Genomic DNA, 71,464 nt, shown 5'->3' with positions numbered 1-71,464 from the left:
AAGGGTCCATGGTAAAGCTGCTATAGGCCCATCTGCTCAAAAGCGATTCCTGTGATGGGGAAAATAAGAAAGACGGAGAGGAAGAGAGAAAAGCCCTTAAAGTGTGAGCCTTTTGGGGTTTTAGCACGAATCCTTCAGTTTGTGATTGGGGTTGCCATGGCAATCCTGAGCCTTTCTGAATAAAGGTAGATCTGAAGCAAAGTACAAGTGGGCAGTGTCTGTGCCCTCTCTGGTGCCCGGACACATTCAGATCAGCCCTCCTGCTGCTGCCTGGGCACAGCAACCACCCGCAATGTCACATCACAAACTCTGGGTAAGGATTAGTTCAATTAATTAGCACAACTAAAAAGTGCCTTTTAAACACAAACCCTTATTTCAAAGCCTGTTCCCAAGGCCAGCCAAGCCACCTTTTTTACTTTGGAGAGGGCCAGGAATAGAGGTTGCTGGGCACAGGCAGACAGCAAAGCTGGGCCTTTAGAGCAGGTTTGCAGGGTCCAGTGGAATGGTCTGGCTGGGGACATTCAGCACAGCAAACCTGGGATTGAGACCCTCACATACACACACACACAAAGAAAGTCTGAAGTTACCTTCAGAGAGCTGGACAATCTTGGATGGGGGGGAAACAAACAAACACACACAAAAAACTGAACTGCCCCCTCCTCTCCCACAAGACACCAAGGTTATTTCTGCAAGGTGCTTAGAAGACCCATTTGCTTGCTAGAGCACACTTGGAATCCCAAAGGGGATCTCTAGCTCCCAGGATATATGGAGAGCAAGCACCTAATCCTACAGGCAGTTGCTGTGGTGCCACACACAAAAGAAAGCCTCGAGTTCTGCACTGTTATAAATGAGAAAGAAATCCCATAGCAACTTTTCTTCTGCAACTTGCAAACTAACTTTTACAGCAGGGAGAAGGAGGGCACGGGAAGGGGGTGTAAAACCACAGCCATGACACATCGCTCTCCAGGGTATTTGTGTTTTGCTCACATTTCTTGGCTCCTGGCTTCTTTGTTATTTGTATGGGAGCTGAAGCCAACACCTCTGCAAGTCTTTCTGATCACTAGAGAAAGCTCTAGCAGCTACAGTTCCAGCTCAGCACCAAAGAGAAGCAGCTGCACATTCAACCAAAAATATAAAAGGTCAAAGCAGCCAGTTCACAGAGCTGTGAAGCCCACTGGGATTAGGAGGAAGGATTTGCAAGGCAGCTGGTATAGACCCATTCCTCTCAGACAGGTTCTTTAGTAGACTGAGACCTGGCATTTGTTAACACAGCCTCATTCATCCCAGAGGTTACTCGTTCTCTAAAAAGAAGCTGAGACGGGATGCAGGAACAGCCAGGTTATCCTAGTGCCTTTGGAGGGCTTTGCAATGCAGCTGCTTTTGGTGCATTTGTTAATTTACATTAGCGGCCCAGGATGGCAAGCACATTGACTTGTTTCTTCTCAAATAGGGTTTTTGCAGCCAATTTAGACAGTCTGTTTTAGGTGGGATTCTCAACTCTGTGCTATCTGGAGAGGTTTTCCAGAGAACACATGTCCAAAGACATTCTGAGGAACTCCTGGAAGTTTAGTGACATCGCAGTAACAGTAAGATATTGGGTAAAACAGCTGCAAGAACCAACTAAGCATGATCTAGAAGCACCTCTTTCATTGTACCAGAAGAAGCATCTGTCTGGATAAGCCAAGCAGAAGAAAACAACAGGCTATAACAGAGAGGAAACCAACCAAAGACCCCACCAAACAAACAACAACAACAAGCCACAACCAAATTTTTTTGTACAAAGTAGATTTTTAGCCTAACCAGTGCCGCAGTTCAGGACACCGAGTGGTCAACCAGAGTTGCATAAGCTGGCATTACCACTAAGACAAAAACACATTCCAAACTTGCTCTCTGGCCTCTGGCTGGTTACTACATCTTTGACCGATCACAAGTCATGACAGGCCTCGTGGAGGGTGAAATCCACAGCCCTTCTACAGGCATTGGTACTCAATTTGTATAAAAGCAACAGGAGTTGAGATATAAGCGTCAAACAGGCAAATTACGATTGCTGTGAAAACTCTCAGTGCAACCTGGAACTGGATTTTGTCTCTTTGTTCATCAAGTACTTGGGAAGCACCATTCTCAGTGAAAATGCCAGAACTTGTAATGATGCTCGGAAGGGGAAAGAGCTCATCTCCATTAGCCAAAACTCCACCACAATCTTGCTTGAGGAGTCAGCATCATGTGGCCATTCAGGAGAAGCTGCAAGAGAGCGAGGCCAAGACTAGAACTTATAACACTTGAGACAACGCCAATCCCTTACATGGGTTGCAGAATGTTTTCTTCTATAGACTCATATGCATTTTTATTCTGTTACCATAGAGTTTACCCACTTCGGACTCTAAAGCCAAATAGCCTGTGTTGCTAAACATCCAGCTACAAGAACAGCTTTTTTTAAAGAGGCTCTTGTTTAATGTTAAATCTGGTGTAGTGGCTTTTTAATAACCCCCTATATTCGGAATGCTTTGTGTTCCTGTGTACTCTGGAAGGGCAGTTATTGTGCACATTATAGTGGGCACTGTGTTAAACATCTGCTGTGTGAAATCCTCAGACTCTCCAGCTGAGCAAATTGCTGGGTGTTGTTGGGACTGTGCTTGGTGCTCTGGTCATTTACTTGACTGAAAAAAAAAAAAATCCACCTCTTGTGCAAGTCTTAACAAGGGACTCCTGTGCACACCAGCTGTCAGGATGGGAAAAGCACTGTAATTGGAGTGATTAAAAGCTCACAATGGCAGCAGACGTGCCTCTCCATTTAAGGTGGAATGAAGCTGTCTTCTCATAGTGACGTGGCTGCTCTTGTGCAACCTGCAAAATTGTACCAGTCATCTTTGCACCAGTATTTTTATCTGCAAAGCTCACCCCCCACAAGTGGCACCTACATAAACAGTTCCAATACATACAGGGGAACTGAAGCATAAAGGGTCTGCTGACCTCCAAGCTGTGCTATGGATCTGTGTTTTAAAAAGATCCTACACTTTATACTAGTACAATAGTGGCAATTTTGGTACCTAATCAGTGAGGTGAACACAGGAGGGCTCTTATTTATTATTACAAACAGTGCAGGAGCAGTGGTTTGGGAAGGAGAAATCACCACATGTATTTGATAGGACTCAAGATCTCAGAAATAAGGATCCAGAATCTCAGTAGAAATTAGTGCCATCCAAAGCAATGAAATTACAGTTGATTTGAGTTCACTATACCAGTGGGCTTCTGCAAACAAATCTGCCTCTTTGTCCCTCAAAGAGTTGAGCCAAACAGTGTGAGTGTGCAGGATATCTGAATATTATCTAGGTTTTCCAGAAAATAGTTTCACCTCTCCCAAGCAGAAATGAGGCCTTGAGGAAAAGCAAACGGCGCTGTCCTCTATCTCCACATGCCTTCTCTCCATGCACATTTCGTACTGGATAAAAATAGCTTTAAACCCTGGGTTAAGTAAGCTTCTTATATTTAAAAAAACCCACTGTTTGAAGTGGACAAAGGAGACACAACTGAGACACCATATAAAGGCCTTTGGTTTCTGTGTCTGCAACTTGAAAAGACATCCTGGTATCATTTTATGTGTCCAAGAGGGAACTAACAAACATCGAGGCACTGATTGCAAAAAGCAGAGTAAGCACAAATACGGAGATGTGTGGAAACCAGGAGCGGCTGTCTAGTTCTCTCTTCTACATTTCTCTCTCAAGATCAGACTAAGTTCCTTTTCAAGACTAAGTGGAAGCCATGAAAAAAAATATTCACATGGAAAAGACAAATCTATTTTGCATACCTCAGCAATACATCACAAGATAGTAAACTTACAAGTTGGTGAAGATCTTGGCTACAGAAGAATCAGTTGCAATCAGGCCATATAATTTTGAAACTCAAATACTAGACTGTTTTTAGAGACACGTGCTTTGCTTATTCCTGTTGTAATAATTTCTGAGATATAGTTGAAAGAAAAGCACAGTCAGAGAACAGGATATGAGTTTGCTTGGTGAATTTTTAAACTGCAGTGCATAAAGCACTCGAGGTCTGTAGATTACTCTGAAGGGACTGAGAAGGGAACTAAGACAAGCAAGCTCATTGTCCTGCTAAATTTATTAATCAAGGGTCCACAAACAGAAAAGAGGTTGGGGAAAAAAAAAAGCTAAGCAAGATATTCAGAGACATGATTCTACTGCCCAGTTCTACTAGCCTTCTCCTAGCTGGCTACAACATTTCTGGCAAGCTTGTTTGCTTCAGTATGCCTCAGTTTCTCCTCCAACACTCCTCCCCACCTCCCCAAATGACCCACCAAAAGAAAAAGTCAGAAAGCTAATCATCTGTTGCTATTATCCACACAAATATCACCTTGGAGGATTATGACCCAAGTCCTGAAAACTGATCTTTACAGGACAAGAAACTAAGGCATCCTTATTCTTGTGGATTATTACTATTCCCCTAAGAACCATTTTGACCAAACCCAGAGTTTCTGTGAGAATTTCCAAGGTAGGAGCAGGACAGGCAGCTAGCTGATGGAGGGGTCTCACAACCATCCCAAAACAAGCCATTCCCACATCTGAACCAGTGCCTTTTGTGATGGGGTCCAGCTTAAAAGTGGAGAATTCTGCTGGATCCCTCATGACATCCACTGAATTTGAGGTACTACAGCTTGTGGAGGCCACATTGCACCACTGACCATGAACGCAAAGTCTAGAAAGGAGAGGAAAAAGTAGGAAATAGTACCCAGAATTACACTGACATTTGTTTGTTTCCTACATTAGAAACTGGAAAAAATTATTTCACATTAGCAGAGAACATCTTAAAAATACAGAAGTGCAAGAAACAAACAGCAGATACTGTATAGAGACATGAGAATGAGACAGGAATTGTTACTGGACAATGAAAGAACTTGCTCGGTGCGGAAACTGGTCTCAAAGGACTGCAGAATGGAATCACTGCCCCAAAACCAGGGTTTTATGAGACAGATTTATAACCTTCGAGAAAGCGAGTCTGTGTTAATGGTACTACAGAAGCCCCGAGTCAGATCCATAACGCACTGAGTCCAGTACGCAGTAAGTATCCCAGTACGACAGTGCCAACTGAGAGTCCCTTACCAAACTTAACGCAAAAGTCAACCCACAATAAAGTCACACAATCTATTTCTGAGAAGAGATGCTCCCAGACCCCACTCCCAGCATCACACACACTTGGCATTGCTACAAATTGGGTCAGAGCCCAAAAGAGCAGGAAGGCAGATGAAAATAAGGTGGGCGGACAGAGCTTACACATATTCCCTCCACAAAACAGAAATTGCTTCTCTAGATAGAGCTGCACCTTCCTACCAAACAGCCCTTCTTAGATTGATCTCAGGGTTGTGCTTCCTTTTTGTGACTGGCCTCTTAGCCAGACATTAACAAAGCTTTCAGAAGAGCTGCAGTATTTTTTTCCCTGATCAGTACAAAAAGCTCAGCCAACATCAAAAACATGTCCCTCAGACTGGATTTAGGTGGCTAAAGACTTCACGACATGTCACCAGCTCATGGTAATATCGCCCTTTTCTTCCTCATAGGTGCCCAAGAGGCCACAGTGTGAACCTGCCAGGAACTCGATCTGGCTTTAAAATCAGGTGATTTTTAAGCTGGATCAGTTCCCTGATCCACTTTGCTGTATAACAAATTCCTTTGACAAAACCAAGTGTAGGACAAAAGCAGGAACAAGTGAAAATGGAAGAAGAAACTAGAAGGGCAAAAATACAGTAATCCAGTATTACCACTGAACGCAGCCATTCGAGTCATAAAATCATTACAGAAATCATATTACTGTGCCTTAGGCAGAATTCGGTATTAACACTGAGGATGGGTAGTTGTGGAAAGCTGCTTGTGTCCTCAGCCTCAGAAGATTTCATCTTGAGAACCCCCACTTAAGAGCACTACCGAATGCCTTGAACCAGAACAAGCACACGCAGACAATTCTTTCTCAACGCGACAACGTTTAGAACATCTTAAGATATATAAAGCCCCCTAAGATTTTTTTCCATCCCAGCCTAATCAAAAGATGTGCATTAGCCCTGAAAACTCTCAGGTAGAGATTTCAGAGATTCCTCCTCTTTCTGCTAAAGAGTTTAATGAGGAAATATCTTAGAATTGCTGGAAAAGTAGAGGCCTCCTGTGCCCATTCAGTTATGAGTCACCAGCCCAGTCTGCCAGTGTGTTAGTACATGGAAAGGGATTTCTGCTCCTGTCATGCAGTTCCAGAGTAGATAATAAGGAATTCTGGCTAATTTAACAACATACCTTAATAAGCCAGAAGTCAGCAGTGCAAAACTGTACATCTTCCTTGAACTTTCTCTAGAACTTTCCACGGGAGACCTTGCCAGCATGGAAGAATCCTTTGAAGAAAAGGAACAAATGTGTGAGTCACTTAAGAATCTTTCCTTTTAAACAAAGAACTGAGTTACTCACACACTCTAATGGGGACAGGTATTAGGCTAAAAACGCTAACTCTGCTGCTTCAGTACATTATTATCTCAGAAGACAATTTATTCTGGTTGTCCAGGAAGGCTGGAAACTGCTAGCAAGGTGGTTCTCAGCTTTGAAAGTTTTATCTTGAGAGTTGTCACATATCTGCTTTCTTCTTGCATAAGTATTTTACTAGAGATAATTGGAGAAAGTGAGTATCCAACCTTGGTTTTCACCAAGTTATATGTTTTAATGCATAACTAAGAACATGCTGGGTGTTAGCTAGTTTCACAAGCAATCCAATCAAGAGATCTAAATACTGAGAGATTTGATAAACTGCCACACTGTCAGTTTATGCACCCATTACTCCCAATAAGCACAGTCTACAAGCAAGCTGGGATTTATTTATTCCAGAAATTTATGAATAATTTCTAACAACAAATCCATCTGAGAATCTGAATTTGTCAGCAAACAAAGGAAGTGGCAGAATTTCTCAGATAAATTAGTTTTAATGAATTATTCACCAAAGCTTCCTGTATAATGAAGCAGAGAACAATTCTATATTGACAGACAGAACTAGGATAACAGTCTAAGAAATATTTTTCGTATTTTGTTTCTACAAAATGACAAACACTAGGAACATTTGTATCCTTCATTGCTGCCTTTAGCACCGCCATGACCCAAAGCAGATTTAACACACAGCATATGATGAAATATTTAGTGACACAGCATCTTATCACAGATTTTTACTTTCTCCCAACAAAGTAAAAAGGGGTTCTTACAAATGTAAAGACAAATTGCAACAGAATGTCTCTAAAACCTTTAAAAGACATTGTCACAAACTAGTTTCCTTCTAGCAGCCTTACCCCAAGGCCTGTCTAAAGCAAATCAACCTCTCTCTACCCTCATCCTCATCATTTCCTTTTAAGCAATAGCTGGAAACAGCCCCATCTGCTTTAAAAATCAACGAGCAGCAGCTGGTGATCAGTCCCCTATATAGAAGTCTGTGAGACTTAAGGATATTGTCCTGAGCAACTCAGTCAAAATTAATTACAACCTAGATGGAATTAATTAGAGGCTATCTTTATTTCCTCTCCAGCGTTGTGCAGACAATTGTTTAGCTGCTCCTCACATGGCTTGGTAATTACAGGAAGATGAAACCACTTGAAATGTCCTGAATGGGCTTTGATTTAGATTTACAAGAGTGTGTTTGTGGAGGTGGGGAAGAAAGAATTCTGTTTGTTAAACATATAGCAGATCTACACACACACAAAAAGATTCGCCAGTTCTTGTTATCACTCAGTTGTACAATCAAAATAAGAAAGTTTCTTCAGAACAATACATTTCAGCAAATGTACGTGAGAAACACAAACACCTGGTTATATAGTTGGCTACCTATATAACGGCTGGCTATCTATATAACAGCTAGCTATATATATAAAATCTATATATCAGCTAGCTATATATATAACAGTTGGTTATATAGCACAGGCCCAGAGCTATATGGGTGCTATAAAGGACCAGGACTTCAAGATGACACAAATCATTCATATGGCTGAGGACTTGGTCTATCTGTTTTGAAAGCAATCCATCAACACAGCAAAGAAAAAAGATTCTATCTATCCAATGTATAAATATACACAGCGTGCATGAGTGTGTAAATATGCGCTTATAATGTATATTTATTTTACAAACACATTCACACATGTGAACAGAAAAACTTAATTAATCCAAATCAAATGAAATATATGTTTCTAAAAATTACATCTTCCCATTATGTAACTGGTTTGATAGAAATTTTGTCCAAACTGGCCACAAGACATTCTCCATAAATTGGCAAAAAATCTATGATTTATTTACGTGTGCAAAATCCTAAATATTTCACATGCCACTGTTCAAAGGTATCTTTTTGTGACTCAAGTCTCATTTTAATCTTAACAGCATAAGACAGACTATTTACAGTTCCTCCTGCTCTCGAAGCCAATTTTGAAACCTTGTGTCCCAACCAGCCACACTATAATTTCCCACATTTAATTAGAAAATAGATGAGATCAGTTTATTTAAACTGGTACTTGAAGTAAGCAATTAAGTGCTTCAATAAATAGGACTATGTGCTGCAAATCTGGCCTTTCATTACATGTACAGTTCCTAGCGCAGTAGGTTTCTAGTACCAGACAGAAGCTTGCAGGCACTGCTTTAATAAAAATATGCTATTTAAGAATATTGTGATGTATTTCCACTGCCTCTGGGAGACTTACACTAATATGGCCTATTATCTGTCCTTATTACATGGAACTAAGTGTGCAATTAATTGGCAATCTGTAGTGGATTACAGAAACATTCCAGATGGATGGGGATTTATCACAGTATTTTTCTCAGCAGCAGTTACTGTAATTTCCTAAGTTTCGGACACCAAATTTACAAGGATTTATTTCTTTGTCGGGTAGGTCTTCTGAGCAAGAATTTCCATTTCCTTTTACATCAGTGGCAACAGCTCAAGATGTAGCACAAAGCACCTGTGAGATAACACAATATTGCTATAGCAGACGTGTCTTTGTGATCACACACGACACGACGTGTGGGCTGAACGCCACCTCAAGAAATGAAAACACAATCAATTGCCTTAGTTAATATTTTGCTCAGTGGGAAAAACTCCATCAGGCAGTCTGGAGTTCCATTAATCTGTGGCATCGCACAAGCCGCTTCGTGTTTTCTTCTCTCCTGTGCCAACCCTCCTTAGCGATTTGGGGCAGGGGGCATTGCTGACCTTTCCAGCCTTGCCCTCCAGTGCCGCTGGGGTTAGGAAAGGCAGAATAAAACGGGGCCGACAGATCTGGAGCTGTGTCACAGATGGCTCTGCTGTCACTGGGGCCTGTGGCATCAGGAGGGGTCGCTCTCCTGGAAGCTGAATCCAGCCAACATCTGGAGGAGGCCAGTAGACCTTGGCGATCCATCGCAGACTGGGGCAGGGGTTCTGAACATGCCGCTCGCTCAGGGGCTGTTTTTAAGACGTTCAGACAAGATGTATGTGTGTGCAAAGCTTGTCAAAGCAGTCTTCTTTAGGGAGACAGAAAGAAAACGAGCTCCTGGCAGAAAGAGAAAATAGAGCTCCTTCTACTCTTGATTTTTTCAGCCATTCGAATGTATCAGAAGGTGAGCTCCTGTTGTTAGGACGCAGAGCGTCTGTGCTGCAAACAGGGGGAGCATCCATAGGAATAACCCTCCCATTGTATCAGCCTTCGGGGCAAATGCATACAGTTCCTTTTCTATACTAAGTATTGCTTTTCATTAGTCTACTTAGGGTGGCGTAGATAAAAGGTCACCTTCAAATAGCACTCATGTTATATAGCAGCTCTTATTCCACGGTCTCGAGACTTCTGTTTTCTCCCCTCAGCATAAATATACAAGAAGGCTACTAAAATGCATGGACAGGAGTTATATTCTTGTTTGCCTAGGTATACAGTTCCTTAATAGTGAATAGCTTACTGCTTTTTCTATACACTCAGCAAGTATCAAAATTCTTGTGAAGGTTTATAAATGCATATTTGCATAGACCACAGTTCAGCCAAGAAACCTAATACTCATGTGAACTACGTGCCCTGCTTTAGGAATTTTCACTTTAATGTAACCTAAGATATGCATCTGACTGTAAAATAAAATATCTATTTATTCTTCCAGCTATACCTAAGCCTTCTGCTGCTTCCACCTCCATTTATTTTCAGATTGATAATTGCCCCCTTTACCTTTCCAGTAACAGACCCACACACATCCAGTGAGTCTCCAAATTGCTCTTGCCATGTGTTAGCATTAATAATTAATGAAACCAGCTGATTGTTCCAAGTGACCCATTATCATGTCAGGGCAGAGACGAACCAGAGAGAAGACAGGATTCATTTCTGCACCTCCAATTTCAGTATCAAAGTTCAAAATCAAAACCCCATCAGCAACATAAATCTATTTCTCTCAAGAGATCTATTTTTTCCTGAGAGGTGGCCAGAATGGCCCCACAGCCTGAAAAGCAGATACAACCATGCTCAGGCCTTTTAAAACATAAACTATCGTGTTTTCCTCTGGTATGTGACATTTCTTAGGGCTTTTCTGACGTTTAAGTATCATCCAGGCATTTCATAATGATCAAGAAGAGAAAAAGAATGGGAAAGGGAAACATAAATTAACAGGAAGGATTAAGGGAAATGAATATGTATAGGACACAAAGAAGAATAAAATGCTGGTATACAATAGGGTGCCACAGAGCAGAGTGGGAAGGCTTCTGTTCATTAAGTGTTGATATAATGGATTTAAATAAAATGGAATAAAATCCAATTTAAATGCTAGAATAAAAAGACTTGAACGACCAGCTAGGGAACAGAATGGGTTTCTGCCTCACAGAGGTCAGATCAACGGTTGACCGGCAACAGCTGCAGATGGTCTGACAGCAGAAGCCTGCAAAAATAAAAAATTACAGGCTTAAATCAAGTCTGCTGGTTCTTTTTAACCCCATTCTTTGCTGTTCTTCTAACATAAGAGTGATCCTCTAGCACAAAAAAGTACCTGTCACAGATACCTTAACATAGTTGGTATCTTATTAATTTTTATTGTGTCTCAAATTATGTTAGCTTCTATGTGCGTGATCCTAAGGCAGGACTATTCAATTTTACAAGAATAATTGACACTTTAGCAACCAGACAGTAAATTCTCCTGCTGAGAAAAAGCAAACAAACAAATAAATGACAGCTTGTAAAGTTATTCCAAGACATGAGAAAAGCTTTACTGGAGATAGCACTGCAGAGCATAATATCAGCCTGCTGTTAATGTAGAGCTCCCTGCTTTATTATTAAAGGATGACTAACTCATGTTACATTTATTTCCTCTAAACTCGCTCTGGGCTACATGAAAAGCAGGACTCAACTATTTGGAGGAGCTTTCAGGCAGTGCCACAAATAAAATTTAGAAATTCAGCCGCAGTATTTCTGTGGGGTGCAATATCACTTGAAGTTGTACCACGGGAAATGAAGACAAACCCAAACATGTACAAATCGTGACTCTTCCAATGCCACAAAAGCGTTCTAAGTGTGATCGCTATTTAGAGAAGGAAAAGTTGATATCGCAAAAGTTGAAAGTGCAATATGGAGCTGTGTAGGTTTCCCTGTTTTCAGCTGTGTCTACTTTCTATACCTTCCTTCAGTCAATGCACAAATTCACCAGTCACCGCTCTTACAATTAGCCCTTACAGAATGCAAGAGCTTTCTTACGAGTCATCCGACTGCCACAGGATCAGTACGTTTTCCAGCAAATGACTCACTTTTTTAATCCCCCCCATGTAACAGCAGGGCACAGAAAACAAGCACGTTTATATAGTTTCTAGTTGGTTGTGTGGCTAGAAATTGTACTGCTATGACTTCATTCTCACCAAGAGACTTGCTGTTGCGGAAGACTGATCATCATGTTTTAGTCATGACAAAAGCAAAAACCTGTGCATGGTTATTTAAGGCAATCACTAAATCACTTTTGTGTTGTGTCTGGTATTGATTCCCTCTCAACCGTGCTCGGCTTTCAGTGATGCGTATGTATGGTCGGCAATCTCATCCCACCATGAGATGCATTAGGTATTGCATATTTAGGGCCTATGTGTTCTTTGTTTAGGATTCAAAGATTAGCCTCTAACATAAATTACAGATATGACCTCTCTTTGTACAGGTTACAATAGTATGGCTACAACATGCCTACATGAGATATTCCTGCATTCTTAATGGAGAATATGTAACCTACGCTTGGGTATTCTGCTTCAAAAGATGGTCTGGAAACTCCAGCATTCGGATTAAACACTTAGAGCAACCCTGTACTAGTTTATGGAACAGTGAGATGATTTATCACGCTGTTCCCAGCTCAAATGCAAATAAGATTATAATGCCATAATACAATGATACCTTACACATTATAGTTCCCTGTCTTTTACTCGTATAAATTAAGAACTCTATGGTAAGCAAAAGACAAACATTTCATCTGCAACTTTAGTGGAATGCATATTTGAAGGTATTTACTACCCACAAAGATGTAGGTACATCATTAATCTTCTCTGCAGGAAAAGGGAACCAAGACCCTCTCCAGGGATTTTTGGAGGAGTTTGCAAAAACCACCTCTTTATCACTTTAGAACAAGAGCTACTAAACCACTCGCACCACAGAGTGCCAGTAGCTGTCTATCTTATTTTTTTCCTGGAAATGTTAAAAATGCAAAAAAACACTAGAAAGATCCTTGCAAAGCAGCTGTGGCTTATTTATGATGCCTTTGCCACCCACAGTGTCAAATGCAGTGTTTCACATTGAAGAAATATGCTTGATCCACGAATGATCTATGAGACACAGACCTACCAGTCCGTTACTGAAAACACGGTCTGTTGAGGGAAAAAATATAGATAGTGAGAGTCTGTTTCAAACAATAAAGTGCATTCAGTATTAGCTCATCTATAAAGTTACCATATGAACAGACTGGCTGGATCCTTTTTGTTTGGTTCTTGTCCTGCATGCCAACACAGCGTTTTTCAGGGCTACCGGATCAGTTTAAGTCCATCACAGTGTGGTATATGACTATATTTCCTGGGGTTACATTTGCACTTGACTTTCTGTGTACAAAAAATCCCACTTACGCTCACGCTAGGTTTGCAGTTTCATTCCTCTCATGCATTTCTCACTCGTGCTTCAAAAAACTGGCTGAAGTTTCTGGTTTCAGGTCTCCAGCTTTTCCTTCAAGGCAATCATTTTGCTTGTCCATCACACTGTTACTGGAAGGGGACAGCAACTTCTTCCCACCCAACATGAAGTAAGGGGAAGAAATAGCCTCAAAAATCAGACTTGTTGTCATGGAAACCAGAACAAGGATTTTCGAGGCCAGACTGCATGCATTTATAAATCAGAGATGAGGAAAATCCTACCCATTTATAATAATGCATTAAGTGGAAAATGTCTTCATTATAGGAAGTCAGGTATTTACTAGCTCAACAAATGATGCAGTGTAAAGCTGTACGTGAGTAATTATTTTATATAATCCCATATGATCTCATCAGAACCAACGGTACATGTGTTTGCGAGAAAGGCAGCAGTAGCCATAGAAACAGCCCGCTCTTCCTGAGTGGCATAAAGTGTCTCTCACACACAGTTTTGGTGGTGGCCTCACGCTCCTGCCGGCTGTGCGGCTGCTTTTGAGTGTGAGGAGGTTTTTGGTGCAATTGAAGCCACTGGAAGCAGCGTGTTTTATTTTGTGCGACTCCAGCTCTTGGCAGGTGCGCTGGCTCTGAAAGGAGGTACCTAAGGAAGGGGGGTTCCTTCTGCAGGATGAAAAGAAAAGGTGGTTCCAGGGGTACTTGTAGCAACAATGCAATTTTTTCCCTGTGTTGTATTGCTACAGCACTTGAGTAAAATCAGGGCCATTATGCCCTGCGCTCTTTCAATACTTGTATGGACAATCTCCACCACAGCATGCTGGCAGCATGACTCCAGGAGCTACAGAGACGGACAAGAGAACAACTAACCTGCCTGAGGCCATGCAGCAAGACAAGGACAGATCTTGAAAAATAAATGGTTCTTTTTTTCATTTTTCATTCAGAGTTTTCCCACCTCTTAGTTCAGGAGATTATTTTGATTCCCCAATGGCTCCCAACCATTCTCACAGAGTATTTCACTGCTTCACCTTCCTTCCCCCCCACACCTTGAATTTCCTCTTCTCCACGTCGGCTGCCAGCAGAGAGCCCAACCTCAAGGCCTGGCAGAGCTTGTTGGTTTGGACTCTGATCTGTGACATACCTCCTGTTTAATGTTGGAAATCACCGCTTGAAACTGCAACTTGAGCCCTGTCTGGGGACACACGCTCTGAGCCAGCTCTAACAGCAGATGACTTGCACGGCAGCTCTCCAAAGCTATCACGGCTCTCTGTTACCATCTTGATCTCACTGGTACCTTATCCATTATAAAAGCACGTTATCCTCTTGTTTGTGTAATACATAATAGGGCGCAAGCTGTAAAGAGCCAGCCTGACCTTCAGGACAGTTCATTGTCCTGTGGAAAACAGTTGGATTTACAGTTTAGGACCATTTATTTTTAATGATGGTTTCACCCATGTGTAATGAAGTACAACTTGAAAATACAAAATAAAGAGAAAGCTGGTATGTTCTGCTCTGGAAAGCATCCATGAGGCACAGATCTGCCACACTTGTTTTGTGAAGCTCCTAGACTACCCACACATGGGATAAACACAGAGATGGAAGCAATTTACTGCCTCACCTTCCTCCTGGAGCCTATAGCCAGGACAGCAGGACCACACAGGAACGTGCCCCAGAACCTGGATTTTATAGCCCAAAGTTCTCAAAAAAAACCCCGTAACTGATGGAGTAACCTGGCAGTGCTGAGATGTACAAAGACGTGGGTACGTACTATCGTTGCAGCCACAGAGGCAGCAACCTCTGGGAAAAGCATGAGGCAGGAACAGCTTCATCTCTCTCACTTTAATCTGGTGTCTCACCTTGTATCACACTCTTGGAGCAGAGATCCCAGCGCTGAGCAGTCAGCAACAACTGGGTGCTCCCATAATCTGCACTGGTTTGCCAGTATCGCTATGGGCAATAACTATCCCATCGTGGGCATTTGTTTACTCAGTGAAAGATAAGCCAAGGACTTCGGACTCTGATAGACACACTCCACTTGACTTGGACAGAAATGGGGGAAGCAGTTAAAAAGATGAGCTGCGTTGAAAAATAAACTGCACTGCACAAAACTAAAATGTATAGATAAAATACAGCCCAGGTGGTAGGGAAGAAGCTAGTGATATGGGGAAAAAAAGCTGTAAGTAACAATCAAAGCAGTGCAATGCTAATTGAACAAACACCCTAAAATTGCAAGAAATTTATTAGTTTACTTAATGGCTCTTAAAATCACACAAGCCCTGATCATGTTTCCATCACTTCTTTTCAAAACGTAAGAGTTCACCATACAACAGATGACAAAACACTGGTTTCTTGTTACATGGTGGGTGTAAATAGTGTACGCTGCCAAAAAACACAGCTGTCCTGCTGAAAAAGACTCCTTCACTAGTAACTACAAATCTGAGATGTTTGTAAGGGTTTTCTCCCACTGTTTGGAGAAAGTGTCTGTGTGCATTAAAGAGGTGAACAAGGGTGAGGGGAATGTTACTGAGATTTTCCCATCTCCTACTCAAACACTTTTTGTTTGCCAGATACAATGCTAGGAAATAGTTTGATTTTTTTTCACTGCATTTCCATCGTATTGTCTTTGCTGGTGTTAACACTTCCAGGGTTTTGGATTGGTAGACCCAACAGTCTAACCACAAGAACACAATTGTGACAGCTCACCATGAGTCCAGTTCAAAAAATCTGGGCCACAGTGCTACTATGCCAAGTGTTGCCCACGCTACAATTGAAATAGATGAAATATAAGCTGTGCTCTGAGGAAATGAGACCTTCTGTTTCCATCTGGAGCAAAAGGATCCTCTGCTTTTCATCCAGAAGTACTATATATGGAAACAGCTAACGTTATGAATTGTCAGATTCTGTGCAAAATTTCCTTATTAGAAAAAACACCCTGAACAAATTCTAAAATATCTTCATGGAAAGCAGCCTGTTTAAAAAGCAAAACAAACAAAAACGAAACACAACCAAGGACTGTTTATATTCAGTGAGGGACAGAATTCTCCCATTTGACTCCTTTATTCAGTTATAGACTTGTTCTGCTCCTCTGCAGCGTTTACTAAACACAGATTACAAACCTCTGCAAACAATACAAACCAGTTAGGTAATGCAGTAAATAATCTGGTGTGTTTAATTCAAACTAGGCCTGGGCTAAGCAGAAAAAAACCAGACATGGTTGTGTACTGTTTCTGAGTATCACAGATTGCATATTTCATGGAGAAGTCTCCTTTGTTAAGGTTTATTTGCCCTGTTAAATTTTCTCTAGTTTATACAAATATTATTGCAGATGGTTTCTTAAAGTAATAAGATTTCATACTCCAACCTGAGCCACAGGCCTTGTTATGAAATAAGTGCTGTATATCAAACTACGTTAAAAGCATGTTAAAATGGCCAACATAAGCATCCCAAAACTGGGAAATGCCAGAGTTCGGGACAGCTTGTCAGCTAGTCTTATCACTGCATCAACTGGGAACTCTCCCAGTTTTAACTGGTAACAGCTTCAGAGCAGCATGAGCCTGACAGCCTGGGGCACGTGAAGGCCTGATAGTTCTACCACACAACCTGCAGAAGTGGACAGGACTTCAGACAAATCTTCTGGCTAAAGTCTCACTGCCAAGTGATTGCCCCCTCAGCCTGAAGTAGACGGATATTCTTCCAGTTTGATGCACAGTCATATTTCTCATTTGCATGAACAATCACAATTGTAGGCTCAGCAGGAGCAGCTATATAAACAGCTATGCTGCTTATGCATATATCTTGTGAATATCTGACCCAAACTATATTCTCTCATATTTCAGCTGCCCTGCACTTCCTACATTCAATAAACTGAAAGCAAGCTGACTCGTAAAAGACATTGGAACCAGCTTTTTCTTTCTGTAAATCTCTTCAAAGAACAACAAAGTCAGTCCTAATTCAACATTTTTGATTGTTAAACTATATATGTATTTAGGCTGCCTATTTGCAGTGTTTTTTATGACGAAAATCTGGATAACAAAAGAGTGACATCTTCCTCCAAATTCTCCCAAAGTAGAAGCAACAAAGGTATCTCTTCTCCTCACGTCAGAGAGCTTGGTTTTAACTTCTTTTAGTACTGCGGAGTCCATAAGTCAGGATGGTCGACATCTCAGACCTTCATTAGCGCTCCATTCATAAGCCCTTGAATGTTTTCACACATAAATGATCCCCCCTTTGACTGTGTGATGTAGTCATGTAATAATTGCCCCTAGCTCTTCCCATGACACGTCTCTGAATCATAGAATAATACAGGATGGAAAGGATCTCTGGGCCCAACCTCTACTCAAAACTCATGCTACAGTATTTCAAGGAAGACAAGGCCAGGGCAGCCTGTGAGAACTTCATATTCTCCCCTTACTATGGGTCCTGCATTTCTTCCAGTCACCAGGATCTAGTCCACAGCCCAGAGTAATCTTTATGATCTATATACATGCAGGACATACTACGATTCAGCTTAGTAAAGTCAGGCATTGCAGTTTTGCTGTAGACAGAGGCTGCATCTTGGCAACAACATGTTTTCCTTCAGTTAATAGGCTATGACAGGACGCTTTTACCCTACTGTAAGTACATTTTCTAAGATACTGCATATTACCATCTTTACCCATAATCAGATTCACCTCTTCACTGCACCCTTTCTTTCTCCTTTTATAGAAGGGATTTGGTTACTAGCAGGCAGAGGTTTTTGTAAAGGGAAGTGCAGAGACTTGCAAAACCCAGAACTTCCTTTGTGACTACCTAAGGATGCAGTTCCGACTACAGTCAGACTCTCTCTTTTAGCCATATATGGCAATCCCATAAAAACCAGAAGACATATCAGGTAAGTAACTGCAAGGTTACAGCTGTCACAGCAGCCAATTAAATGCAGAGCTGATAATAAGTATATAAAAGGGCATCAGAGTGCAGGTTTGGACTATACCCTTTAAAGTCAAAGGAATTTTGTGCTGAGGTCACACTGCAAGGTGATCAGTGGGCTGAGCCTACAACTAGTTTCATCAAATTATCAACATTTTTGCAGGATTTCTCTTACTGTGACTGTAGATGGCTTGTAAAAATTCAAGTCTACAATCAAAACAGGAAACACAGAGCCTAATGGCATTAAGAAGAGGTACAATGACTTTGGTGTTCACTAGACCCTAAAATATGAACAAGGATCTTTTACAATTGAACTCTGCTGTTTTCACGAGGTCGAGTTTGACCTCTTTTGCAAAGGCTAGCATTCTGGAATATAATGGAAGTAAAATGCCATAAAATTTGTCTCTGCTCTAAGTCAAGATAGGAAAAAAAATTTTAAAGATAACCTGGGTAAGACAGATGTGCTTGATATAAACACACAGCTGCTCAGCTCATTATTTATATTCTGGATTGTTACCCTGCAATAATTTCCTTCAACTGAAACAGTGCATTATTAGAATTACCTGGAACTAAGGCCACTTAGATTTTCTATAGTCTTGGCAAACTAATAAAGCCAAACTTACTCCATTTTATGCAAGTCAAAAGTATACAGTGCTTTAAATAAAATAGTTTGGGCTTTTGTGGGTTTGTTTAAAGAAATACACATCTATCACTAGCTCACAAAATTAACCACAATTGTTTCCAGAAGCCTCTTCTGTCTTCCTCTTTTTTTATACACCAGTCTAATCTTCAATGTCCTTAAAAGGCTTCTTAGTGTGTTCTCTCTTTCTTACTGGCAGAAACAAAGTGAGATGCCAAACTAGCACAGCTAGAGCATCTGAAAATACACACGAGGAAGTGACCAGTCATTTAAAGAGTGTTGCAAACTATTATCCTTATGGACCACGTTTCTAGCTTGACTTTCTACACTCTCAGTGCAAAAAGGCTATGAAAGGGTGTTAGCCAGTGACCTGGAAATTCCCCCCCAGCAGGAGCATAATCTATGCGATTTAGTGTTAGCATCTTGTGGCTTTAAGAGTAAGTCTACCCTGCAGATTACAGCCTTGTGTTACAGGCAAGTGACAAAACCCCATCCAGCAGCAGCAGGAAGCTCTGTTTAGATTGACAGGCAGGGACAAATAAAGCCACAGTTTGCAGACTCACCTCCGTTACAAATGGGCAAGACTTAAATGAAAGAGGGCGAAGCAGCACACACCTTCTTTGCAAAAGTGGCTCCTTGGAGCTAAGGAAGGCTGGTACCCCTCAGTAGCTTTTGACTGGTTCTGAGCTCAATAGTTAAGAGAGCTCAGGAAGTCACCATATGTTTGTGAAGATGATACTGGGCAGCCAGTCTGACAGTCTGTCTTAGCTGGCTGGCCAGCAGTCTTAGCAAAAAGTCAAGACTAGAATCTCTAGTCCTATATTTCCAGACTGAAAAATATCCTACAGACAAAGCTACAGTATGAAATGGAAGCCTTAAAAAAAAAAAAAAAAAAATCCAATTGCATGTGAAACAATACATCCACAGAAATACCAGCCTTTAAAAATAAAGAAAACCTAACTTAAATTCAAAATCTTTGCTTTTCTTATTCTGTATGTTTCATATTTCTCCTCAGGCATCATATATTCATTAATACTGATATAAACCAAGTCATCACAGCAGACTTTTTCCAGGACTTGTTTACGAAGCCCAGGCTGGGAGCTTCACCAAGAACGGAGTTTTGTCCTCATGTTCCATATTAGGTTTGCAGGGGTAATGGGAAAGGGATGAAACTTATTTCTCATGAGAGCTTTTACTTCTACACACATGCAGTCTATAACCGTGGGAATCGAAACACACTTTGAATCGTGTTGAAACACGCAGGGCAGGTCCCGCATCTGACTTTCTAAACCTACGATGCCATCGTGTGGACAAATAAGTCTCAAGCAGTTTACAGCAGAGCTTTGCTGAATTTGCGCTCACTACATGAACATCCCATTCATTTCCCCAGGTTTTACCCACCTTGTCCTGCTCCTGCTGATACAAGCTGGTTAAATTCCGTGGCGCTAGTGATGATCATAACAAATCTGAATCGGTATCTGTTTATTCACATGTGACCATCTTGGAATTCTGGTCAATGTGTTTCTAACTCTGAGCCGGCAACAAGAGAAATATTCTACAGGTTTTTATGAAGTTTTGCGTATCATGAAGATTTTAAAAAATAAAAAAGGGTATTTTTGAACTTTAGCAGGACTTTTCCTCGGTGCAAAAGAACGGGAGAAAAAAAATGGGAGCTCTGCCACGGCTAGTACAGATAATTTTCTTTCTTTTGTACGTATAAAAGAACATAAATGCTTTCTGTTGAAAACACACTGATCAGAGTATTACTGAAAGTTAAATGTCAAAGCTTCTAACCTGGTCCACGGTATCTGGTTGCAGGAATGCAAACAACATCAGCTTTTTGAGACTCTGCACAACTTCCCCCTGGCTAGAAGGAGGCTTCGCACCGAGCTGTGCCTGCAAACAAACCAACCGGAGTCAGATGAACCACAGAAAAACAAGACGTCACCGCTACGAAGGCAAAGGCCTTGATGTATTACAGAAATCAAACCCTGTAGCTGGAAGTACAAGGGGAGTGCTGCTGGAGTAACACAACTGAGATGGAAAGTCATTGATCTGAAAATGTGAGTTCTGGGACCAGTTTTGTAACCACTGAAGCTGTAATTTTTCTCCTAAGTATTTACATCTCTGACTGAAGGCACGGCCGGTCCCTCAGCACTGCCCCATAACCCTGCGTTTGTCCCTCAACTTTTTTACTTGTCTGCCTGCAGACTGGGGTGATTTTGCCAGCCACAAGACAGAAGTTTAACCTATTCACTGAGAAGCTTAAACTATTCATTGAGAATTTTAACCAATTCATTGAGAAGCTTAACCTGTTCATTGAGAAGCTTAACCTATTGGGAAGTTTAACCTATTCATTGACAAGTTTATCCACTTCATTGACAAGTTTACCCTATTCATTGACAAATTTTTGTGTTTCCTCTCCACTCCCTATTCCCACGGAAATTCACCAGAGCCCGACTTGAAAATGACAGGTATGTGTATGTATTCATTACACACAGGCACACACATTTTTCCTTCCCAAAAGCCAAGAGCTGTTTCCAGCACAGACCAGAGCCAGCAACGCCTTCGCCCACAGACCCTTCTGGGACCTGCCCCGGCATTTTTAAAACCGCTTCAGCACCGGGCACCCCGGCACTTCAGCTCTGACAAAGGCAGCTGGGGGTGATCGGTCTGTCCCAGCTACAGCTCTGAATTTTCACCTTCTTTTTGAACCACGTTTTAGGGCCATGGGGTCTGAGAGAGAAAGGTTCCCTCAGGGAGAAGGGTCATAGAATCACAGAATCATTTCGGTTGGAAGAGACCCTTAAGATCGAGTCCAACCATAACCTCACTCTAGCACTAAACCATGTCCCTAAGAGCCTCATCTATTTGTCCTTTAAACCCCTCCAGGGATGGCGACTCCACCACTGCCCTGGGCAGCCTGTTCCAATGCTTCACAACCTTTTCTGTGAAGAATTGTTTCTCATTTCCAACCTAAACTTCCCCTGGTGCAACCTGAGGCCATTTCCTCTCGTCCTATCACTTGTTACTCAATAAAAGAGTGTGACCTCTCTTCACTACAACCTCCTTTCAGGCAGGTCAGAGATCAGAAGGTCTCCCCTCAGCTCCTGTTCTCCAGCTGAACCCCCAGCTCCCTCAGCCGCTCCCATCACCCTTGTGCTCCAGCCCCTTCCCCAGCTCCGTTCCCTTCTCTCAACTCGCTCCAGCACCTCAAGGGCTTTCTTGGCGTCAGGGGCCCAACGCTGAACACAGTATTTGAGGCGGGGCCTCACCAGCGCCGAGCACAAGGGGACGATCAATTCCCTGGTCCTCAGGGAAGAGTCATCTTGGCCTCGCCCGGCCCCGGAGCTCGCAGGCCGCCTCCTCCCCTCCCTCCACACGGGCCCCGCACCGCCCGCCGCTCCCCTTCCCGCCGCTCCCTCCGCAGCCACCGCCCCGGGGACGGACTCCGCTGGGCGCCATCCCCGCCGCGCTCCGCCCCAGCCGGCCAGGCCCTGCAGCGCCGGGCCCGCGTGTTAAAAAGCCGAGGGCCGATCCAGGGGGGCGAGAGGGGTTTTGCCGGTAAGCACCGGAGCCTCTGGCCTCACGCTCTGCCTCGTCGCCGCCATGGGGAGGGACACGCCAGGGCTGTTGCCAAGCGGGCGGGGAGCGGGGGGGGCACTGAGCATACCGGGAAAGACGCCGGCCAGACGGCGGCCCTGGCCCGAGCGAACGGCGGTGGGTCCGGGCCTGTCGCGGCAGGAACGTCTCCCGCTTGTGCTTGTGCACTCCTTTTCTCAAGCGGTTCGCTGCTGGAATTAATGATGTCTCCACGGTTTGTCTGCCAGGTTACAGCCGTTTCTGTTAACCCTTTGGTGTTTTACCCCACGATCCACATCTTCCTTGTAGGAAACGATTACCTTGCCAATATAATAGGCCCAGGCAGGATCTCGCAGCAAAGCATATTTTATTAACCATTTTGCAAGACCGGGTGTTTTACCTAAGGGCAGGCACACGGAATAGGGCAAACAGCCCCTGCTTATATCCCCCAAATCCCGGCTGTAAATTCCCTCCCCTGTTCCGCACTGGTTGGTAGTGCAGGGTTTACAGACTGCCCGACCCTGCCTCAGTTTACCTGTCTCATTCGTCTAACAACCCCCTCCCCTTGTTGATTTATTTAAAATATGGATTCCTGGCTCTTTGGTTACCCTTCCGCCTAGCTTAACTTTTTAAATACAATCATGAGTTTGCACTCTGGGATTAGTTTGAAGAGACTGTTTCACATGAAGGATTCATAGTCTGATGTCTCTCAGTCCTTCCCCCACACTGGGGTCAGGTACCAGATCAGTTGTAGAAACGACATTCCTTCGTTAAAAGTTTCTTACACCTTCAGTGTTTACCCCACGATCCACATCTTCCTCACAGGCAAACAAGGGTTTTGGGCCTGAACTGTTCAGTGAAGGTAAAGAAGCCCCAACCCAGCTGCTTATGTACAGTTATTTATCAAAGTCAGCATCAGATAATGACGGAAAGATTGGATTAGGTTAAAAAAAGGGTCCTTCTGAAGCTGCTGGAGGGCTGTGTGACAGGCTTGGCTGCAGAAAGAGATTTCTGTGCAACTGGGAATCCCAAACCAAAAGCGAGGTGCCTGAAAGGATGTGGAGTATGTGGAAAGAAAGCCACAAAAGGGTGTTTCGTTCTGCTTATATTTTTTTATATTGTCATCACAGGAGCGTGGCTACCCCAGATAGGTGGGAAGGTCATTTACAGGGGTGACTGTCATTGTGGTCGTGGCGAAAATTCGGGATTTCAGGCCCCGCTGTGGCACCGTTGGGTCCATGCTGTGCTGCTCTAGGGAGAAAGCCAGAGCCTGTGGCCCAGACAACACTAAAAAATTATCTCCACAAGGCAGGTGAATCCTAGGACAGTGAGAAAAATCATAGTTGTGCCATTAAGTGTGTAAAACAAACAAAAAAACCAATCAAACAAAACCCCAAACTACTCCCCCACCAACCTTAATTCTGTGGATACCAGCTCTCAACAGTTTATTGACTTCATGTGAAGCTGTGTGTTTTTGACACGTCTTGGTTCATCCTCCTAAATGTTTTTGTCACTGTGTTTCTTGGCAGCTTTTTGAATGATTTTTTATACTGTGTCCTTATAAAAAAAACATTCTCTTGTCATCTTCAGAGACTTTACAGTGATGGTGTTTTAGTGCCACACTATTGGCAGACTGAACTTCAGTCCATTAATGCATCAGAAGGATGTAGCATAATATGTCATAGATAATCCATAATCAGGCTATTCCCTTCATGTTACTGATGTATTCCAGCTGACAGACTCATGCTAACTTTGTACAAGCTAATTTAATCATTCAATCATATTGGTTTTTCCGTTTGATAAGACTTGTATGAGGTTTGAATTGGTAGATAGGGTGGTTTTAGCAAAGAGCTGGCAGACTGTCATTTTTTAAAGTATGGTTACTGTTTACAGATGTTCTTCAAGTTCAGTAAGTCTCAGTGAATACAGAGACTAAACACTAGTTTTAATAGTTTCCTTGAAGGCTGGTAATTTGCTCTTCTTGTAAAACTTCCACTGGTATGTTGGTTTGTTTGATATATTTTTCATGGCCATTGTGATACCTTTCTGTGTTTACTGTTTTGTTGTTGTTGTTGTTATTATTTTTTAAATTCCTTTTCCTTTGCTTCAGGTTGAAAAGATGGGGAATGCAGAAAGCAATGCCTATCAGAATCACCTTTCCCGATTTCTTCCTGAGGAGCAGTCTGACATCGATGGAGTATTTGATACCTTATCAGGATCGAGTGGCTCAGCTGGAGCAAAAAATGGCAAAGCTACAAAGAAAACTGCCACTCTGGCAGCACTACAGGCAAGACAATTTATTACTCCTGATATATCTGGGATGTGGTGCATTGAACATCATTCCAGAAAGAGTCTAAAGACGTGGCAATGGTTACTTTTAAAGGATTTAATACTTAACATTTTGGGGCAGGATGGATATTTAACTTTTTCTTACAGCTTAACGTGCGTAGTGACTTTCAGGATTGTGTTTATCTCCTAAATTGCACTGTTGGGTCAATTTACAGCTTCCTTGATTCTGAACTAAGTTGGGACATATGAAAAGATTTTTACAGACACCTGAAAAATGGGAAGAATATTCTTCTCCCTGGAGTCTATAGCGTGTGATTATGTACAGATTTTCTTGAGAAGCTGTCACAAAGTCAATTTATGTTTCGTTATATCTCTCCCTCAATTGCATCACTGTCTCTAATCTTTTCACTCACATTAAAAAGAGAGAACTCAATTTTGCTTGATTATGCTGTAGTTCCATGTTTTAGGCAATTAACATACATTATGCTTTCTGATTAACTTTGCATTCATTTTCTAATCAAGAAAGAAGAGGAAAATGATTTGTTGCAATGCTTGATAACTTCAGTTAGGCAGGAACCAAGTGGCCAAATTGATGTAGTATTAAAAGTGCATTTTTATATATGTTACACAGTTAATGGAATCAAATTAAAACCTGAGGAAAGCAGCAGGTTATTTTAAGGTATTTAGCAATGCATGTGCATACGGACCAGCTTTAGCCTTCCTATAGCTGGGCTGTTCATAAGCTGTCACCAGTTTGGAAACAGTGCTGCTGCTGCCCAGCTTTTCAGCCCTAATACATCCAGGAACCTGGTCCTTGGTGTCTGTTAGTTGATTGGGATGTGGAAGAGGTTCTCTGTCTTTGCCCCCAGATCAGTGCCTTTTTGTTTGCTAATTTAAATTAAAATCTTTCGAAAGGCTGCCTGTAGTGCAGGGACTATTTACTTGTAGGTGTCTATGCTCATGTCTGAGCTGGGTTGATATGTGGCAGATTTGATCTAACAACAGTCTGGTGATGTTGACGAGGCCTCAAACATAACCTCATGTACTCTGCTTAGGCTCAGCGCTTTACTAGAAGGAAACCACGTGGCTTCTGGACCAGGGCAGGCTGCCCTGCGTAGCTTGGAAAGCAGGTAGAGCAAGTATCTCTAGATACTTTCTTGGAGCCATTTAAGACAAGGATTGTAAACTGTCAGAGGTGTGAGTCTGTTAGATATTTATTAAAGATTACTTCTTTACAGTCCTTTTTTGCACCCTGTGTCCGTTCATTGGAATAGTTGTAACAACACAGTGCAATGAAGTTAGTGGTGGGTAGGGAGTAGGTGGGTAATACTGCAGTGGGAAGTAAAAAGCCCTTGAGAATAGTGTTTTTAATTGTTCCCTGCTCCTTGTCTCACTTCAGGCTCATGTAGCACTTTCAGAAAGCCTCTAAAAGACAGCTGTACCCCGTGTGACCCTCCCTCCCTCAAAATTAAGCACTCTGATGTGCAAGACTGTGCCTGCTAATTCTGCTTCTACTGAAATCAATGGGAGTTTTACCACTGACGTCAACAAAAGCAGGAGAGAGCTTGGCGTATTGGATCTCGCCCTACATGCACCGCAGCAGCCATTAACATCGAATAGGAACGGCCTCGGTGGCTCCAACAGGAGCCATATCGAGCCAGCAATAGATCGGTAGTAGCAGCTCCACTGAGTAGAGCTGGAGTGCTTGCACGCAGGTGGAGCTCTGTTGATTTTGGCATAGTCCCCACTGGGCTACACCCCTGGATATCAGAGTCAAGTCTGGTTTTATGCACAGTGCTTGGCGCCGTGAAGATACTGTGTAATCATCTGCTAGTGTGTAGATGTATTTTAAATGATATTTAAACCATATAATAATCTTGAACACTGTGAAAGTTTCCTGAATCCAGAGTCAGATCTTTCCCACAGCGTTGTGATGTATGATGCTGTATAATATATCAGTTCAATTTCAATTCAAAGGGCCAGTCGTGCAGTTTGGATGAACAAGTTTTGATTTTGACTGTCGAAGTATCAGGGATGCCTTATAAAAATCAGGTGATCTCGGTTTTGTTCTGTGCTTGAATTAGGTGTTGCTATGCAGAGGGAAACTTCTGAGAATTGTTTCTACATGTGCATATAGGGTTAAACACATTGCCTGCATTGTCTTGAGGCCAAAACTGAGATATGGAAAAAAACTTTAATTTCTCTTTGTTTTTAAGTATCTGTGAGCTCCACTATCAAAAGCAGAGTTAAAACACAATTTTAAATGTTGAATTGGCAGAGTTGCAAACCTTTACAACAGAGTTACCATATAGAAATCCTTTGCTAATATTCTATTAACACTTCACAGTTTTTTTAAAAGTCCATGGCATTTGTAAAAAACCAGTATCAACTTAAATCACTAAATAGTGATTGGAAAGGAGATTCTATAAAAATAGAGATTTTTCTTCTCTTGGGAAAACAGTCCTTTGCTAAAAGTTTGTTGCTGATAGTAGATACTTGCTATTGAAATCCTTCATTCACAGCAGTATATCTCAGCGCAGATTAGCTGGAATATATTACTTATTCTTCATTTGTAAAATGTGTTCTTTGCTGTTTTTTTCATTGTAGGCGTATCTGCGGGAGCCAATACCAGAGCAAATGACTGTTCGGTTATACAATGGAATGAAAAGTATTGACCTGACTGGGAAATCATCTGGGCTGAGTGAACAGATTGCTAAGGAGCAGTTTGTAATTTTTATGTCAAACCTCTTAAAAGGGAATGCAGATGAGAAGATTACCATAATAATGAGAATGATCTCCAAGACAAAAGGGCCTGTGAAGGGCAAACAAATCCAAGAGGTAAACAGGCAGTTAAAAGTGTGTTGGGGAGACAGTGAGAGAACAGAGCTGGGTAGCTATTTTGAAGGTTAATCTTCAGAGTGCAAGACTCAGCACAAGGATTCCTGAGTTTTGTATTTTTAAAATCTCTTTTACCACTAACTTTCTGATCTGGGACAAACAGTGTAGGCAAACAAGGTTATATTTCAGCTGCGGGCTTTTCCCTGCTGACTCACCTACTTTGAGAACCACGATCTGGATTTCGCGGAGGGCACTGACTGGTTTTTGTCTGGTGGTTCACAGGCTCACTGAAGGGTGCAGAGCCTGGTTATATTTAAGAGCCAGAAATGGTTGTGGTGTGGCTGGCACTTCTGGGAAGTGAGCAAGATGCTGTCTAGAGCTTTAGCTGGAGGAGAGATGTGTGAATCAAATACGTAGCTTGCAAGGTGGAAGAGTGGGTTCTCACAAAACTAATTCCCTGGCAGCTCCCGCCACTGCAAAATTTGGATCTCCCCTCCCTCTTTGATGCCACATTTCATGGAGATGCTTTCTGAAGTAACATGTGCAAAATATCTTGAAAAAGGATACTTCTCAAGACTTGTGACACTGAGATAGTGTTTCTGTTATTTCTGACTCGTCATGAGAAAATATGCTTCTGCCATTGGGATTACGGCATCAGTACTACTTTATTTTCAGAAAATCCTTTGAAGCTCTTAGCAATTTTATTTAAGAAATGCCAAAATTGTGATGTTTTAACCTTTTCAGTTCACAGAGGATCTGATCATGTCTGTCGTCCATGTACTGAACTACAGGAAGGAGCTGAAAGGTTGGAATTTGGAGAACACCAGGGATTCTGCAAGTGGCGTAAAGGCTCTGGCTTCTCAGCTGCTTTCAGAACTGAAGCTGGCAGGTAAGCAGCACCAATGTTGTGTATCCCAGAATGGCACAGAGCTCATGGAATCACTGACCTCACAAGAATTTTTCTTGTCAGGTCACATCTTTGAAATTAAATGGTAGGACCAGTATTTCAAACCTAGTGCTTTGCAAATGACTGGGGAATTCTAGTTATTTTACCTTACCATCTTTCTCCTGTAAATTCAGGAGAGCTTTGGTTTGAAGTCGCAGTTTAAGCCGACATGCAAAACTATTTTTCATAGAACATGTCTATTTTACAAATACCTGGTTTGCAAATGATGGGCATTTAGATGCATGCGCATGTATTTATGACTGCATGTCCTTTTTACAAAGCATTGGTTTATCTTTGCACTGTTGTAATAAGAGATGTTACTGTCCTGGAAAGAACATGTCCTAAGTTATAACTGGGAGTCCGTGTTCCTTAATCGTGACAGCCCAACCAGTGGGTGTCACAGGCAAATGTTTCTCAGTGCTGGGGATGCACTGGCACAGGCTGCCCAGAAAATTGTGGATGCCCCATCCCTGGGAGTGTTCAAGACCAGGCTGGACGGGGCTCTGAGCAACCTGGTCTGGTGGAAGGTGTCCCTGCCCAGGGCAGGGGGGTTGGAACCAGATGATCTTTAAGGTGCCTTCCAACCCAAACCAAACCATTCTATGATTCTAAGATCTGCTTAATGTAGCTGACACTTTACTGTTGCTGGCTTCTTTAATATGCAGTTTCTTGTCCATTGAAATAATGGAATATTGCGTTTACACCTAAAAGTCAACTGATTATTTTCCAGACTGGGAGAATTAACTACTGTTCTGTGTGTCTTATTATTTAGATGGGACAAACCCTGCGGGTCCTCAGCTGATGGAGGCAAATTTTGATCAAAGTGCCATTGAGGACTGGGTGTACCGAGTTCCACAGATCTCAGTTTTCCTCAGTGTTGTTATCAGGCAAGGCTTCCACGTTCTGCATTCTCTCCCAGACCAAACCAAAGACATTCTCAACCTGCTTCCAGTCTGCAAAGGCATCAAGAGAAGAGGACTTGTCAGTCTCTTTGACATCCCATCCATCATATACATCAACTCCCATCTGCCTGCAGAGCTACAGCACAAGTGGCAGCTTTTATTTTCTTCAAAGCTTCATGGAGAAAGCTTTTCACAGTTATGTGCGCATATAGTGAACAAAGGTCCTTGCATAATGATCTTAAAGGACTCGGATGGTTATATCTTTGGTGGGTTTGCATCTCACTCCTGGGAGGTGAAGCCGCAGTTTCAAGGTAAAACTCACTTCTCTTTTTCTAGTATCTCATGGCTCTGGTAAACATTAATAATTCTGTCCACTTAATGGATTCTGTCATTTTATGTTCATAACACACAGTGTTTCTTATACTTCCAAGTGTATTTTCCTGTGGGGAAAAATAACACTAATTTTTGAAAAATATAAAAGACATGCTAAGTTATTTCTGCTTTGTACCCAGTGGGGCATATTACTGATTAATGTTTATAATTTGTCTGTTATTAGATAAGACTTTTAAAATTGCTGGACTTACTGATCATGAAACAAGTTTTCAGTGAAATCTTATCAACCCCTGTAGCTGCATAGGTTGAAAATGAAATGAAAATGAAGGAAATGCAGCATGGATGATGAATTAGAGTTTAAATTGGATGTCCAGCAGATGGCAATCTTCCATCTCAGAACAGCTGAGCCAAGCACCAGGTTAAGCCTCTTGCCATTTGTGCACTGGCTTTGTTTCCCTTTTAAAATCCGGCAGCAAAAGGGTCCTTTGGACAAGATAAACTTTTCGTTGCCTTGAAATGTCTGGGGAGAAGAGATGGTTTTTTCGTAGCTCTTTGGAAAGAACTTCTGCGATGGCTTTCTGAAAAAAAAATATGGACTCTGGATAATCTGTTCTCCTGGGAATCCTCACTTTTGCTGCATCAAAAATTCAATTCCTATACTTAATTAGTATTTGATATTAGTACTCAAGTCAGTTAATATAATATTAGGTTATATTGATTACACAACACTTGCCTTTTATTTTCTTCTGCTAGAATAACACATGTAGCGTACTGGCCAATCACACCACAGGTCTCTCTAAATACCAAACTGGCCATAATGAAAATTGTGCTCTAAATCATCTAAACTGATCCATATGCCGATATAGTCAGAACTAAGGGTGTTGGTTTGTACGGGTGTAGCCGTTGCCTGGTTTTAGATGATACAGCACAAGTCTGTGATGGGTGAACCATTACACAGTATTATAATGTACTAGTCATGCCTCTGACTCTGCCCTTGGTCACAGCCATAGAATCACATTGATTTCTGTGACCCTGCGTGGAGTTAACTGAGAATAAACAATAGGTCTAAATCGTGATGAGAGATAGGTATTGGCTTTCTGAGATTGCAGCTCCTGTCTTTGATTTATCCAGCTGCACTTCTTCAATATTTTTTTCCTATCCTATTTGTAGGCAAGTTATTGCTCGGCTGGTTGTCTGACCTCAGATACTTTTCTGTTTACAGGTGACAACAGGTGCTTTCTGTTTTCCATTTTCCCCTCTGTTGCTGTATATACATACACAGGGTATAATGACCACTACATGTATTTGAACCATCACCAACAAACAATGCCAAATGGACTTGTAAGTATTAAGAAATGACAATATGGAAATGAAATTCATGGCTGGTGTTTGGAAGTGTTTTGTGGTTTTTGCTTCTATTACCATGAGCAGATTTATTCCAGTTATTATTCTCTGAGGAAGTTTTTATCTGTTCTCTGTGCTATTTGTGCTGCACTTTTAGTAGGAGGATTTTTTTTCTTTTTTTTTTGTGTTAAAGCACCAGTGTAAAGTGTGAACTATGGATAATCATGGAGAAGCGCTTACAGTACTGATTAGAATCTATACTTTTCTTTACAGCTGATATGTATAGTGAAGTACTGAATCAACTAAGATAGGATTTATTTGTGTCTGACCCGAGCAGGTGGGTTTTATGTAGATTAGATTTACGGAGGTTCAGGGGAGAAATCTTTTTGCCAAGTGTGGTTATCACAGAAGCCATTCTGGCAGTTGTCCCTGTTGCCTGGAAGAACTGACTGCAGGTATCCACATCACTGAAGCAGCACAAGCTTGGTTGATCTGTGTAATTAAGAATCCTTCCACTGGCTATTCTCACTGCTACACTAACTGCTTTTTTAAATTATGGAAGGCTGAGAAAGCCCCACAGAATTAAAGGACAAGAATTGCATGTAGGTGGCTGCTGCTGTGTAATTACAGTGGCAGAAGCTCCTTTTAGTCAAGCCCACAAATGAGCTCTCCAGATGCAGAGGAGTTTCCACGGAGCTACAACACATTGCCTGTTTTGGAAAGTGCTTTACATTTTTGTGGCATTATATGCCCATAACTTTGAGAATTGCGGCAGCCTGGAGTAAATTTGCTCTAAAGAAAGCAAATAGCGTTATATTATTTGTTTCTGTAGGTACTTGTAAATGGAAAAGAGGCAGCGAAACTGAGCACTTTCACCCTGTTTAAAATGGAATGATTAGTCAATAAACAAAAGCCAGTGAGCTAAATTTCTGGCTGAAGTACTTGCAGATACTGGTATTCTGTAAAGCGCAGAGGGAGGGCAGTATCACTCAGGTAAATTCTTGTCTTCAGGAATCCTGGATTTTGGTACAGAAGCCCAGGTTCTTTCAGCAAACCCTTGTCCACCTACCCATAGAGGTGTGGCATAAATACTGAAAATAGTGATTTATACTCTAGGTTTCATAACTTGCTCAGTCTAGTTTGTGTGTGCTGCAAGTGTTTAGTGTGTGGCTTTGGTTCCCAGGGGATGGGGGGACAACATGGTTACTTCGGACTCTGGATAGACAGTGACTACGGGAAGGGACACAGCAAAGCCAAACCTCGATGTACCACCTACAACAGCCCCCAGCTGGCAGCCAAAGAGGATTTTACACTGGATGCCATGGAAGTTTGGGCAGTGGGAGACGTCCCTGAAAGTGCAGGGGTAGGTGAACAAACCTGAAACCTGTGCAATTGCGTCCTGATTGGAATGGGAAATGCAAATGCAAAACTTGCAGTTGCAGCTTTCTGATTAAACGCTATCTCTCCATTGGAATGAATAATATTTTCTTTAACTGGCCCCGTGATGCCATATATTTTGTAGCAAGCAAACGGCAAAACTGGTGGAATTATTGAGGGTGCCAACAAGAAATAACATCAGGAGCCATGAAATGGTACAGTCATAAGAGCCGTACTTTGTTCTGAATTTCAAAAGGCTTTTCTGATATTGAGGAATGGTCTCCAGAAGGAACCTCCTTGGAGGGATTCATTAAAACCCAGTATTTGTATTTGTAGAAAGTGAGCACTGGAAACTCAAAAGTAAATACATAGTTCTCTATAGTTTTACAGTAAATTTATGTCAATAGATTTATGCTAGTCTTTCTGCACCTGGTTTATTTCTGGGAATGAGTAGGAGACCTCTTTCCAGTGTCCTTTGTCCCTGTAATTTATTATCTTATTAAACTATCTGGTCTGCCTGTTTTAGTGGTGGTTTGTGGGTTGGCTTGTTTGTTTTTAATTTCTTTCTTTTCGTACTAAATTCATGTGCTCTGTCTGTTCAGAGGACACATAGCTCTAAATAGAAACAGAACAAATTGTTTACAAAAAATGTTGAATTGTACTCGCATCGCTTCTTTATAAAAAAATTCACATCTGCACTTGAAGCTGAGGTCAAGTTAACCAGGATGTTCTGACTGGCTTGTAACCTGAATGGACTTGAAATAGTTCACTGTCATCTTAGGAAAATTTTATTACTATTTTGGGTAACTGCAATGAAAGTTGTTTGATGTATCCCAGTGAATCGTAAATGCTTTACTTGGAAACTGTATATGCGTCATTGTGATGAGCTTGCAAACCAGATTACTTGTGGACTTTTGAATCTGTCTCTGTCTTGTAGCCTGATATTGATTCATTCATAATGACATTTTAAGTTGACTATATTTTCTTTTGTTTTGAAGACAAAAGGTAAGAAGACTATCCTGGATGTAGATCCCGAGACTCAGGCCCTATTAGAAATGGCTGGAAGAAGTCGTCACAGCGAAGGTCTACGAGAACCTATTGGAGAAGATGATGATGATGACAACTGAAATAATCACAGTAACATGGAAATTTTTTTTTTTCCCAATCCTGGGTGTTAATGTTCCTTGGACAGGGTATTTTTTCCTCATTTTTTTAGCCTTACATTTACCCGTTTATCTGGGATGAAGCTTAAGCCTCGTACTTATGTAATATTTAGGTGCAATACAATATCCTACCTGAAAGGTTTTGTTTGGGGAGGACTGAAAAATTAACTTAGTACCTAATCATTAGACATCTCTAAGTTCTAGCTGAATATGAATTTGCTAGCGTTCCTGATAGACCCTGTCTGCATACAGAATTAAAACCAAAAGTTGTAGCTTTTGACAGTACGGCTTACTGACTTGGAGAATTTATATGTATTTATATAAAGCCTGTTCAAGAAACTGATTAAGGTTCTTAGACCTCCACTGTACATATTTATTTGCATGCAACGAAGTTAGTCAGTGAAGCTTGCAAACTGTAATGATGTTTTACATTGCTAAACATAGACTAGTCCATGTGATTCCGTATGAAGGATGCTATTAATTTGCATTGCTCCAGTCGAAGCATTAAATGTCATGTTTTCTAAGTCAGATTTTCAGCATGTAACTCTATATGGACTGTGAGATGTACGAAACACTAAGTAGACAGTTTTATAATGCCACACTACACCTTAGTGCATTTCATTTAAAAGATTTCTGCAGAAATTTGCCTATTGCTTTGGAAGCACAGAGCCACTGGGAGTCATCCAGCCATATTTATCCTAAGAACGGGCCATAACCTCCAGCAGAAATCATTTAGGGAATGTAACTTCTTTAGTAGCCTCACTAGAGACTGGAGTAAAAGATCAGGCTGTAAAAAAGGGTTAAGTAAGAAGCATCCGCAGTTAATTTGGAACAGTATCTGCAGACACCTTGTAAAAAGACAAGTCAGGGTTATGTCTGTAACATGTTTAAAGAAGGCTGCTGTACATTTTATTTCCACACAATCATTACTGTATTATAGAAAAAAAATGCCCACGATGTGAAATGTATCTGTTGGGTTTGGGGTTTGCTCTGGTTTGCTGGGTTCACCAGTCAGCACCAGTTTTGTCAGGGCTCTTGTACTCAGGGCTTTTTCTACTTTTTCTAATTACTATCAGTAATTATTTGACGTTGCTAATTCTATGTGTAAAAAAATAACCCTAATTTCTACCAGGGACTGTCATTTCTAGCTCAGCAATTTTTGGTTATTAGTCTGTATGATTGTCAGTCTTTCTCGTCCTAAGGAGCAGGACTGTATCAAGTCCCCTTCGTCCTGACATTGGTTCGCCTTCTGTGCAGCTTAGAGCAAAAAAATGTGCTGTTACAGTCTATAAAATTACTGTGATTCCTCATCATGTAGCCTTCCTTCAAATTATTTCTTTTTTTTTTCTCTACATGATATTTTTCATAGAGAACCAAATTTGAATAGTCTGAATCATCTGTACTTGTGCCTTAATGTAGATCCCATTTTTTAAAATTTTATTAAAGAATATGAATTTAGCCTTGAAAGGAGAGCATGAAGAAATCAATCCAGCCTAACATCCTAGAACTCAACTGTAAATTTTGTATGCTGCCTCCACTAATTATTGGGGCATATATGCTGTTTGTTCCAGTACAGAGTACGCTGTGAAAGGCCTGAGCTAATGTCCTTGTATTTGCTTAAATAAACCAAATAGTCTCCCAAGTTTGTAACACGTAGAAAAAAATGCAAGCATTAAAACAATTACACTGATACTGTTGTATAATTTTCTTCTCTGTATATTGTAATAAGAATTTTAAATGGTTCAGATTAGGGAGTGCTCTATAGGCAGCAAGTACCTGATGCTCTGTAAGTGGGTGATGCTTTTGTTTTAACCTTCTCAAACTCCCACCATAAGTCGCAGAGATTTTCTTCACTTAGGCACTAAGAATACTAAATATTTGAAGTGGATGACATACAGACATGAGACAGTTGAATTTCTGCAGTTACACATAAAAGAAGCAACTAGAATTTCTTTTCCTTCTATTACAAGGCAGGGACTTTTCTTTGAGGGCTGAAACATTTTGCAAGGATTTTTACAAACAGGGTGAGCAGCCACCTTTGCAGTGTATATGTGAGGCAGGTGAATTGCATGAAGCTACTCTTCACCACAAATATTTCGACGGCCAGGTTTTCTTTGATATAAAATAAATATCAATACGGCTCATTCTTCCCGGGCTATGAATCCAAAATGTAATCCTGTTTAAATATCATCTGGTGAAGATCAGCATAGCATTTTGTCCTCCAAAACTGTGTTTTATCACAAGTTTGTATCTGACATTTTTCATCTTCACTTTGAAGTGAAGGTGTTAAACTGGGGCAAGAAGAAAACTGACACTATGGCGCTTTTACCAAATGTAGCAGTGAAGCATCATTTACCGGGACACTACAGATACAACCAGCAGATGAGATTATTCAAAATTGTTCATTAAATGTAAAAGATTGACTTGGAAGAGACTAATTTTTTTTCTTTTTCCGAACCTTGTGATTAAGCAATCTGTGCTTTGTGTTCCTCCACCTAAAAATGCCCAGGATATATTTGTCAGCAGTGGGTTTAGCTGTGATCTCAACATCTCTCAGTCACTTTTATGCAGCTGTTGATGTAACTGCAAAGCTCAAATCCCCGCTCTGTCCCTGAGTCATCTTTATCCTCACGCGCTTGTGGAAGCGAGTCCCTTTCCCATTAAATCCATCCCCTCCTGTGCCTCAGATCAGCCGCCCGCTTTGCTCATTAATCACAAAGGTACAAAAAAACCCCACTGCGGTGCTGGGCAAACACTGACAGCCGAGGGCTGGCACTGCAGCTCCTCACTCTTTGTGTGACGTCTCCCCACAGTTTCCTTGAGCATCTTGCTGAATCAAGGCTGGATGTCTGGGAATCTGGAAACGCTATAACCGACTCTAGGAAAAGAACTACTAGTGAGGTCTTTTCCATTCTGACTTAATATTAAAGGACGGGTCTAAATCAAACTCTCATTCATACGCTCGTCAGTAACATTTTAAAAATGTAGATTTTATTAGTAAAAATCATTTTGATTTAAATAAATAAAATTTCAGTTTATGCACAATAGCTTTTTCTGTACAGGTGTGAAACTGCATTATTTTATCTGGGACTATCACAGCATTCTTGACATATAGATCAATGTTATAAAAATATACCTGATCTTGGTTTAAAACAGGAGCCGCTCCGGAGGTTTCTGTAGGCAGCTCAGACAGCTTAGGTAGAGCGTGTAGAAGGAACAAACTCTGCAGCAGGAAGAATTTGTTGGTACAGATTCACTTGAGTATCTCCAAAAAGGATGCGCAGCGTCAGAAAATGGTGCATTTGGATTATCTAGCATCACAGCTCCGTTCCAAGCGCATCTTTTAGAGGGAGTTTCGCATCAGTTACGACATCCCTTTGCGTGCTTTGGTTCACAGCAGTGTTTTTCACAGAATTTGACGAGCTCAGACACGATGAAAACGGAGGAAGCCAGTCCGGTGAGAAACAGCAGGTCTGCCGGGGGGAAACAGAGTGAGATGAGCGCAGCTGGATTTTGTGCTGGGCAGGAACCCCCAGTTCAGGGTCTTCCTGCAGCAGATGTTTGTGCTGGTGTAACTCCGTAGCATGGCCTGGCCGTGCTTTTGCCAGGTGTAAAATCAGAGAAATGACTGCGGTAAACAAGGAGTAGCCGTTACAGGCTGTTGGAATCGTCCACTTGAGTGGCAACCTCTACATCAATAATTTGGGATCACTGAGCCCTGCTTCTAATGAAGGGCCCAATGCAGATGCAACACAAAAGAGCGTGGTAGAGTTTGCTTGGGTTAAAATGGTAAAACGCACATTGCGCTTCAGCTAGGGAACGTTTACCCCGCTTTTGCAAAATATACTGACTGCACAATGGTTCTACATAGATTTATGTAAAGAAATATCATCACACAGAGCTCATGGAAAACCTTGGCATGTCTGCATTTACATGCATTTATGTGCAGTAAATCAAAATTCAAAACCTAGGGCAGGATAATATCATTAAATATTAGTACTATTTGTGTATAGCTATGTGTGTGTATATATATACATATAGGTATGAGAGCTGTTGATTGATTGTCCCTACCAGCAATCTGCTGGGACCTATCATATAACAGTTTGGCAATCCCATCTGCTTTTTAAAGTGGCTTTAAAGAAAAAAATATATCGTTTATTTTGCAACTTACCGAGCACTCTTAAGTTCTCTGTCTGGAAGATTTTTTGTAAAGGAGGGACGTATATAACAGCCAGCTGTCCCAAAAATGACCCGAGCACAGAATACAAGAACATGCGGTTTCGAAAAAACCCTATTTCAAATATCAGCTTTGTCTAGAGAAGGGGAGAAAAAAAAAAAGAAATAAGAAAAAGAAAAAAAAAAGAGAAAGGTAACATTTCCCACCCTCCTGCTGGTACTTGAATGTCACACTGTTTCTTTCTATGTAAACTCTTCACTTTTTGAAGTTATATGAATGCTAATTTAGAGCTACATAATTGAAAGTGTAATTACAGTTGAACTATGACGGACAACTACTTATAAATATGATAAAAATCATGCTGCTTTAAATGACATTTAAAAAAAACCTTCCTATGCAAAATACTAGAATTCTAATGGTAGTGTTTTGCTGACAGAGCGATCTCACCTGAGAGCGGCACGTCAGGGCATTGAAGAGGTCAAAAAACACAAAACAGGTAAAAGTCATTGTTGTGGTTCGAGGAGTTATGCCACTTTTCGGATTCTGAAAGCACATGTCAAAATTCAGGGGTTAGCTAAGCCTTACAAAAATATGTCAGTTCAACAGGTGAATTAAATATTCCCTTTAATGACCTCAGTCAATTTGAAGTGTAGTAAAGCAAAGGAATTAATCTATTAAAGATAGCATTAATTTCTCTCTGCTAATTGTTGAGTTTATGATCTTATCAACCGTGTTTTAAAGGGGAATATGAGGAAAGATTATTCTAAATTAAGTCACTTAAACTCTTATAGTAACAGCCCCTATTTACAAACTGCAATCTATAGTACTAATGTGCTTGGCATTTCTACGTCTATGGAAGTCTACAGGTGAAAAGTACCTTAAAGCACTGATACCATATCAAGTAATAGTTTTCCCATTTCAGATAGAAAATTGGAGGCAACACAAGAAGGCAGAAGCAGAGGTAGGAGCTGACGCTGGTTTTTTAACCCTCTGGATGTATTTCAGAACGTCCTTCCCATGCACTTCAGAAATTGCCCTTCACTTTGTTCTGCACCCTGAGGAGAACAAGATAGGACTGCAGATTTCCTCACCTCCTTCCAGAACACAAAGAGGGTTCCACTGATGATAATAACAGCTGACATGAAGATTTTCAGGATCAACGATTTGCTGAGTATAGTGTCAGTGACACATCGGGGTGGCTGCTTGATGGTGTCTTTATCAACAGGTTCAACTCCCAAGCTGCCTCAAAGAGAAGCACAGGGACATGTTCAGGCAATGCAGATCATCCTGAAATGGTACTGCTGATAAACCAGCATGGATCTGGAGGATGAAATTACTTGAAGTACAGCATGAGAGACACCAGTATTCTGGCAGGGGTACATAAAGCCCCAAATTTGCCAGCCAGACGTATGGTAAAGCTCTTTTTTTTGCGTAACAAGCTGTGAAAATGACCTATTAGACTACCATGGTGTATCACAGTGGTAGCCCATCCCAGAGGGACAGCTAGCTGTGAGATTGTGGCCAACAACTCTTCCATGCTTTGGAAGTAGTAATTATAATTATCAGTATCTGTAATTAGCAGGTGGATGAAGTTCCTAAGTCTTGTGATTTTGGGGCATATACCCCCTTAGGTACCCAGCGTTCCCTTGCCAGTCAGATCTGCAGGGCTACTAGCCAGTGGTGCACTCAGGACAACAGACCATTTGTTCTCAGAAAGTGGAATAATTAAGGGATTCCACCATAAAACAGGAATTTGTAAAACCTCAAGTAAAACTGAAGTAAATGCTTTTGGAGGGACTGAGGGAACAAAAGTACAACTTGTCTTATCTAACCGCCAAATGATTCGCACATTAATAAGAAATCATAACGGCTTGTGTTCCTAAACCAAATTCAGACATATTAAACCCAATAATATTTCGTTTATTTAACTCTTCCATACCTCTGGGCTGGCGGCCCATCCATGATGATGTTGATCCATAAAATCTGCATAGCATTGAGTGGATTTGGTAGGTTGAGCACTGTTGACAGAGTAATTAGGCTCAAAGCCGAAATGCTCCTACAAAGGACAAAAAAGACATTATTCTGCATGGCCTCACCCGAAAGGTTCTTTCACTGGAATTGAAGGAAACAGGAACTTACGTGCTCAACTGGAATCGGACAAAATTTTTTATGTTGTAAAATATTCCCTTTCCTTCTTCTATTGCGCTCCTGGAAGGGAGAGAAGAGTTTATTAAATAACTAGCACTCACACTATTTTACATTGAGCTCCTTGTAACACTTAAAAGACGAGTTGTCTTCTCTAGCATTTCTTTCAGTTGAAATTCACACTCCAGCTCGAGGAGGACATCAGTGCAGCTTCTCAGTTAAAATTACTTTATCAGGACTAGTAGATCTGAAAAGCCTGGTTTGTATGGCCAGGTCTTGGCTCACAAAGCAGGCAGGTGAACCTATTTATATCCTCACTCTGCCTACTCTCTCTGCTGAGAACCGACAGAGCATTGCAAATTATGTCTCTCCTCTGAGCTTCTTGGATGAGGCAGAGAGCACAAGTTATGATCTACCCAGACTTCCAGGTGCTTTCAAATCCCCGGTTAGCTACAGCAATGAGAAACCAGGGGTTTTAGATGAAAGGTGGCTTTGTCCCCACTGCTGGAAACAAAAAAAGTCATTCCCATGTATGCAGCTGAAAATGAGCCAGACCCACGCTGGGTATCTCCACTTACTGCCCATTGACTTCCATGTCCTGTGTCTTGCGTTATTTCTAGCCACACAGCAGACTTGTTGCAATGGACAGCCAGAAAGCAGCTGAAGTGAGAAAGTGTCTGACAGCAAGAAAGTCGCTAAACCTACATTACTGTGGAGAAGTCATCGTCCACGAGGATCATGTTGGCAGCCTCTTTGCTGACGTCTGTACCAGCTTTTCCCATTGCAATCCCGATATCGGCAGATTTAAGGGCCACGGCGTCATTAACACCATCTCCTGTCATTGACACAACAGCACCAGTCCTCTGCAAAGCCTGTGAGAGGGGAGACGTGAGAGCTCTGAAGCCAGGAGAAGATAATTAAGTTGACAGTCACAGGATTTACACATAAAGTTGAAAGAGAAGAAGTGCTACCCTCTTTCCCCAAAAATAAGACCTATTCCAAAAATAAGCCCTAGCATGATTTTTCAGGATTTTGGAGGATGCTCGAAATATAAGCCCTACTCCAAAAATAAGCCCTAGTTACAGTCATTAAAAAGTCAATTTAAATAGTGTCCAAGCAGCTATACATGTAAAAAAGTAAGCATCTTTTGGAGCAAAAATTAATATAAGACCCTGTCTTATTTTCGGGGAAACAGGGTATGTGACTTTGAGGGTAAGGCAGACTTGGCAGCCCACTGAGGACAAAACTCAGACCAAGAATTAAGAGAGTGGATTTTCAGGAGTGTAAAGAAATCTCACAACTCCAGCAGGAGTTAGAAGAGGGGAGTAAAGTCCTCAGAAATCATTCTCCTGATATTACTCTTGCTAATACCTCACTAGTGTCTTCCAAATGACCCAGGCCAGATCTGGAAGAGAAATGCTAATACCTTCAGTGTAAATAGTGCCAATGCTCTAGTTTGGGTTTTACAGTCCTTTAGTTTGAGCTGATCCTGCCTTGGAAGGCCAGGTGGTCTAGAGGACTGAGCACCCACCCCTGCCCTTATATCTTGTTTTTGTGAGGCATACAATGGATTTGAGAGGCTCTTGGTACCTTTATGATTTTCAGTTTGTGCTTTGGACTTGTTCTGAAGAAAATGGAAACCTGAAAAATAAAAAAAAAAACCACCTTGTATTAGAAGGATGCTATTGGAAATAGACCTTGTTTTTGTAATCAAAACCATTACATTTTTGACAGTGGACGATAGCTCTGCCTCTGGCAATTGGTCCAGCTCTTCCCCAGACATGGCTTTCAGCTTCCCATTGCAGAGACCAATATTCTGTCCTGCAAAGAAAAGCCCAAAATGAGATCTGCCCGTCAGCTCTGGAAAAAACCAACTATTTCCTGACTCAGAAGAAAAGAGGCGGCAATTAAAGATTTTAACTGGGAAATATGCCTGAACCTGGGGCACCTGACAGGGCACCCAGCGCTGAGCCGGGCCGGTCACCCTGTGATACAATACCCAGAACTGGAGCTGATACTAAATCTGTCGCTCTCCTCTCTGCTGCTTGTTCTGGGTATTGCTAATGGCAAAATATAAAAATGGGAAACGCAGAGATACTCCCACTCCAAATATTAGTAGAGTCTATAAACCCAACAATGCCATTTGCCTCATTTAAGGGTCTTACACTGAGATTTTGCCATTTCTGGCACTGAAATAATGGAACTAAGTTACTGGAATTTGGCCCATAGGTCATAGCTGATCTATTACTGCATTTAACATGGTTTGTTTCAATGGAAAAGCAAGAACTCAGTGGCATTTAAAACCTCTATTGCACACACAAAAAGAATGATAAAGTTGATTATTAAGTGACATAACATTTGACTGATCTGACAGACATAATATAGACCCACAGGAAAGAAGTGAAGTTTGCTACCTATGGCCACAGCAGTTTCCAGGGCATCTCCAGTGATCATCTTCACCGATACACCAGACTCGAAAAGGACTTGAACAGCTTCTCTCACTCCAGCCCTCGGGGGATCAATTATTCCAACCAGACCTAAAAATGTTAGTTTGCCAAGTTCTGGACCTGAAGCCAAAGCAAGTACTGGAAACAGGGCAAAAAAAAGAAGACAAGAATAAATTATTAATAATGTGTTTCCATACATTAAAATGAACATTTAGAGGAGATATGAAATTGCAGTTTTTCAGCAGAAAAAGCCACTTAAACCAGATCTTTAGTCATTATATTCAGATCTTGTATAGACACAAAAGTTTGGTCCACTCAAATAATACCAGTTTATCTAAATCAGAGCATTTCTGTTTCACACATTTCTCTTAGGATTTCTCTCTTTCTAATTTAAAGCTGCCTACCAAGTCTTTCCTAAATGCAGATGGATTAAATTGGTACAGTGCAATGTTAGACGCTGTTAAACTACTAGGTTTAACAATAGCACGCCTGTAAAAACTTACAACTTTTTTTTTAATCTAAAAACGTGAAGTGTAAATTCGGTTAAACCAGTGAAGCTTCCATCGTGTAAACATCAAGGCTCTGAACATTTTGTCTCTGTTCTTGGTGCCTAACCATACCATTTAATCGTTCTTAAATCACTTGGGGATATTTTGCCAGGGCTTCGTGTCAGCGTTGCTTTGATGATTGAATCACAAAGTCGCAGCAGCTGCCTGAGCTAATCGCTTTTCTTCAGAGCGCTAATTTGCCATTCGCAACGGCAGATGATTCAGATATGGTAAAGCAAGCTCTGTGCACGAGTTACCAACCACAAGACACAGGGCTGCAGAATACGTATGTTAACTATACCGTCTTCCAGACCTGGCTGCCAAGACTTGTTCTCATCTCCATACAACCTGGGAACATGCGCAGGAGACGGTGTCTTTGTTATTGCGTGAAAGTCAGACATTTCTGGAAGGATGTTTTGAGCGATGGAGGGAACGACACGCATAACTTATGTGGGCTGTGCACTGACGTGCAGTCAGGACCAAAAGGAGATCGTTAGATCTGGTCCTAAGAAAGAATTGAACCAAACTTCAAATAAAAATCTCAATGCCCAAGTCCATGTTCTGAATCCTTTTCAAACTTCCCTTCCGTTGCTATTGAAACAACTTCTCCAAAAGCAAAACTTGGCAGAGCAGCCAAGAACCCTTAGATTGGGTTCTGCGCAAAGCTTTTCAATGCAACGCTCAGACCGTATCCCAGGCAATCGCAACGCTCCGTGCAAGAAAAACATTCACCATTCCCAGTGCTCACCTTCAGCTCTTTTCAATCTCACTTATTTAAACCCAGGATAAAAAAAAAAAAAAAAAAAGATTAGCAGAAAGCAAGCAGCCAGCAGACCAAAGACACAGCCCTTGGCAAACTCTCACGAGTACTGTGAAGAGATCACGCAAGTGATGCTAAGGACCGAGCCACTGTCCATCCTAACCAAAACAGATATGGAAAGCATTAGGGCTTAAGCTTAAGGGACACAGATGGGGACACAGTAATGACTGACCACGTAGTCCTGAGGACCCCATTCGCTTTTCCTCCTGTTGGTAGAAGGCTTTCTGCTGAGGCGTGAGCAATAATGAGATGCCACCACTGTTATACAGAGTGCAATATTGGAGAACTTCTTCAAATGCTCCTTTCATGAAGTAAATATCTTCCTGGTCCTTTAAAGTAAGGAGATAACATACTTTATCCAACAAAAAAGAAAAGAGGACATTTTAAAAATACTGATAATGCATAAGGCTTTACATCTTAGGTAAAAAAGATCTTTTGTTTGCTCTTTTACCCGGTTTGTAAAATGCCCAGGTGCATGTATTATTTATAGGATGTGATATTTTTGCTCTTGCCAGTTTTCATGTTCAGCCGTCTCAGGCAGAACAGTAACGGAAACATTGGTGAGTTTTTAAGTGAAGTACAATATCAGCCAAAATGCGCTCATTAACCAGTAAGGGAAAAATGGCCAACATTTTCTTCCAGACATCGTATCTTTCTTCCCCTGTCAGTTATCTCTGAAAAGCTTTTGTTTTCCTGCTCAGACCACTACACAAAAAGTATTATCTTCTTCCATTTAAACACAGCTTTACAAGCTAAAATTACACCCAAGTTGGGAATTTTGAGGTTTGTTCAGTTTTCTCCTGACATAGTTAACTTCTGAAAACATTATTTGCTAAAGAGATACCGCTCCATGCCCATTGTTGAGGAGCATAATTAGAAACACGAAACCAGCCAACACCACTGTTTGCTTTACCTGGTTTTTCAGCGTGCATTTCACAGCCATCCACTTTTGTTCAGAGCTAAACGGAATTTCCTTCTTTCTTACATAAATATCTTTTATGTCAGCTAATTCCATCTAAAGTAAGGTAAAAGAAAAAAGAGCACTGTCATGCCAAACAATGCCAAAGCTTGTATATATTTTCCATGTTAGGAACATCGACTGTTGACCGTGTTCTTCCAGGCAGTCACATACCACAGAGCTCAAGAGAAAACAGGGGGAGAGTGAAACTCATATTTCAAATCCATTTTTTCCTTTTGGTGCCTGATATGGGATAAATTAAACTGGATTTTGAGGCTTGATCCCTGTTGACTTTTGCAAGAACTTGGGAGCTGCACTGTTGTCTCGGGGGCTTTGGGTCGAAGGAGGTTCAGGTCCTTCCCTTAAACCTATGGCCAAGCAACGGGCAGAGCAGATTTATTGCAGCCCAAGCTCAGGCTCCCCCACTTTGCTTATTTCCCAGCCACACAACTTGGGGAAAAAAAAAAAAAAAAAAAAAAAGGAAAACTGCAAATAACTGAATGGCCATTTGTGGATGTGGTTTCCAATTATTTCCTGATGAATTAAACTCAAAAAGCAATTCACCATAAGAAGATCCTTCAGCTATGAAGTACGACAGTCCAAATCAATTCATGCCTGCTTTAGCAGCATGCGTGGGTGCTCTAGGTGAAGCAGTAGTCAGCAGAAGTAGCTTCTAGTCTCTTTGCCCCAGCTCCCATCGAACTAAACCAATTAAAACTTAAAAAAAAATAGAAGACACAACCTCCCTCATATGCTGCTACGGCTTGGCTGCTGAATGGTGGAGCAGAAGGAAGATTTTAATTTAGCATTTAGGGAAGTAAAATGTCACTGTTTTACAAAAAAAACCCCACGTGGTTTCACTGTTATAGTTACAAGCTTTACAAACTAGAGGTAAGCACAGATGTTTGCAGGTTCGTCATTTCTTCAGGCACCTTCTGTGCTTTACGGCCCACCTGAGGTCCGTGGACCAGGCTGTGTAACATCCATTAGACAATACCTTGAGGCATTTTACAGCCTTCTGCCTGTAAGCGTGAATGCAATATTCATAAAAACATCTTGTTTTACATAATCATGACTAGAAAAAAAGCAAAGGCTAGGAGGTGACCCAAATCGAGAATGATCCTCTGCCGTGCTTTCTAGTATGGCCTAGTTTTGCTCATTTTTCGCTGTCTTGTCTTCTCCCTGAACTCTTAATTGGCATGTGCAGAAAATATGAAAAGGGCAGTCCAGCGTGAGCCCAAAATAAATCCATTATGCAGCATAATTGAAGAAATTAACCAAACAAAACAATTACTGCTGTTAGCACAGAAGCTCAGGGAAGGTGTTTGTCCATGACAAGAGGTTTGCACGGCAGAGGTGCACACCTATGACCTTGGGGAGAAGAGACAAGACTTAAACCAGACTGGGGACTTTAAAGAAGTCTGGTCACTGCTGTCAGACCTAACAATTCCACCTCTTCTTCTTTTTTTTTTTTTTTTTTTTTTTTTAGTTTCTGGAAACTTTGAAATCTTAACAATCTTACCTTCATTGCAAGGGCAATGAGAGCTCCTTCTGTGGGCTGGCCCATCACACTGTTTTTCCTGATAATGGCATTATTGACTACACAACCAGCCTAGAGAAAGGGACATATTTACATGGTTTATTTTTTTTCATAACTAATTTTATAGCTTTTCCATCTCTTTAAATGAAATAATGGAATATTGGAGGATGAAGGCAGCCACATCCCGAGAGATGTGCTATTCCCCATAGCAGCATCTCTTGAGATCAATCCTTGTGCTTTCTAAACGCGCTTAGTACATATGATACAATAATATTTTGGTAAAATATTATGTTTTGGATAAATTAACATAAAGCAAAAGCTTATATATATCTAACAAGCTTGATTAATCATAAAAATGAAAAAGTAATCTCTCCTACTAGTGCTGCTAACAGGCAGTGTGGATGAAATCAGACTTCATCTCCATTTGAGATTCCAGCTCGGACCATTTCACTACCCAAAGACTCCGCTTTAGCCTACAGTTGAATGCACAAGATTTTATTTAATGCTAACATGAAGCCCAGAGACCATCATAGTACATTTATAAATTGACTACGTAGCTAGCAAAAGTCGAGAATCTCTCCACATTAAAAACCTTCACGTGGTAAAATTAATTGGTCTCTCGTCTGCCAGAACTGTATTTTTATCCAAAATGCCACTGACACTTTAAGCTGCTGCCTCCGGTCTCTCCCTACATGCGTTATGATCGCTGCCTTTCACCCATAAGCTTCAGGTATTATATCGCAACTACTCAGAGCTTTCCACCAGAATTCTTGAACGAGACAGTTTATTTTAGAGTTACAGAAGTGGCTGTTTTTTCCACACTCATTACCCAAAGTGATCTGTGCAAATGAAAACTGAATGTAAGTAAGAAAAGTTGGTTCATAATTTATACGTACCTCTACTAGTTTCCCAACTGAGACATTGGAAAATTCTTTAAGAATCTCCTTTGATGGCAGAAGATAAACATTTCCATCTCCATTGTAGCCCACCCCACTGACCTGAGGAAAGGAGAGACAGAAAAAGCAAATTTCCCAGTGCCTGCAGGACTGTATTGCATCTGTATACAATGAGCTGCACTTGGGCAAAGTTCCGATTTTGAAGGCGCGCTGGGATTATTCTTTCCAGCTCAAAGCAATTCTTATAGGAAAGGCTGCGGATAATGAAAGTTTATATTACAATAGCTGTAAAGGAACAAATAGAATCAGCTTGTTTTATAAAGAACTTGTCCGTCATGAGCTCAGAAACCTCTTGCAGCTCAGTCAAGAGATCCAGCCCTTTGATAGCAGTGGGGTCACTGGTTTTACCCCGCTGATGACTGGCCTGTGTCTCCACTGCCCTACGTTTTGCATGCTTGCATTCTTCACCCACTTTGCACACAAGTAAATGAGCCAAGCGGATCAGTATCTACAATATTTGCAGAGAACAGCAGATGATGTCAATGAACATCTTTGTTTATGGCATCTGAGCAGCTTTTGTACACTCAGCCCCACCTCTACCTGTCTCCAGCACCTCAACAGCCTCTTTAATGGAACTGGTGATGCACGCGAAACTGCTTGGTTTGGGACTGGCTCAGCAGCCCCCGTTGGGATGTAAATGAACTAAAACCAAATTGGCCTTGCTGAGCTTGAACGGGAAAGTCTGCATTACGGCCTCGGCCATACCTCTGCCTGGAACCCATCCGAGGTCACGAGCCGAGTCACCGTCATCTCGTTGGCTGTCAGAGTCCCCGTCTTATCGGAGCAGATGACATTGCAGCAACCTGACGCAGGAAAGTTTTTAATCAGAACTAATAAATAATGCAACTGAACAACGAGCTTCAGGGCCCTAGTAGAGGGAGAACACGTTTTCCTAATGTTACTCGAACTGCACCAGTGAGAAAAGGGAGAAAATAGTGAGAAATGGATGAGTTTCCTAACAGGGCGTTGTAAGGAAAGGATTTGAGTGCACATCAGAGTATTGTGCACAATAATTTGGATGTGGGATGTGGTAGGAGACATCTGGAGAGGGCCACATTGTCTGGAGCATCATATGGTGGGCGGTCGGAGAAGGCACTGATCTCCTGGGAGCCGATCAATGTTTCCCAGCTGCAATATCACACAACAGAACAGCTGTTATATTCTGAAAAGACATATCAAATTCCCACTCTGCCACATGCTTCCTCAGATGGGCCATTTAACCCTTTGCTTCTCTATATGAGGAATAACAGCCCTTCCCTGCCCCACCGAGGAATTGTGAGGGTAGATGTGTTAAAGACTTACAAAAAAAAAAAAAAAAAAACCAACACCACACAAAAAAACCCCCAACAAAACCTTAAAAAACGGCAGCTAAGAGTAGGAGCTGCCCCACTTGTGCTCTGCTCTGTGACAATTCTGCTTCAGTGAAGCACATATCTTCCAGGGCCCATTTACAACACAATACAGCAAAGGAGTGAATTAGCAGAGTCACCACATGCAGGGTAGTTTCCACTCCCAAAAAGGGGAAAAATGACTTTAATGCAAAAAAAAAAAAAAAAAAAAAGAAGACTCCAGCCCATTTCTACATCTGAATATGTTCCCTGGCTCTGGAGATGACCACACAGCTTGGGCACAGACCCTGTCAGCGTGATGATCACCAGGTAAAAGCCTGGAGCCAATAAAGCAGATCGGGCTGCAATTAAATTAATTACAATTTTGAAGGATTAGCACAGAGCAAAGCTATCATCTTCAATATTCGTAGTCATTTACAATTAAAGAATCAGATAAAAAAAAGAAGGATTATTTTCTTCTTTTTCAGAAGTTTTACAGACACGGCACATTTAATGCGTGGGAGAGAGCAGGTTTTGCTGTGCTTAGACTGTCTTGCAGAGTCCTCGGGCATCTGGCAGTTACGCCTATTTGGGCACAGCCCTACCAGAATGAAATTCTTCATGAGATAAGGCCGTTTCAGATGTCCTGGGTCACAGCAGATACAATAAAATAAGGGTGATAAGATTCCTTAACTGCAGAACAAACAAGGGCGGTTCAAACAATAGCAGCATTTCCAAGGAAGCTGGACGTTAGCTGAAGGATCTGGCTGTGCAGCAGATATGTGCAACTGCATGGGCCAGGCTTGGCATTAAATGCATTTTTTAATGAGTGGTACTAAATGCACAACGTCGTCTTCATACAATGGCCGTACTGACCAAGGTCAGAGCAGCAAAGCCTGGATTAGAGTGACCTGGGGACGAGGGCCAATTTGAAGAAAAGGGAAGGTGGAAGAATAATTTCATTATGGTTCATTCTGCCCTGCAGATGTGAGGATGGGCAGGACACCTCCTCAAGGTCCTCTCTCTCCCTGTTTTCCATCATTCTTTGGATGTTTGGGAGATGGCCACAGAGGTTGCAGAAGGACAAATGCTTTAGTTTATGGCACCAGGCTCAACTTGAAGGGCTGCGAGGTTTTTTGGCAGACACTGAAGAACTGGAGGGCATGGAATGGATCTGCAGGATGGTCCCACAGAATGGGGAGGAGGGAAAACCCAAGCCTTTCAACCCAAGGAGGACACGCATGTCTGCAGAGGGGCCCTGCTCCCCATGGGCCTGTGCCATGGGTTGGGTCACACCATTCCTACCACCTGCCTGTGTTAATATCAGTAAAATAAGAGAAAATGGGGAGAAACACAGAGTAGAAAATGTATTTAAGCCAGAGTAGGTTGCTCTGGCCCAGTAAGCATATTCCAAATTGTGTTTTTTTTTTAAATCAGAGCAAGGCTCACTCTGCCAGCCCGTTGCTATTCCATTCAGATTTTGAAGCCTGGCTGTGTGGCCCCTTTGCAGCCTTACCCAAGGTTTCTACTATGGGCAGCTTCTTCACAATCACCCTCTTCTTGGCCATCCGGAGAACGCCCAGCACCAGCGTCACGGTGACCACGATGGGAAGGCCCTCTGGGATGGCGGCCACCGCCAGGCTGGGACAGCAGAGACACAACAGCTTCAGCACAGGGCTCAGACCACAGGGACCGACCAAAACCTGCCCAAGGGTTGTTTCCACGGGGGCAGTTTTCCAGTTTATTCGTGTGTATCTGAACAGGAGTGCGCAGTGCTTAAGCGCTGGGACTCCTGGCACAGTGTAAATACAAAAGCAGGATATTTAGCCAATCCTCCAACATTTTTTCTGGATGATTTTGACAGAGCAATTACTTATCTTCTTTGCATTGCCAAACAGCATTAATTTCTGGCTAAGTACGGATTACAGGTTGGATTTCATTTCATTTCAGTTATTTAACTGTCTGAGGATGGAAGTTGAATATTTCTTGGTATCACATCTCACACTCAGCCCTTCATCTTCTCTCTTACATGTGGGTACAAACCACAGCGGGACAGAATCAGCTCCCCAGATGTCCCCATGCTGCACACACCGAATCGGAGCAACATCAAAACCTGGAACACCTGACGTGCCCGAAAAATCCAGACACAGTCTGTATCTGTCCCTTAGTTATTGCTTGGGTAACTCTGAACACTTCTAGGAATGTGCAAAAAGAAACCAAGGAGGACATTCTAAACCACAGGCTGCTCTCCAAAACTCAGACTTAACCACTTTTCTTTGCCACTACATCACCCCAGGAGACAGGAGGGTGGGCACCGAGGCAGTATGACTTCTCCGTTATCTCCTCAGCTGTGGTTTTATTTTCATTTCCATAGAAAACTCATTTTCTTTTCTCTTTTTTTTTTTTTTTTTTAAAGTAAGAAAGGATTTATTTTAGAGCCATGACAACACAAAGCAATAGGTTTTATAGGTACTACTAAACCCACATGGTTTATTATGTTTGATTAAGAGGTTGTGCGTGCTTTTTACACCACAGAAAACATGCATTCCTATCTTTAGGTGTGCATCTAGTAAGAACAGGAAAGGTTAATATTTGCTGTTGCCACATTCCCACTAAATTCATAGCACAGATAGGAAAGGACATTCACAGCTGGGTGACGTGGAAATGCCAGTGCAGATTTTCAAAATACCAATTTCCAAAATTAAATAAACTCTCAAACTTTTTTCTTCCTCCTAAACTCTGTTGTAAAGCTCATGTTAATGTCACCAGTGCAAGATCAATATGCATTTATGAGGGTTTTACTTCTCTTTTGTGAAATGTCTATTGTTGTGAACAGGGAATTCCCTGGGGCACATTTCATTAGAAACCAAAGAGAACGGTGCTCTCCAGTCCTCACCTAACTCCGATTGTGAACATGCTGAGGAGATGCTTCCCTTGTAACCAGCCAATGAGCATTATTAAACCTGGTGGGGGAAAACCATCTGATTAAACAAAACTTCAAGAAATTCATACATCTCTAACGTGCTTCAGCTGTTGTTGGAGAACTGAGTATGCAATGAGGCCCCCAAATATCTCCTTCAGAGGTGTTTGGGATTGAACCTCCAAGGTCCAGATAATTCACATCAACAAGTACTTTTGAAAAAGTGGCCCTGGAGCACAGAGGGCATTCCCACCTGACCATGCAAGCATAGAATCATAGAATCATTTTGCTTGGAAAAAGACCGTTATGATCATCCAGTCCAACCGTTAACCAAACACTGCCAAGTCCACCTCTAAACCATGTCCCCGAGAACCTCATCTACGTGTCTTTTAAACATCTCCAGGGATGGTGACTCCACCACTGTTCCAGTGCCCGTGAGCACCGTGTTCAACTCACCGATTATGCCAAAGGAGAAAAGAGTCAGTTGCTTCCCCAGTCTGTCCATGCTTTTCTGGAGAGGTGTTTTGGGAGTCTGGAAACATTAGAAAATAGCTGTTTTTCTTCGCTTGTTATGCGAGATGAGAAGACGATGGTCAGGTCAGAACGAGTGACCCACACAGTCCTGGTTATCGTTACCGTGGTCCCTGATATACCCCAGTGCTTACCCACCCCAAATCCCCACGGGGGTCTGCTGGGCACAGACAAGACAGGCAAAAAAGTGGGAGAAGAGACAAATTATATTTATTTACAGCTGGGGAGCCAGCATAGAGGGAGACCAAGGGCTAAATCTGGAAAGGACCTTAGCGATCAAGTCCAGGACTGGATAATGTGTGTGCAAATCCTCTGGGACAGGGATAAAAAGTCTGGACGCCCATCCCTGTCCCAGAGATTTTGCACAGACATTATCCAAAAATTTCTATTTCTGCTTTTCTGCAATTTCTTGCGTTGGTGGCTCAAAAGTTAGCTAGTTTCTAGATCCTCATTTGTGTTAGCTCAGAGCTCTGACCCATGAAATTTTGGCATGTATAGAAGTTAAAGTTTTATATATGCAGTGGAAAGCATAGCGGGGGAAGGGAAAGAAGAAACCATTATGTTTAGGTGACTACCAAGTTAGACCAAGCTGAGCATCACAAGTCTGGATTTAGAAGCCTAAATCCTGCTTATAACCTTCTTTTTTGGATACAGCAGCTGGGTTTCCCTCAGTCACACAGGGATTTTGTAGCAGAGACAGAAATGAAGCCAGTGCATTAACTCTTGGAACTGCTCTTTCTCACAAACTTTCATCCAGAACATCCACCATTTCCAGAGACGCACAGACATTTCTTTACCTCTTCAGCTTGCATCATTTTGAACACCTCTCCAAACTGTGAATTTTCACCTGTCCCAATAACTACACCCTGAAAAGATGGAAAAAAAGACAGAGGAAGATGAAAAAAATCTACAGATTCTGTAACTGACATTGAGGAAAAGATCAAGGCTGATAGGACTCACTTTTCCCTTCCCGTACCGCACCAGGGTCCCCATGAAAACAACATTGCTCAGCGTGGTGATGTCTCCAGCTTCCAGCAATACACTGTCAGTCTTGTTACAAGGCTCAGCTTCTCCAGTAAAACTGGATTCATCCACTAGCAGATCTGTAACCTAATTAAAAAGATGCATTTCTGGCATCGTTAAGACGAGAAATTTCTCAAACTGGTTCTCGTACGTGTAGCTGTATTTACCTCTATGAGCCTGAGGTCTGCAGGAACCCTGTCGCCAACAGACAGATAAATGATGTCTCCAGGCACAAGCTCTCGCGCTAGAAGATGCTGCAGTTTTCCTTCCCTTAGGCTACATGAGACGAGCAGAAAAAGAAGAACGGAAACCAGCCTGTGAGGTTTTTATTCCTTCTGCAGGCTTGGGAATGTCACTGGCAAGAAAGCAAGAGCCCTGCCCTTAAGAGCTTCCAATGTAACTAAGAACGTAAAATCTTCACAGCAATGAGGAGTGATGATATTGGGCTCAGTTTTAATTCATACGCAGTTTTAATTCATAAACAGCTGGGCAAGTTATGGAAGACTTACATTTCAGCAATAAATGATTTAAACAGTAACTCTATAGTAGCTAGGAGTGACAAGTCCTTTCCTCATGGCTCACGCTTTAAATAATGAAATGCAGATTATTTAACCTAAAAAGCAGCTTTTTTTTTAAAGCTAGAACTACCCCTGACATTTCACTATTGTATTAAAAGTACAGCCTTTCAAGTTGTTGGATGCTTCTGGTGTCATATAATAAATAAATGAACGAAGATCAAACAGTGGCATTTGTAAAATCCAGGCCTGGGTGAACTTTGGAGCAGAAGAAAACCCCACGCTGATTTTGCAGTGCGAGGTTTCTCTGAGCCGCGCAGCTTATTTGTGCTGGCCGTGACAAAACTGATTTGCAGAGACATGAATAGGGAAAGTGCTTTCTATAATCCAAAGCACTGACAGCGAACATCAAAGCAGTCAGGGCAGCGGCACCTGATACCCCCGACAACTGCTCCATGGGCACCGGTGTGACTGTGGCTGATCTGCACCGAAACGCCTGGTGAGCCCGCGCCCGGATTGTACATATAGCAACGGGCAGGCCTGGGCAACGAAACCTCCCTCATAAGCCGTTCTGTGCCAATTCTCAGGGGCGAAACCACCCTAGAGCCGAAAAAATACACAGGTGAGGTTTTTCCTGCACGGGGATCAGCAACACGCAAGAAGCTGTGGGGACCCTTACGTGTGGTGTGGGGTGGGACGTTTCTGGGAGCCTCCAGTCTCCCAGCATTTATTCAATTCCTCTGGGTGCCTACTTTAAAAATCAGAGTTATTTCATCCTCTTTCACTGCTGCACCCATGCACGGTGCTGCCCCTACACAGACCCATTACGTGCATGACAACCTGAAGCATTAATAATTCTATTTTGCTGATCGGTTCTGCCCTCATAACCCAAACCCTGCTATAACCCACCGCCGCACTCACGCCTCACCAGTTGCACTCGGGGGGCACCAGCTTGTTAAGTTCTTCCAGAGATTTTTCCGAGCGATATTCCTTTTAGATGAGAAAGGAGAAGAAATCCAAGTTACACGAGAGGGCTCGCTCATGACAGCCCTGGCCAGGGAACTGAGCTCTGGTTGACGTACCTGGATGAAGGCCACGGTGACCACGATGAGCACAGCCTGCGGACAAAGAGACGTTACAGATGTGGGCACCCCAGGTTTTGAGAGCGAAGGGTTGGGGGTGCCGGAGATGTCCCACCTACCATGGCGATGCTCGCGGCGTCCTCGTACTCTTTCGTGATGACGCTTACCAAAGCAGAAGCCAGCAACAAGAGAATGAGGGGATTCTTAAACTGAAAAAATAAAACCAAGCTGCAATATCGAATTAAATATGGAGTTGCTGAAGCTGAGCTGGCCTCAGATCTCATCAGAAAGGATTAGACATGAGGTTTTGCTGCAGGGACCCTCCTTGCTGGTGACAGCAGCGTCGCGGACAGAGCGGGTGCAGCACCTGCGGTTGGGCTGAAGCTGGATCTTGCACCCATATAGGGGACAGACGGCAGCAGGGGACAGACGGCAGCAGGGGACAGACGGACAAGGCAGAGGCTCACACCAAGAGGCACGAGTTTCCCCTCCGCTCGCACAAGCAAGGCTCGCCTTTGCAGGCACACAGGGCAGGGCTGACTCTAAAAGCTCCTTGGAGGCACAACGGGAACAAACAAAAAGTTTATTGTCTTTCTAGAATTTGAAACCAGAAATCCTCTTTTCTTTCTTCCCTTTAATTAATCTGCTAAACTCTGCGCTGTACCCAGCACTACGGGAGTCAAATCCTCACTTTTTTCTATTTTAAGCACAGATTTTAAGGACTTTTCTCCTACCTGGGAAAGGTAAAGCTCTGTTTAGCTAATGTGGGAATTGATGTAAAGGAATTAAGCCAGGCAAAGACACACCTGCCTGTTTTGGGCAAAAAGAGCACGGTGATACATGGTAGGAAAGTCAAGGTTTACATTTATTCCCTGCTGAAGCCAAAGGTGAAAGTCCCCTTCGTTTCTCTTTAGAAAGACTGGGCTGAAGAGGGTGTTTTACAAAAATAGCAGCTGGAAGAAGCCACGTCAAGTGTCTGCTGAGGAACAGCGCTCAGGTGCAGGGGTGTGAATGGTGTGGGATGGCAAGCAGCTCTTCCAGAGAGAATGACAGGTTGGGGCAGGATCAGAGATGCACCAAACAGTTTGTTTGGTGTCCCCGTAGGAAAAAAAAAACCCACAAAAACAAAAAAAAAACCCTACAAAACCCAACTTATTAAGGAGTAACATTAAGAAAAAGCACTATCTCACTTTTTATTAAGAATAAAGGAATCCTTGAAGAGATTTAGTGATGACTACAAAGTATGTGAAGAATATTGATCACATCGGAAAAAAAGAGATAACACATGGAATAAAAAGAAAGTATTTCAAAGCAACTACAATCTTCATGATCCAGCTAAGCAAGAAGAACATTTTTTCTTCACTGGGGTAACTGAAACCAGAGTGGCTTTCAGCTACTGATGGTTTTCCTCAAAGCTTTCCCGAGTTTATCACTTGCCCTAAAAGGAATAAATATGCTGCAGAAATCAGGTCACTGATCTGTGGCTTTTGATTTGTGGGCTGTGTAGAGATAAAAAGGTTTATTTTTATGTTAAGGTGTTATCTTCACATTAAATGACCCCACAATCTCAATCTCAAAATGGATTTCCCAGGGGAACAGTTTCTGTATCCCGGGCACAACCTGTTCCAAGGCTGAATCTGTGGAATTAGAAACCCTGAATATTTCAATGTAGAGACACGCTCGGCCAAGCCAGCCAGGGGTTTTTGCCAGGAAATGAGAATCTGTGGAGAAAATCCTTACCTGGTCTAGATATTTCTTCCATATCGGCTCTGCATTCTCTACTGAAAATTCGTTCCAGCCATGTTTTAACCTGCGCTGTAGCACAGAAAACTCAGAGAGGCCAGTTTGTAAGTCAACCTAGAGGGAAAGAAAATAAAATAAATAAATAACCAAGCCAAACCAACTATTACATATTGTAGAACAGCTTTAGAAAACTTAAGGTAAAGCTACGTTAAAAAAACTGTAAGTAGACCAGGCAAGATGTTCATGCTTCAGCCTCCACAAAAACCTACAAATCTATCCACTGTTTTTCTGTTTAGGTTTTTATTTTTGTTAAACTATGAAATGTTACCACCAGCCATCACAGAAACCCATAAAGTAAGCATGAGTTAATTAAAAAGTTTCCACAAATGAGAAACCATGTAATAGGTGACAAATTAGAAATGTCAAATAGTAAAGAATTGATTTCTGGTTTCACTGTACAGTTAAAGAAAATATAAATAAAAATACCCTGACAAAATTCAAAGAGAACAAATGGAGAAGGAATTTTGCCTGGACTTAAAAAAAATGGCAAGGTCAGACACCAAAATATCGCTAGGCATTATAGCTTCCCCTGGTTGTGGGGACTCAGCCTTTCCAAATTTCCACATTTTTTTCAAACGTGGGGTTAAGTGTGAGTTATAACACCAGTTGTTTCTTTTCCCAGGGGCAAACTCCAGTGCAGACCCAGTAACTGGAGTTTCCTTCCTGACCCCCAGCATCCGTCCATCCCTCCGGCTGCATCCCGGCTGGGGCTGCGGGGGAGCCGGAGCGGGACTGGGGCAGACCGGTCCTGCCGCCACAAATGTCCCTGTCACTGCAAACGTCCCTGCCAGGATGATGGCTACAGCTCCGCTCTCTGCTTGGGGTACGGACAGCGAGGTGAATCAATATCTAGCAATTCCAGCTGCGAGCGAGCTTTTGAGAACGCATCACATAAACGTGATGAGTTTTGCCTCTGAAACGAAACCCGCTGCGAAAAGCAGGGAAAAAGCGCTGTAGGCACTTGCACGACGTTTTCATAGGAGCCGCCGATGACTGGAGCGGACGAGCTGCGCAGAGCCCGGCCAGCACTTCGGGTTCCAGGCTGGACAATCGAGTTCTTCCACCTGCAGCTCACGGAGCCGCTCACTTTGGTGAAATCCTCCCCCGGGGACAAAGCGAAGCACAAATGCCCAAAGCTGAGCCTCGGACACAGCCAAGGTGAGGATTCATCCCGCAGAAAGGCAGAGGAATTGGGTGCTCCAGGACTTTGCATGTGAAACCAAAACCCAATTCGCTCCCTTCCCACACTCGGGTTACACAGACTATGTTGCTACGTTCACAAAGACCCATAAAAACCCCTTACGTTCAAAGCTTTGGCCAATTCTTCTTTATGCCATTTACACGCATCTTTCGGGGGCAGAACTTTCACCTCCTTCTCCTGCTCAATTATTTTCAGCTCACGCTCCTCATGGATCTGAGTAAATGAGATAAAGCAGTCGTTAGGTGAGAGCACAGTTAATAACAGCATTTCAGCATCTCTTTGCTGCTTCCCTTAATCCCATTCCCTCACCTTGCCAGCTGTGTGACTTCGCAGTCTGCTGAAACACTTTCTAAATCACAACCATTAATCTCATTCACTGATTAATCCTTATTACAGCCCCAAAGCCAGGTGCACATTCTTACAGTGGAGTAAAGGCTATTAGGAGCTGGATTACCAAAAAAGAGAAGCACACACCACTGCTGTGGTCAGAAAAGTGTGCCAGGCTCTGCTATTTGCAGGTACCCTGCCCAAGATGAACATTTTTCCATGCCAGTGTCTCAGAGCCCACTGCGCTAAGTAAGGAAAACCCCTCTTCCCCTTGTTAGAGACATAAAAACTGAACAGAAAAGGTGAGCTAGAAAAATCTCTGAGCCAGTGGGAGAAAGCAAAAGTCTCCTCTCTCATCTCCACAACTTTTTTCCTCCACCACCGGCTCTGCAAACGTCTCTGAGCAGGACAAAACCTTCCTGCCCCATCCAGGCAGCCCGAGGGCTGCGCTGAGCTCCCAGCACCCAGGGGCTCAGCATCCCCACCTTCCTTCCAAGATCCCTCGTCTCCTTTTCCAAAATGCTCCTTCCAGAGCAGCAGCATCACCTGAAACCTCAGCCAGGCATACACTGGAGGAGGTGTGGCTGCTATTGCAGGGTAAGTGCGGAGACGAAGAAATCTCACCCTTCCCAAGGGACAGGAAAATCCGTTCCCGTTTGCTTTCATTCACAAAGCACAAGGGGGTCTGTTCAGTAAGAGAGGGATCCCCGGAGAGCTCAGCCCTGCAGTCGCCTCTCGCTCGGCAAGGAATTTGGCACCGGCTCCCCACTACCAGCACCCTGGGGTGTTTGCTGGGGGAAACATTCGGGTCTGGCTCATAGCAACACCTGAGCCAGGGTCTGGGAGACTTCAGAGGTGCATGAAGTGGCATTTGGGGCATTAGCCCTTCTATGAGCGTTCAGGAGGTTGCTAGGAACATCCAGTGTTTTTACCATCTAAAGCCTGAGATAAATGCAGAAAACCTCTTCGGCAGAATTGGTTTCTGTCTTGCAGCTTCTGGAGAGCTCGTAGCAGATGAGATAGGAGCACCTCTAAGCCCTGCTCCATAAAAAGGCTTTTCCCACTTCCATACATTACAGCCCCCTTTTTATCGCTGTTTACTGACCCACAGCACAGCAGGTAACACACGAGATACCAGCATCGACCTGCTCCTGGCAGAAACCCAGAAGTGTTCGCTGTGATCCCTTGGTCTATGCAGTGCTCATTTAGAAGCCATTTTCCCCCAGGAACAACACAGCTTTCCAAAACCCCAGCAATTTGCCCAGGATTTCCAAGGATTTTCCTGCTTCCATGTGTCCCTCACGCTGGTGACCACATTTTGCCCAAAGAACCTGCAGTATTTCTCCACCGTTTTGAGGTCTACTAGCACCAAGCAGCAGCCTTATTTCAGCATTTCCTTAACAGATGTCCCTAGAAGGAACAAAAATATCCTTCCGTGTTTAAAACTGATGATTTATTCCTAGTTGTGCACCCTACTCGTGCAAATTCATCAGTTCCATATAACTTTGTTGACTCCCAGACCCTGCAAGACCAAAAGCCACTCATGCACCTGAGACAGAAGGACTTGCTGGGAAGGAAATGCAGGGCTGTCACATATAGAAACATGCCTTACATTCATTACTGAGCTGATTTGATTAATGAGGTTTCTACAGGCTCCTCTGTGCTGCCAATGGTACACACAGGTACCAAGGCACAGCCCTGCCTCAAAGGAGTTTAAATTCTAATTAAAGGAGCAGGAGGGCAGGAAGAGACTGGGGCACGAGGGTAACATGCCTACAGTCCCCAAGAAGCCAGGGCCCAGCTCTATCGCTAATATTTACCTTTGAAAAGGCGTGGAGGAAAAGAATGACAAAAGCGCACGGATGTGCAGAGCTGTACGCAGCCAGCACCGGCTGCGGATCAATAGAAATGCTGGCAGCTCCACGCTCCTTACAGCCAGGGGCCGTTGTGAAATGAACAGCTTTATTGGGATGAGCTAATTTGCATTGATTAGCTTACACCTGGAAGTGATTTCCCCTGGATGAACGCGGCACAGCTTTTCCTACCAGATAAGCAGCTCCAGCAATGCACAACTTTGAAATGTATCATTGGAGTCCTGTCTCCTGCCTCTGCAAAATGCTGCCGGTGCTGAGCCCCTTCACCCCTAAAAACATCCCACCCCGTGTCTGTTAGACACCAGGCGGTCTCCTGAGCAAAGCCCTTCATAAACCAACCGCTCTTTGTGCGTTACTTTTCTATTCACATGGTAAAACAGATGTCGGCTGTCAACATTTACCCATTTACATTTTTAACCTTTGTCCTTTAGGTATAACTCAAGCATGAGAGCGCGCAATTCCATACGGCAGGGCGAGGAGAAGTTTTAAAAAAAAAAAAAAAAAAAAGATTAGTAGTTTATTTATTACTTTGCGAGATCAGGAGATACGGGAGGCTGTAAAAAGCAGCTGGTGGTGGGTGGGAGTCGCGCGGCAGCCTGGCCCAGCACCGCGGCATTGCCGGTACCTGCGCCGCTGCCTCCGCATCCCTCGCCCCGAAACAATCCGTCCGTTGTTGCTCCGAGCAGCCCATGCGGGAAAGAAGAAAGCGTGGGCCTTTCTGCAGAGTACACAGCCCTTTTTGTATACCCTGGCAAACAGCTCAAAAGATTGGTTCTCGGGATTTCCCCTCCCCTTCTGCCTTTACTGAGGTTTTGTATATTTTTTTCCCCCTGTCTTAGGTGACTTTGAACCAGCTAGTGTATCATGATCTGGTCAAAAGTGGGCTGGGTTATTTAGTTTAACAAGAAGCCCTTTAAAACATTAAGCAGAATCCCTCTTCTTGTATATTCTTCACCCTTACTAAAAGAAATAAATCGAACCATTCCCTCAAAAGCCCTTTGCAAAGAAAAAGGAGATGTGACCCACACAGTGCACAGGGGTTGTTTTCACTTCCAAACACACATAGACACACAGGTACATGTGCTTGTGCACACATACACACACGCGGACGCTCAGAAGAAAAATCTTTAGATGTTCTTCAGATTGCTGCAGGAAACACACGGTTTTCATAAACCTCAAATCAGCACCACAAAAATCCCCTGTGATTCTGAATGAGCCGCTGTAGAAAAAGCGACGACACCGTCCGCGGCAAACGCCAGACAGAGGCTGCGCTTGTGCTTTGATGTGAGAGTTCAGTGTTCTGTCCTCTCCGGATAACACCATCGCCAGAGCCTGCGAGCTGGACATCACCTCGCAGATACCACCGCAGGCTTTTCCTTCACAGCCCACAATTTGTGGATTTATTCTGGCTCAAGTCCCATCACATCACCTGCACTCACATCATTAAGGCCCAGGACAACCCTTTGACCAAAATACGTAAGATCCATAAGATTGAAAGTGGCCTGTTTTCAAATAAAGCAGCAAAATACCATCCTTAGAAGAAATCTGGGTCATTTACCAGCCTAAACCATAGGCTGAGAATATGTTCTTGATTTATCATGTTTCTGTTGCCATTTTGCATTGCTGCCTACTTTCTCTGCCTTCACCAAAACACCGGTCATTTCCCTGCCCTGTTTTAAGTGTATCGCACTGCATCGACTAGAGCTAAAATTCAAGAAAATCTGGTATCATTATTTGTATCATTATTTATCTGGCGTAACAGAAATGGTATCGCCAAAGAACAAGCCAGACTAATTGCCAGTGGCCTCCTGCCTCTGTATGACCAGAAATCTCAGCTTCCCATCAGAGCGAGATTACAGACACTTGCTCTAATCTCATCAAGATGTTCCTTTCCTGGGATTTTGAGCTATGTTTAAGTAGTCTAGAGCAGCATCGAACAGCACACTGCATGGTGCACAGGGTAAGAGTTCAATGTCTTATTTTCTTCTCTCCGTAGCACCGACCAACCCCCATACTGGAAAGACAAGACTCAGAAGAGAGGGGAGGATTAGCTGAAATGACATCTGAGAAAAGACTTTCGTCAGACAGTCACAGAAAAGAACACGAATATCTCTAAGTGTGCGGATGGTGCTTGTTGGGACGGGACTAAGGGCTAACCCTGCAAGCTGAAGGAATTAGAAAACCAGGTTTGTGTGGGAGGGCGCCCAACCAATCTGTGGTGTGGGAGAAAAAAACGGGGCTTGAGCAACGGAAATTCCTGTGCTGTGCAAACATGATAATAAGATGATCTCAGACCTGAAGGTTTTGTGGCAAAACCCAAAGAGAATAGCAAACGTGACACCTAAACCACCAATGGCCACTCCTTGGTTCGTCTGCACCGAGGAGAGGTAGTGAAGGGAGAAGGGAAAAATCAATGTTCATACATCAGTATTTTCAACCAAAAGAAAGCATTAGTTCAAAGTGGAGTCTGCAGGTCTGAGCTAAAGCTCTTCTCAACCATTCGTTAACAGTAACAACGGCAGCAACAGGACAAACGAGGGATCACAGCCCATCCACATGCGACTGGCACTGGTGACAGTGGGTACCCCCAGGACAGGGCCAGTGTCGCTCTTTAAAGGGCGAACCCTTCTGCTGAGACAGCGTTTGCATTTTGTGCAAGCCTCACACAGTGCCCATGGCCCGCACAGCAGCCGCTCTGCTACGAGTTTTGTTAATTTTGAACCTCCTCAGCGCACCGAACAATGTTCCCGGCCGGGACTTTGGCCTGAGCTATACGTCCTGGGAGTATCGCATAGAAACATCTCACCCCGCTGCCTGGTAAACATCATTAATGTCGTCCCCTGTTGTGCAGAGACAGGAGAGCGCAGCAGCAGCAATATCAAGTTACCCGTGGGACAAAGCAGACAAATTTAACCCAAATTATACAAACTATTTCAGCAGGTCCAGGCAAGAGGCACAGGCAATCCTCACCTTCTCTTCCTGCTCGCCGCTTCCAAGGGGCTGATATTTCTGCGCGAAGCGTAAAAACGACCTTTTCTGGAAGAGTTTGGCGAAACCTCCTTCTACCATCTTCGCAGCGCAGGGGTGGGAAGTGTCCCCGGGGGCCAGCGGGACGGGGCCGGTGCCACCCGCTGCTGGCAGCCCTGGCTCAAATTCCCCGGGCAGCCGGGGCTGTGGTCGCAGGCAGGTCGCAGGCAGGTCGCAGGCAGGTCGCAGGCAGGTTGCAGGCAGGTCACAGGCAGGTCGCAGGCAGGTCGCAGGCAGGTCGCAGGCAGGTTGCAGGCAGGTCGCAGGCAGGTCGCAGGTCGCAGGCAGGTTGCCGGCAGGTTGCCGGCAGGTTGCCGGCAGGTCGCAGGCAGGTCGCAGGCAAGTCGCAGGCAGGTTGCAGGCAGGTCGCAGGCAGGTCGCCGGCAGGTCGCCGGCAGGTCGCAGGCAGGTTGCAGGCAGGTCGCAGGCAGGTTGCAGGCAGGTTGCAGGCAGGTCGCAGGCAGGTCGCAGGCAAGTCGCAGGCAGCGTTTACCTGCCGCCAAGTCACGCCTTCGGCCGCGGGTGCTGGAGGGAGGGAGGCTGCGCAGCCTTGGAGCAGCGACGCGGGTGCTTCGCCCACAAAACCAAGGGAAGCCCGTCCGAGCGTACGGCCGTGGCCGACGGATGAGTGAGGCGGCCCCTATGTGAGCGCGCAGCCGGCACCTGTAGAGCAGGTTGAGGTTTCGCAGCTCCGTGTTTTCCTCCACCCTCTCAAAACTCGTTGCGGGAGGAGCGTCGGCGGGTGCCGCATCTCGGGCCGGCAGATGGGGAGGGTGTTCTGCCGAGGCAGGACAGGTTACACATACTGCCCAGCCCGTGTGTAAACTTCCAGGCTGGGGAAATCCTCCTTGAGAAACGCTGCAGTCAGCATAACGCCGGTATTTATGAGTATTTCTATCAGGGAGAGGCGTGATGTGTGAATTTGCGACGCTCGTTTATTAAAAAAACACTAGAGGGGAGTGCTGTCATGGTGGAGCTCAACACATGGCTAAAGTTAACCAGTCACATCCTTTCTGAAGATTTACAGCCACCTGTCAGGGAGCATCGTGCTCTGGTTTGTGCCAGGACACCCACCTCCTCCCCCAGGCATCGTGACTACAGGATCCACTTAGGCTTAAATTGTCCCTAAAGTGTAAACTATGAGACTAAGATCCTCCTTTGACAGTAAAAACTGCATTGAGGGAGTAAATGTCATTCCCAGCCAGAGAAAAACATATGTGCAATTTTCTGCAGGAGAATAGTTTTCTCCTAGGACATCCAGGTGCCAGCCTCACGGCTCTGGAACAGTGGCGGTGGTGACGCCTGGGCCAGGATGGGGCCAAGACCCCAGATTCTCACCTGACAGCCCACGGTACCCCAAACCTGGCCAACTTCCATCAAACTGGCGTTTTCCCATGGAACGCTTCAGCGCTGCCTATTCGCATCTCCCAGGTCCTACCGGCTCTAGCAAAAGCTGAGGAGCCCCGTGGGACACCCCAGCAGCGCCACGTGGCTACAGGTAACGCACCGTGTCCCACCGGAGCGGTGGCGAGGGACGGCTTCTTTCCAGACCGAGGAGAAAACAGAGCGATTGGGCAACACCCTGCAAGGAGCCGAGTTCTCGTAAAACACAGCTGGAGCTTCTTAACTCCCTCAGCTCCTGATTGAGAAACGCTTTCCTAATGACCCGAACTGGATGCGTCAGGCAGATGAAGGAAGTTCCTGCATCACTGCAACATCCCTCCTTCCCCTGGGAAAACAGCCAGGGGTGATGCTGGGCACTGCTTTCCGGGCAGCTCCCATCCAGGCCCTGCCCAGGGTTTAAATAAGGAGCTTAGCCAGGGCTCCAAGGCAGCCCAGGCTCCCAGAGGTATATAGGGATTTATATCTTATCGAAACGTAGGGGAATTACGTGGCAAAACACCTCCGAGCTCACGCATGCTGTTGTAAGGACCTGGAGCGCGGCCAGCTGGCTCTGCCGCGTCCTGATCTGGCAAAGCAGGCGCTGCCAGGCACGGAGACACATTCCTCTGCTCACCTGAGCACGTTTGTAATAGTCACAGCCTTGGGATCGTGCTGAATCGTTGTTCGTGTCTCTGATAGAAAAGAGGCGGAAAACGCCTTCGCCCTCTCTAGGTAGGCAGGAAAATAATTTCTTTGGGTTTGTTGCTGTTTTTCTCATCCTAAAACCTCACCAAGGGGAGCTGCTGCAAGCGAGGAGCCCGGGCGTCCTTCTGAGGCTCTGCTGTCCGCAACGTGGACGTACACGCCGTCCCCAGCGCGGCTCTCGTTGGCCAAGCGCCGCTGACAATCTGGCCAATTGAGCAACAGGCTCTCACTGGCGGTTTCCTTATTTAACTTCTTCCTCTTGGCACAAAGCCGCCGCTTGTGGAAACGCGCGTACGCGCTGCGTACACAACCTGGAGAAGGACAAAATCCAGAATCTGCGTGATGTGGAGACGGGCCAAGATGCCACAGCCCGGGCTGGGGTGGCCGGACTCCCTCCCACCCTTGGTTAGGACTCAGTGAGGGGTACGACAAAAATACCGAGACAAACAGGACATAAAAAAGGAGAAACAGGGGTTGATGAGCGTAATAATGCACCACAGTAACTGGTGCTTTGTGGTTCATTATCCAGCAGACCTGCAGCTCAGAGAACCAGCCTTGCTTGGGCTCAGGACCATGGCCCCGTCTGTCATCTTCCTGTTCATTCGGTCCTGTAACGTGAAATTTCATTTGAGCACCAATGAAACTGAATAAATGCAGAAAGAAAACGCAGTTGTTGCTGACTATTTGCCACGCATTCTGCAAAACTGCTGAATGGACTGAAGTTTCATTTTCTTGCCGCTTTTTATTTCTGCCTGTTAAGAAATACAATGGAAAATTCATGTATTTTGCGATCTCCTGGCTCAGAAAATGCCGGGAATAAACTGAATTAAGGCTATAATGTAAAGAAAACAACAACAATACAAGTTGTATTTCTACATTCTGGTATAAGACATAGTTTTCACACTATAAAAACATAACACACAGCCCAATTATGGTACCTTTACAGTATTTCTATTTAATTGGCTAATAAAGCTCAGGGTCAGACTCCAGTTTTAAGTAAGTTATTTGGGAAACTATATTTTTAAATAGAAAATATCTCCTGTGAAGATGAATACAGCAAAGCACTCAGAGCTCCTTCCCCTGCTTCCCTCGCCACAACCAGGGCTCGTCACACTTTTGTTCCTCTTGTGCCACCTTGAGGGAAAAAACCTCTGGTGCATGGGTAGAACTTAGTGAATTTGCTGCTATCCAAAAATCCAAATAATCTGCTTTCAGGTCGGGTTTTTCACAGGCCCCTGGGCGGAACATCCTCCGCTCCTGGTTATAAAAGCAAAGAACAAATATTTGGGCCACGGTTTGTCTTGTCAATGCTACGGGTAAAGGGCAGGTAAAATCCTTAGGCCTGTCCCTAGGTGTGGCACCAGGAATGAAGGGGGAATTCAATTAAAATTTGATTTCTGTTTGCACAGCCTCCTCTGCTGAAATGGGGAGACTGACCTGGTGGGGCAGCTCGGGCTGGGTGAAATGGGTCCCATCAGTCACATCCCCATCTTGGAAACGGTCAAAAGGTCCTTTTTGTTTTGCAGGGCTTCTCCTGTGGTTTTCGCTACTTTGCCTATCAAGGAAGGTGACAAGGAGAAAATAATGGAAAGAAATAGGACTTACCTCTGTAGGCACACCAGCAAAATATGGCTTTTCTATTCATCTTTAAAGGATGCTTGATGGTGCTGTAAATCCTTTTGCCATGGGCAGACAACCGATGTTCACCTGACAACAGCTCCAGAGAACCATCTAGTCTGCACAGATCATGTGAGGTGGGAGAAGTATCCACCCCCCTGTATGAACAAATCCCTGCTCTGCAGTGGGCAAAGAGAAACCGTCAGTCTCCAAAGACTCTTCAATGGATTGTCTCAATCTCGTGGGTTTCTTCAGTGCTCATGGAACTAAGGAACGGCTTCCTGAAGGCGACCGAAATACTTCTGCACCACAAAGCTTAATGAAGCTCTGAACTAGGCATGCCAAAACGACAGCATTGTTTTTTAATTATTATTCTCACCTTTACAACTTCTGCAGGTTGCTGACCTAGAGATGCAGGCTGTGGTTTTAATGCAGCCCCCTGACTTTTTGAAGATCTGTTCTGTTTGTCCATCTGTTGGTTCCAGTTCGTGGATGCACTGATAGCACTTCAGTGTCACCTGCATATGATGCCTTAGCTCACACAATGCTTTTTTTCCACAAAAACCGTTAGCCAGCTACATCAGCAGAAACTGTATTTGCTTGCGTTAACATGCAAACAAGTTGAAATCAAAACATAATTTTGTGGTGTTCACCAAACAGATCCTTCTCTTGAAAGCCAAGGTACTTAGTCCACCTGCCACTTCACAGCAGGAGGGACGAGTTATGGACACACATCCCGTGATCTCCCCACCCAAACAGGCCAGATGACCATGGCCATGAGAAGTTCAAGAGATCCCAAGGATAACTTCACCGCCAGACTGAAGAGCTACCCAGGCACCCAGTGCTTGCTGGTGTCTTCTCATACCCCAGAGAAAACCCTTCCAAAGCAACCATGTCCCCTGCTATCCCCTCCTTGGCTAAATTACAGGCAGTTTCCCTCTCTGCGACTCCTCTGTTGTGGTTCCAGGGCAGAAGGGAAGCCATGCAGAAGGACTCCTGCCCACTCGTGACGAGCAGGCAGAGCAAGGCCAACGCGGGTGGAGCTGGTGGGATGGTGAAATCTCAGCTGCTCCTGGAAACGTGGTGCTCAGCAGCCCGACCTCTCAGCGCCAGGCTTTTCTTCCAGCTCCAGTATCCCGCGGTGGACACAGCCCAGCGCTGGCCTCTGACTTGGTTTATTTGTCCACCCTTTGCGCAAGCCTTGGCCTCCTGCAAAGCCACCTGAGCTGCAACGTGTGCAGCGCAAACCACCTGAGCTGGCAGCTGAAACCACCCAACCGGCAGCAAAAACCAGCTCTGAACCAACAAGGAAAACGCCTGCTCAAATAGAAGGGTCACCTTCTACTCAGGTCACAGAATCACAGAATCACAGAATGTTAGGGATTGGAAGGGACCTCAAAAGATCATCTAGTCCAATCCCCCTGCCAGAGCAGGAAAACTTAGGTGAGGTTACACAGGAAGGCGTCCAGGCGGGTTTTGAATGTCTCCAGAGAAGGAGAATCCACAACCCCCCCGGGCAGCCTGTTCCAGTGTTCTGTCACCCTCACTGAGAAGAAGTTTCTTCTCACATTTAAGTGGAACCTCTTGTGTTCCAGCTTGAACCCATTACCCCTTGTCTTACTGTTGGTCGTCACCGAGAAGAGCCTAGCTCCATCCTCGTGACACCCACCCTTTATATATTTATAAACATTGATGAGGTCACCCCTCAGTCTCCTCTTCTCCAAGCTAAAGAGACCCAGCTCCCTCAGCCTTTCCTCATAAGGGAGATGCTCCACTCCCTTAATCATCTTTGTGGCCCTGCGCTGGACTCTCTCCAGCAGTTCCCTGTCCTTCTTGAACTGAGGGGCCCAGAACTGGACACAATATTCCAGATGAGGTCTCACCAGGGCAGAGTAGAGGGGAAGGAGAACCTCTCTGGACCTACTAACCACCCCCCTTCTAATACACCCCAGGATGCCATTGGCCTTCTTGGCCACAAGGGCACAGTGCTGGCTCATGGTCATCCTGCTGTCCACCAGGACCCCCAGGTCCCTTTCCCCTACACTGCTCTCTAATAGGTCATTCCCCAACCTGTACTGGAACCTGGGGTTGTTCCTGCCCAGATGCAAGACTCTACATTTCCCCTTGTTATATTTCATTAAATTTTTCCCCGCCCAGCTCTCCAGCCTGTCCAGATCTCGCTGGATGGCAGCACAGCCCTCTGGCGTGTCAGCCACTCCTCCCAGCTTGGTGTCATCAGCAAACTTGCTGATAGTACACTCAATTCCCTCATCCAAGTCATTGATGAATATATTGAACAGTATTGGTCCCAGAACTGACCCTTGAGGCACTCCACTAGATACAGGCCTCCAACCAGACTCCGCCCCATTGACCACGACTCTCTGGCTTCTCTCCTTCAGCCAGTTTGCAGTCCACCTCACTACCCGATCATCCAGTCCACACTTCCTCAGTTTTGCCGTGAGGATGCTGTGGGAGACGGTGTCAAATGCTTTGCTGAAGTCAAGGTAGACCACATCCACTGCTCTGCCATCGTCAATCCACCTTGTTACGTCTTCATAAAAGGCTATGAGGTTGGTCAAACACGACTTCCCCTTGGTGAAGCCATGTTGACTGTCCCTGATGACCCTCTTCTCCTTGATATGTCTTAAGATGGCACCAAGGATAAGGTGTTCCATCACTTTCCCTGGGATGGAGGTGAGGCTGACCATCACTCCTCTCTTTACAGCACTGTCCATCTGCTCCTCTTCAGGCAACAGAAGCGAAGGTGTCACGAACTGAGCAAGCATCTGACCCACAAAGGTGGCCCCTCTGAAAGTGGACACTGGTGGCAGATGTGTTTTGGTGTCTGTCACCTCCCTTCCAGTGGGCAAAATGACTTTTGCCTCCCTGCGCCTATGTTTCCTGAGCCTTCCCAACAACTAAAATTAAAAAGATTTGTCCTGTTTTTCATAATTCGAAGCCAAGCGTATGTCAAGAACACACAACTGAAACCAGGCAGAGTTGAAAAATATACTGGTCACTTTTTATTGAGCACCGAAGTGGAAGAACCTGTATACGTCCAAGCACCAGGGGCACAAACCGGGACGGGGCTGCCTGGGGCAGCGCTCGAGGATCCGGAAGGCCGTGAGCATCGCTAGCACACAGTGATACACGTAAAACTTATTATAGCACCAAACATGCTTTGAAGTGTACACAGGAACTTTAAAACCAACCGGCACTAGTGATTTCCTACTGCACTTCACAAGACCGCTGTTAAGCCGTTTGTCTTTGGAGAGGAGACGAGCTGAGGACAACTCCTTTGGCCCATGTTTTGCTTTCAAGGTGTGATGGATGTCAGGCTTGAAAACAGCATTTGGCCGAGTCTCTTCTGTGGCTTTTGTCTCTGAGTTTGACAATTAAAAAAAAAAATTAAAAAAAAAAACCCCAAGCATTATAGCACCATGAGGAAGGGTGATGTCTTTGATAACACCCAGTAAACAGAAATTCATCAACAAATTATTAATTCGTCGGTTTTCTTTTTAGAAAAATTCCTTTTGCAAGTAGAATATATCTTTACCATCCCATCCAGCAAGGTGGTCAGGTATGTGCTTTCGTAGCTACAAAAAAGCAGCCACTGAAGTGAATGCGTCCACTCGCATTAAGCATATTTTTGGATGCTTTGCAAGATTAGGTTGAGATCTGAAGTTTTAATCTTGTAAATTTGTTAATGCTCAACACAAGTTTTTCAGCTGGATCCTCACAGGTTTTTAGGCACGGAATCTTTTATTTTAAAGTAGAACGATTTGGAATTTACTCTTTGGGGCTTAGCAGTAATCACTGAAGGGCTTTGCTCATTTAATCGGAATTTGATTTTTCTGCAAAACGTAATGTTGAAAAAAGCCAGTCCATTTCACTGAGCAGCACACCAAGGAGCAAGGCTGCATTTAGACTTTCATTATGAGCTTTGTTGCTTTGTCAAGTAACGTCAGCAGCAAAGCAGCGAGTTTCTGGCCTAAACTGAGATTGGAAGGATAAAATATGGACGGACTCCTCGCTTTCAGCAGGAATGAAGATATCATTGCATAAAGTTGTATATGATAAAACTGTAGAAATAGATCTGTCCAAACATGGTGTTGCATTTCATACCTTGAACTTGGAACAAAGGCACAAAGAAGTGAATGGAGTTAAAGAAATGAAGATACTTAGGAAAATGTTCATCTGTTCCTTTGCTCGGTGAAGCAACGAGGAGTGTCCCTGTTTATTACAGGAAACAGAAGAGCAGTTTGGCATCTTTCACCTCTCCAGCTGCAAATATCATATGCAAAGTATCAAGTGTTCTACAGGTATCTTAGCTTTGGCTTAAGCCATTTGGTGAGTGGAAAAAAAATCCCATAGTTTGTGGGTGGAAGCTGGCACTTGTATTTGTGAATTGGGTATTTATATGCACCGCTACTACTCTGCGTATTAAAATGCTAATTTTATGCATGTAGATGGGGACACGTACTAAACAAGGGAGCAAACGTGGCTTCTTTTGCCTAGCAATTCTGGCAGATTTGTCAAAATGAAATGCAACTGTCCCTTTAGGACTGCCACAGAAGAGGAAAACGTTAATCGAAAATGTGTTTTCCATTTTATAATGCTAAACGGGCAAAAGAAGCTGTAAGGCCCAAATACAAATAACTTGACCTTAGGGATTTATGGAAGCCAACATAAAGGTACGGGACTTCTTAGGAGCAGTTGCCCATCTGCCAGACAAACCTTTTAATCACATGGATTTATCCTCCTTTTGCTTTTCTCTTATGTCCAACAAATAATCCAGACTTCAGCCCTCTCGCTGAGGTTTTGCAGGTACAGAAACACAGATTTACATGCTGTGAGTATTAACCGTGCTGGCTAAAAGCAACAACTTAAAAAGACTGGCACGCGTGTGCGTCTGCTTAGATATTGTAGAAAGAAATCTATTCCATCATCAGCTCTCAATCTGCAGCTCACCAGACTGAGAAGCTAAAGGAAAGTAACTTAGAAAAATAAACAACATTTCTAAAACCTGTTTTGCTCCTCGATCAGAGTTCCTCAAATTCTTAAGATTTCAGGTTTAGGCTTGTCGACTGGACGTCAAACTT

The 71,464-nt window shown here is 43.4% G+C and overlaps 3 protein-coding genes across 4 annotated transcripts in view; 1 reads left to right on the top strand and 2 right to left on the bottom strand.

Annotated features, from left to right (window-relative positions):
- Positions 1-22,143: 22,143 nt before the first annotated feature.
- Positions 22,144-35,858, top strand: MEAK7 (MTOR associated protein, eak-7 homolog). The gene is made up of 8 exons (XM_065640916.1): positions 22,144-22,225; positions 24,354-24,530; positions 27,140-27,370; positions 28,115-28,259; positions 29,089-29,529; positions 30,774-30,892; positions 32,079-32,258; positions 33,271-35,858. Exons 2-8 carry the CDS (start codon positions 24,363-24,365, stop codon positions 33,397-33,399), a joined length of 1,413 nt encoding a protein of 470 aa, XP_065496988.1. The 5' UTR covers positions 22,144-22,225; positions 24,354-24,362; the 3' UTR covers positions 33,400-35,858.
- Positions 35,859-36,795: 937 nt separating this feature from the next.
- On the bottom strand, positions 36,796-62,699 carry ATP2C2 (ATPase secretory pathway Ca2+ transporting 2). The gene is made up of 27 exons (XM_065640740.1): positions 62,601-62,699; positions 57,532-57,642; positions 56,166-56,282; positions 54,545-54,634; positions 54,426-54,461; positions 54,272-54,333; positions 52,996-53,104; positions 52,766-52,915; positions 52,603-52,671; positions 51,731-51,806; positions 51,251-51,317; positions 49,871-49,995; positions 47,732-47,829; positions 46,967-47,068; positions 46,053-46,142; positions 44,486-44,587; positions 43,745-43,901; positions 42,172-42,342; positions 41,481-41,578; positions 41,348-41,398; positions 40,463-40,629; positions 39,752-39,820; positions 39,552-39,668; positions 38,704-38,851; positions 38,060-38,155; positions 37,607-37,748; positions 36,796-36,908 (listed from the first exon to the last, which is right to left on the bottom strand). The coding sequence occupies exons 1-27, from the start codon at positions 62,697-62,699 to the stop codon at positions 36,796-36,798; spliced, it is 2,832 nt and encodes a 943-aa protein (XP_065496812.1).
- A 6,663-nt stretch (positions 62,700-69,362) lies between these two features.
- WFDC1 (WAP four-disulfide core domain 1) overlaps positions 69,363-71,464 on the bottom strand; it is a 16,124-nt gene continuing 14,022 nt past the window's right edge. For both annotated transcript variants that reach the window (XM_065640787.1, XM_065640786.1), the window contains one exon: positions 69,363-71,464. This exon is cut by the window's right edge and continues 571 nt beyond it. The gene's annotated coding sequence lies outside the window, so the exon portion shown is untranslated.

The sequence above is a fragment of the Caloenas nicobarica genome, chromosome 9 (genome assembly GCF_036013445.1).
Source record: "Caloenas nicobarica isolate bCalNic1 chromosome 9, bCalNic1.hap1, whole genome shotgun sequence".
NCBI lineage: Eukaryota > Metazoa > Chordata > Aves > Columbiformes > Columbidae > Caloenas > Caloenas nicobarica.
Note: the sequence above shows the minus strand (reverse complement) of the source record. Positions and strands in the feature narration are given on the sequence as shown.

Coding starts and splice junctions, on each gene's coding strand:
- ATP2C2 (XM_065640740.1), bottom strand. CDS start 62,699: ATGGTAGAAGGAGGTTTCGCCAAACTCTTCCAGAAAAGGTCGTTTTTA. Junction 53,105..54,271: donor GTGCCCCCCGAGTGCAACTG/GTGAGGCGTGAG, acceptor CGTCTCATGTAG/CCTAAGGGAAGGAAAACTGC. Junction 37,749..38,059: donor CCCTGACGTGCCGCTCTCAG/GTGAGATCGCTC, acceptor CCCCTTCTCTAG/ACAAAGCTGATATTTGAAAT.
- MEAK7 (XM_065640916.1), top strand. CDS start 24,363: ATGGGGAATGCAGAAAGCAATGCCTATCAGAATCACCTTTCCCGATTT. Junction 24,531..27,139: donor CCACTCTGGCAGCACTACAG/GCAAGACAATTT, acceptor TTTTCATTGTAG/GCGTATCTGCGGGAGCCAAT. Junction 28,260..29,088: donor TTCAGAACTGAAGCTGGCAG/GTAAGCAGCACC, acceptor CTTATTATTTAG/ATGGGACAAACCCTGCGGGT.